This window comes from Gymnoscopelus microlampas, assembly GCF_963454915.1.
Source record: "Gymnoscopelus microlampas genome assembly, chromosome: 18".
Lineage (NCBI taxonomy): Eukaryota > Metazoa > Chordata > Actinopteri > Myctophiformes > Myctophidae > Gymnoscopelus > Gymnoscopelus microlampas.
In genome coordinates, this window is record NC_139955.1 from 32,296,479 (window position 1) to 32,368,567 (window position 72,089).

General features: G+C 41.2%; 4 protein-coding genes across 7 annotated transcripts; 2 read left to right on the forward strand and 2 right to left on the reverse strand.

The window, feature by feature from the left end:
• Positions 1-6,268: 6,268 nt before the first annotated feature.
• Positions 6,269-9,966, reverse strand: LOC311034024 (snRNA-activating protein complex subunit 1-like; the record flags this gene model as incomplete). The annotated part of the gene is made up of 5 exons (XM_084041763.1): positions 6,269-6,663; positions 7,071-7,233; positions 7,464-7,707; positions 8,108-8,209; positions 9,749-9,966. 5 exons carry the CDS (start codon positions 9,964-9,966, stop codon positions 6,269-6,271), a joined length of 1,122 nt encoding a protein of 373 aa, XP_083897889.1.
• A 2,696-nt stretch (positions 9,967-12,662) lies between these two features.
• Positions 12,663-27,825, reverse strand: srp72 (signal recognition particle 72). The gene is made up of 19 exons (XM_084041176.1): positions 27,704-27,825; positions 24,946-25,066; positions 24,575-24,698; positions 24,084-24,227; positions 23,129-23,240; positions 22,998-23,029; positions 22,461-22,585; positions 22,304-22,361; positions 21,839-21,970; positions 20,948-21,076; positions 20,392-20,464; positions 19,795-19,859; positions 18,263-18,358; positions 17,294-17,397; positions 16,474-16,551; positions 16,103-16,240; positions 15,795-15,832; positions 14,712-14,871; positions 12,663-13,452 (listed from the first exon to the last, which is right to left on the reverse strand). Exons 1-19 carry the CDS (start codon positions 27,801-27,803, stop codon positions 13,275-13,277), a joined length of 2,007 nt encoding a protein of 668 aa, XP_083897302.1. The 5' UTR covers positions 27,804-27,825; the 3' UTR covers positions 12,663-13,274.
• Positions 27,826-30,131: 2,306 nt separating this feature from the next.
• LOC311065341 (leptin receptor overlapping transcript-like 1) lies at positions 30,132-36,925 on the forward strand. 2 transcript variants are annotated; one of them, XM_084085620.1, is made up of 5 exons: positions 30,132-30,271; positions 31,665-31,740; positions 32,681-32,867; positions 33,264-33,376; positions 35,828-36,925. In XM_084085620.1, coding segments are annotated over exons 1-5 (393 nt in total). In that variant the 5' UTR covers positions 30,132-30,255; the 3' UTR covers positions 35,829-36,925. The 2 variants fall into 2 exon arrangements, with proteins under 2 accessions (XP_083941746.1, XP_083941745.1); XM_084085619.1 differs by having other exon boundaries at positions 33,264-36,925.
• Positions 36,926-40,937: 4,012 nt separating this feature from the next.
• Positions 40,938-55,809, forward strand: LOC311033655 (uncharacterized protein). Of its 3 annotated transcripts, none has more exons than XM_084041256.1 (8): positions 40,938-41,115; positions 42,130-42,287; positions 44,845-45,056; positions 47,821-47,908; positions 49,490-49,602; positions 52,010-52,147; positions 52,924-53,008; positions 55,272-55,809. In XM_084041256.1, exons 1-8 carry the CDS (start codon positions 41,025-41,027, stop codon positions 55,308-55,310), a joined length of 924 nt encoding a protein of 307 aa, XP_083897382.1. In that variant the 5' UTR covers positions 40,938-41,024; the 3' UTR covers positions 55,311-55,809. The 3 variants fall into 3 exon arrangements, with proteins under 3 accessions (XP_083897382.1, XP_083897381.1, XP_083897383.1); XM_084041255.1 differs by lacking the exon at positions 55,272-55,809 and adding an exon at positions 53,778-54,369; XM_084041257.1 differs by lacking the exons at positions 52,010-52,147; positions 52,924-53,008; positions 55,272-55,809 and adding an exon at positions 50,345-50,758.
• Positions 55,810-72,089: the final 16,280 nt, after the last annotated feature.

Genomic DNA, 72,089 nt, shown 5'->3' on the forward strand with positions numbered 1-72,089 from the left:
ATGCAGAGGACAAATTTCATGCGTGTTAAAAAATAAATAAAGTGACAAAAAGGTCAAGGTTGTAAATCATCAAAAGTCATCCTATACAATGTCATCAGAAATAATGACTCAATAGGACATAGCAGTGGCAGCCATTTTCTGGTTCATACTCAATGCATTTTTTCCATTGACATTTCCAAAAATATTCATATAAATTATTTTAAGCCTAGAATCAAGCCATCCAGGGTCCTGGTGAATCATGACCATAAAACGTTTGATTCTTTTTTTTTTTTGAAAACGGCAAAACAAGGTTATTTATTAAATATAGTATATCATACTGTATAATTAAATATAAAATAAAATAAAAATCACAGAAAAAAAACGTCATGATTCACCAGGACCCTGGATGGCTTGATTCTAGGCTTAAAGGGTTAGTTCAGATTTTTTGAGTATTTTCTGTAGGAAATACTTACCATTAATGTAGTGGTTAAAACATGCGCGGATAGGCCTTGCGTTAGATCGCATATTTCAATAGCTTTTTTTATTTTTTGGTGAGATCGGACGTTCACAATGACAGAACACTGTCAAAAAAAAAAAAAAAAGACCAATAGTCGCGCTAGACGAGATTGAAATCTCGAGATTGAAATCTCGTCTAGCGAGACTTAGGTTTTGTTTGTTTTTTTGGTTGCATAGTGTTCTGTCACTATGAACGTCAGATCTCACAAAAAAATAAATAATTAAAAGCTATTAAAATATGTGATCTAACGCAAGGCCTATCCGCGCACGTTTTAAGCTGTGGCGGACCCGGCATCGAGTTATGAAACTTTTCTACTGTACCATTCATCCTAAGATATCATAACGTCATAGAAAAGGTAAGAAAAACTTAGTCCAAAATTCTCCTTTAAATGAATTGATATATATATTTTTGGAAATGTCAATGGGAAAAATGCATTGACTATTTTGAAGTGGAACCAGAAAATGGCCGCCACTGTTATGCCCTATATGTTGCAAAATTAGAGTCATTATACGATTTCATAAAAATAAAATTAAACTGCCTCGAAAATATACCAAAACCTTACTACTGTGTTGCCAAAATGCCAGAATTGGTGGTGGTCGTGGAGTATACAAAATACTGTACAGTATATTCACTGAAGGATTAAAATATATTTTAAACAATGGCAAAAGCTTTAAAGTGAAATGACAGAAATTACAATCCTACTATAAAATAAAATGAGGAAACCTGTCTGTCTGTCCTTTTTTAAATAGTCAATTTAATTGCTCTGAACTTGCACAACATGGGCATTTGGCATATGCAGGGAGAGAGTCGATTTCCCCCCCCAAATTTAGCAGTTAATTAGCATTTCTGTGAACTCGCAGACTGCTGTGCGTGGAGCCATGGGGAGTGAATCAGAGGAGCAGTGCTGTACACACATCACCAGGGAGAACACCAGCGGAGAGAGAGAACTGTCTCAACAGCGCAAAGTTATAAAGGAAAGGCCTTAGCAAGATGCAGCAAAGCTGGGCTACACAAACATGCACGTGTGTGGGCAATAAAGCACAAAAGCTTTCATTACAAAACTGTCTCATCAATTGTATTGGCCACAACCCCCAGTAGCACTTAAAACAACTTGGCCTGAGGGTGGCACTAGAGAAAATGCCATGGAGTCACCAGAATCAGAATCTTGCAATCTATCTATTATGAGATATCTTGTTTGCACAGTTGACATTTTGGCCTGAGGGTGTCACTAATGGAAAGGTCATGGGATTACTCAAACCTCTGGGGAGAATGTGCTCAGCAAGTTACATGGCAATCCACCAACTAGTCACGTCACATTCATTTGTATATGCAAAGTGTAATAGATGTGTGTGTATGTTTATGTTTGTCTATCTGTCCTTCTTACCACTTTGTTGGACAGTAAGTAGTGTACCACTAAAGGGAGGCAGGGGTGTGATCCAGGCAGCAGCTCGTGCAGATGTTTCTTAGCCAAGGGGAACTGGTCCTTGTTGGAAGTCTACACAACAAACACCAGCACCAGAGCATTGGGCATGTATTTCTGCCAGTAGGGCCGCAGATCATCTCGCCCTACAACTAAATTACATAAGAGAGAACAGAACATAAGAGTTAACCACTAAATGGACCCGAGTTGCCTATGTACTTGATCTCCTCTTGCTTCCTTCTACACCAAATCTCTTCGCCAGAAATAGCCGATCTACAAGCTCACAACGATCATGTAGTTTGGTTATTTCCAGCGAATGTTCCCCTGAGAATAGGGGGCTCCAGGGGTTAAGTTATGTAATAATTGAGTTTGACTGGCTATGCTAACATTAGACTTTATTTGATTGTCAGGGTCCCTACAGCCGGTCCATTAAAGAATTCCAGTCCCCAGTGTCAGCATTATGATGTCAGACCACTGGGTTCTCCTAATACAGATACTATTGGACACTTTTGATTATAAAGAAAGAAAAATCCCTAAAATGGTAGGTCAGTATTAAACATAACCAGCAGAGTTGTATTAAAACGCTTTCATCCAGCCCACTATGATAAAACGAAAAGAGATTTCATTCAATTGGCAAACTGGATAAGTATTTAAACTATGAAGGGAGTTTAGAACATTAACTGTACAAAACTCACAGAGGCTCTGGCTTAATTCATCCTCTGGTGTATAACCGTGTCACTTGTCAAAAAGGATGTATTTTGAACGTACATTTTTGGCAAGTGATACGTTCAAAGTATAAATTAGCCATATACACCTCAAAGGATATATCATTAACAATGAGCAACACTACTACAAGGCACAGAATTATTTATTCAGACTTTAGTCTTCCTCTCTAGTAAGCCAATCTGTATTCTTTGTTCAGACATGTTGGAAAGCTGAGAGGGGACAGTGTCGAAGAGACGGGGGAAAGGCACCGATGGGATTCAAACCTAGGCCAGCTAAGGACAAACGTGAGACTGGAGTCAAGTGACTTGAACACTATCACCATCAACGGACATGTATTTGTGTCTCTTTCCTATACCCAGTATTGACTTACTCTCTCGGAACTCAATCTGCAGGTTCTCTCTGTTGATGGAGACAGCATTGAATCCATAGATCCACAAGTTTCCTAGGGCATGGTGGGCATCACTTCCTGTCGATTTGATCAGGTATCAGGGATCAAATCGACAGGAAGTGATGCCCACCATGCCCTAGCAAACTTGTGGATAGGGACCACATCATGCTCCAACTCACCAGGCGTTTACACAAGAATGCTACGATTAGTACTTGATCTCACATGGGAGGACCACATCAGAAATGTGGACCTCTATGGTGGAGGCCTCCCGTGGGTCACGGACAAGGTCAGGAAGAGATGGAGGACGTTGGCTGGGCACTGTATCAAGCACCTGGAACTGACAATGTGGGAGCCAACCAAATTCACAGCTAGGAGGGGCAGGGGGCACACCCTGTGCGTGAACACACTGCAGTGTGACAGCGGAGCTAGCAACACTGCTGAGCTCCAGACCCTGATGGAGTGGAGGCCGGCGATCGAGGAGTCCCCAGTTGGTGTCAGCTAGTGCGCACCATCCCATCGCATCGCATCATCTGTGCAGAGAGGCAAAGAGATGGCATTGTGTATTAATACTGGTGGGGTCTTATGCTCTAATAATCTCATCATCGCCTACTGGTACCCAATAATTACCCTGGCCAATGCCTGTTAATTCTTGCAGCTCTCAGGCACGTATTGTTAGCAAAGCAGTGAGGCATGTGTGCTCGGCACTTCTGGGTCATGTCTGAAACGCGTCTGATGGAATCACAAGCATTGTCAAGTGGCTGCAGTCGGGTGCAGAGCGCAGCGCTAACGCACCCGGTGGAATCTCAGCGAAAGTTTTCATTTAACTTGTGAGATGGGGCAAGCTGTAAATCTGGGAGGACCTTGCCCATCCGTAGATCCACCCCTGCTACAAATTAATTAGGATAGCAGGTACACATCAAACCTGCCATCTGTCTAAATAGCATACTATCTAAATAAATGACATACTTGGCATTTGTGGACAAGCAAACAAAACACGTCTAGCTAATTAACATAAACAGCATACAAAAAACAAGTGAGGTTTGTTTGGAGAGAACTTTTTTTGTAAATTTATTTCGAGGACCCCCAGCTTGATATACATTAGGGCCACGGACCCCAATGACGTCCGAGTGTACAAATGGAAACAAATGCACCCTAATGGGTCCATTTGGACACTCTCAGTTACAGACATTAAAGGCTCCATTTGGTTCCTAACTAAAACAAATGTTTAGCTGGGGACCCCGTGGAACCACTGGAATAAGAGGACTGAATGATTATACCATTTCCTAGAATTAGTAGTCTCACATTTGAGTGTTGCACCAGGTCCTACTTATCTGTAATGATTGGCAGACTGCCACTCCAGGTTTAAGTGTAGTTTCCTAGTGGACATCACTGCAACAATTTAAAAATCAATATCTTGTTTTGTGTTGAACTGCTGAAATATCCCCAACATGATTCTTTCGGGGACACTTTTTGTGGTAAATTGGAGAAATGTTATTGATCACATTGTTATTCCAACTGACTAAATCTTAAACAGAATCAGTAGACAGATGTTTACCTGGTCAGTCTTCTTCTCATTGTGTCATATCATAGCGATCATCAGGCTACAAATCTAGAAAGACAATTACACAGACTTAGATGGTAATCAGCAAGGAGGGAAATCAACCCAATTTATCTCGAGAGACTACTGTATTGATTTCCCTCAATGTGGTGTGGAACAGACAACACAACAAGGCAGTTAAAATAAAAGAGCTGAATGCTTGGTGCAATACAGCCTTGAGGCAAAATCTATCAGCTTTGGCCTTCGGTTTGGAACTCCACCAAAAAAAAACAAGGTTAAGTCCTTAGCCCCAAAGTTTACAATATTGAGTGAAGACTACAAAAAACTATGGTCATAATAAAGTTACAAGTTCCAGCGGTCTTCGTTGGATCGGAGTCGTTGCTGTTGTTAACAAACTGTGACATGTTCCATTTGTGATCATCACATCCATGCTGTGTATAAACACAGCTTGCAGACATGCCTACTTAGAATCCTGGCTTAGGTACTAGGATAGAGTGCTAATAGAGCTGGCTTATCATTAAAGGAATAATGTAGAGGTCAACTATCATCACAAATATCATTTTGAGGGCCTACCGTGTTAACACTTCCAGAACCTCTCACCTTTGTACAAAGACTTACATTCAGGATACTGCACGATACATACTAGTGGTGGTGCTTAAAATCTGCAAACATACGGTACGTTCACCTCCATGTGATGTCCTACTGACCCAGGCCGCCATTACAGTGCTCCAGGGGCACCTCAGCCAGGATCTGCTGCAGCAGTGAGTCCAGTCGGCTCGTCTCTCAGTTCTGTGGGCAGCTCGTGGACCACCTTAACTACATCAAAGGTGTCTGATTATATTTTCTGCTCAATCAAGATAGCCCACAAATATATATATGCATGCTGGGACACAGAAGCCCATGTTTTCTGTGGTCAACCAAATTTGAAAAATGACCTTTTCTGGACTGTTGGCACACATTACATCTATCAAACCATGACATCCTGCTCTCCTCTATTTTTGTCATTTAATTTTCTTATTTTGTTCAATGAAGCAGGGATGGGAAATATGGATGGAAAGGGGATTGGCTTGTAAGGTGAGAGATGTGGGTCAGGTGGATTTCAAAATTTCTGACCTAAGGTCTGACATCACCAAGCGTGCAAGACAGAATTATTTAATACATGCCATGTTTAATAAATTATGAGGTACATTTTAGAGGTGCCAATTGGACACTTGATATGAATGAAAAGGTCTGATCCGCAAATAAATTAATTTGGCAATGTTCCAATCAAGTGAAATCATTTTAGCCCATCTAGAGAAAAACAAAAGAACAGCAAAACAAATTTAACACATTTGTAACAAATTTCTTGTCACTTCAACTTGACCATGCTGATCATAGCTCAATGGCTCTTTAAGATATGACAAATTACATGTAACCTAGGCCCTACGTGTTTCTGTGATGAGGAACATTTTGCTATCAGGGGTTGGCAAAAACATCAAAACAAAAAAAGAATAAAGCATAACTAAACGTAGTTAATGCAAATGATCAGCATAGCTGGAACATAAATGGCCAATCGAATTAGGCCTACTTGTTTGAAACAACACTTTATGTTGGCTATTAAGACATAGGGTCTAACAAAAAAGATTTGTGGCCAAAAACAGACTAGAACAGATTTCTACAAATGGTCATATTTTCTTTTTCTCAATCTTCCCCATCAGCATCTCTTAAGTGGCGGCCGCTCTGAAAGTGGCGGCTCTGCTTTAATTCAGACTTGGCCAACTGCGGCGTGCTCAGCATCCAATAATACAGGGCGCCATCCTTCTCTTGCATGCCCATTTTCTCCAAGGTTCGTTGTCGGAGTGAAGGGGGCCTCAACCTCTGCGGCTGCTTCCTCGGCACGGGTGTGGCGGTCGCTGGATGATCATCATCACGATCCACCTCCGCAGTCTCTATCTTCTGGCGATGTCGCCAGTGGCAGCGACCGATGGTGGCAGCCACGTCTTGGTAGGTGTGGTAGCTCTTCTTCTTGATGGAGGCCAGAAGCTCGGCCCTCGCACTGCTCTCGTCCGCCTCCGTCTTGATACCAGTGTCAGATTCTGTGAGAGAAACAAGCAACCAGGTCTAGGAAAACAAGCCCAAAAGAAGCGACTATGGGCAAAATGAGCACTTTAAACATATACATTGGCAATTTTAAAATAGCCGATCTACAAGCGATCTGCCAGCTCACAACGTAGATTTGCTATTTTCAGCATAGCAAATCTGACACTGGGGGGTGTCAGTGGGTGTCAGTGGACAAATGTATATTAATTTGGGGGTCCTTGACATGAAAATGTTTGAGAACCACTGGTTTAAACGACATTTGGAAACAAGCCCCAAATAAGAAACTCACACTTTAGAAACAAGCCCAAAAAAAAACACAATCACTAGTATTTAGAAGCAACTTTACAGAAAAACAAGCCCAAAGTCACTTATAATAAGCAGACATGGCAACACTGATGCTGACCCCGGGACTCCTTATTAGCGAACATCCCCGTCTGCCAGGAGGTAAACTCCTCCTCACAGCCGTGGAGTCGAGAGGGCAGGTCCCGACGGGTCACGGCGATGTGGGGGTTCTCCTTCACCAGGCCTTCCTTCAACTTCTCATACAGGCCCTGAATGTTGGTGACCTTTGATTGATTGAATATTTTATTAGTCATAAATGCAAAACAGGCCGAGTGCAGTCAAACACTTGGTCTAAAAAGATAACCCCAAAAAAAGTCCTTGTGGCCTTGTTTCCATTGGGGTCCTATGTATTCAATTCATCAACATAACAAAAAATAACACCAAAATTCAATATCATCACAAATATAAAACACTACATGTACAGAGTAGGAAAGAAAGGGAGGGGGGGGGACACCTCATCGAGCAGCTCCTTGGAGACGAGCTCCTGGACCCTGGTGGTCCTGTACAAGAACTCTGCGCACACCGGTTCCTTTTTCTCTCTCAGAAACCGTCGGAAGCTAAGAAAGTGCGGCATGGCCGTGTAGTGGATGGCGTTGATGGCGTGCAGCTTCTGCAGTATGTAGACGACGTCGTAGTGTTCGGAGGCGATGGAATCCTGGAGAAACCTCTGAACCTCGGCCCAGTCTTTCATCGCAAGCCTTGATTGATTCATTGATTGAATATTTTATTAGACAGAAATGCAAAACAGCACGAGTACAGTCATACACTTGGTCTAAGAGGATTTACACAAAAAAAGTCCTAGTGGACTTGTTTCCATTGAGATCCTACCTATTCAATTCATCAACATAACATAAAAATCACACCCTGTGTGAAGAGAGTGGTGCCTTTGATGAGCCCCGTATTTATGTTGTCATCAATGTTTGTTTATTGGACATACACCCGGACACACAGACAAAGTCAGATATAGGAGTGGTTGGCACCACTCAAAAATAACACCAAAAATCAATATCACAAATATAAAAACACTATATGTACTGAGTAGGAAAAACGGGGGGGGGGGTGATGCGGTGAAGAGGGGAGGGGGGGGGGGCTGATCACCTGATCTTCGCGGGCGGGATGGCCAGCTGTGTGTGGTAGAAGGCATACATCAGGTACAGGCCGCCCACGCGGATGTGGTAACTGTACGGAGGGAGGAAGTACCTGCATGGATTAAAGAATAAATAATAAAAAAAATGTTAGGCCAAGTCCTACTATGCGACTTGTGAAACAGTGTGAAAGGAGCCCACCACACACTAGCACTATGTTTCATAAACAATTAGCACAATATGTAGAATGATGGTGTTTTGGTAGCCAAACAGCCAACCAGTTGAATACATTTCAGATTGATGCTCAAGTCGGCCATACCAGCACTGACTTCGTATTTTAAAACAAAATGTCAGACGCCAGAGGGTTCACCTTCGCTTTTATTAAATATCTGAGATCATTAGGAGTTTCTGGAAGATTGAACATGCATTATATTGCTACTTTGACTTTGACCACTTCAAACACTCTTTCATCTTAAAATGAATGATGTACAAAAACGAATTTCACCCACTTTTTTACCTTGTAAACCTGTGATGTGACAATAAAACTGATTCTGATTCTGATTCATATAACCGAAAATAGACTATCTACAACACCTTGCACTGCAAAGTGTTGTAAGCCTGTAGATCAGTGGTTCTCCATGATTTGAGAGGGGGTCCCCAGATGATAGTGAAGTGACAATTGAAGGACTTAAGACTTTTTAAATACCTAAAAAGAAAAAAAAAAATACCATCGCTGTATCAAAAGTAATCAAACTATACTATAAGAAATTGGCCAAATTGTCAAATAATATAAGAAAGGCAAAAAAATTGAAAATAGCCGATCTACAAGCTCTACAAGCTTGTAGATCTGCTATTTTCATAATAATATTATGTATATGTGGAACCGAGTCAAACAAAATGCAAACTCCTACATTCCAAGCGCTTGTCGGGGGGGGCGGTCCCCAGTTAAAATATGATCATTTTGGGGGTCCCCAGTTCAAATGTGATCATTTTGGAGGGGGGGGGGGGTTCAAATATGATTATTGGGTGGCTGGGGGGGGGGTCACGGCCTGAAGAGGTTAAGAACCACTGACCACAGCTCCATAGAAGTCAGCATGTCTTCTATGGCATTGGTTCTCAAAGTGGGCCCCAGGGGTACTTGAGGTAGCCTGGCGTAGCTAGATTCGTCTGGTCCCAGGCTATACTTGAGGGAGTTCCAGGGGGTCCCCAGCTAAATGATGGACAGGGACCAAATGGACCCTTATAGGTCTGTAACTCTGAGAGTGTACAAATGGAACCAAATGGACCCTAACGGGTCCATTTGTACACTCTCAGTTAAATTAACATTGATTTTACAACCAGTTGAATAAATTGGGGTCCCAGAGACATACTGTACATGCCATTAAATGGGGGTCCGTAGCCCTAATGCATGTCAAACTGGGGGTCCTTGAAATTAAAATGGTTGAAATCACTGCTAGAGAGCTGTAAAATTCTTCTCTTATGGGGGTCCCTGGCTTATCTTTTCAAATGGGGGTCCGCTGTCTAATAAGTGTCTATTTGGGGGTCCTTGGCGCGAAAAAGTTTGAGAACCACTGTTCTATGGAATCTAAATGACTGAAATCAGTCGTGTGGTGACTGAGAACTTTCATCCATGTAGTCTACATTGTAGACCTACTTGACGGCGGTGGCCAGCGCCACGCGGCAGAACCTCTTCAGCTCGTTGACGGCCGGAATCCCCACGAACACGCCGGAGAAGCCCATGTCCCTCCAGATAGAAGAGAACAGCTCGTACCGCAGAGACTCGGTGTGCTGGAAGCGGCCCAGCAGCATCTCCACGTCCTCCGTCAGAGTCGGCCAGAAGAAGTCCGCGTACATGGCCGGTGGAGTCACCATGATGGTTTCACCGAAGTTGAGAGCATCTGACCCGATATATTATAACTCTATGATGTGACCCGCCTATGTTGTCGACCCTATTGCTACAATGGGCCTCGTTGCCAACATAGGCTCACAGCAGCCACATTGTAAATACATCGGTTCCCTTCCTGACTTCCTTTACAGGTGTTACCAATGATGCCAATCAAGAAGTTGCGTTCCATTCTGGTCTAACAGAGTCAGGGCGCTAATATTGAGCATGTTGGCTCACTAGAAAGACCCAGTGGAAAGACCAGTGGGTCTCAAAGTGGGGTCCAAGGACCCTTGGCCTTGAGGGGGTTCCAAATGGCTTGTTACGGTCGGGTCAGTAACTCTGAGTGTACAAAATGGACCCATAAGAGTCCATGTCCATTTGGTTAGATTTGTAGCCTACACTCAGAGTTTTCGGGGTCCACTGTGTTACACTAAATGGAACAGAGCCTTCATTAGAATCATTTGTAACCAATGATCATAGTTGGTAACATAGACGACGTCACACTGATAAGAACCAGTATGCGCGCGCAGGCCGGGACCAAATGAAACCTATTCTGTCATGTCTCGCTAGAACGCGCCTCACTAGCCAACACACAAGAGGAGGTTGAATGAACTGAAACCAGCGCACCCGAAACAATATGTTGGGAATTGATTGCATGAAACAATCACCTGTGCGTCCAGTCTCAATGTTGGTAAACAAATAATTGGTCTATTATAGTTATGATAGAGCCTATTATCATAACGAAAAGCCATTATATATTTTTTATTGTAGGCTATTTGAAACCAAACAGTAGGCTATATTTTAAAGCAACTTAAAAAGAAACTTACGCCATAAGCCATATATATATATATGTGTGTGTGTGTGTGTGTGTGTGTGTGTGTGTGTGTGTGTGTGTGTGTGTGTGTGTGGCAATCTTATTTTGCATGACTCCTCTTGGCGCTGGTCCAGACTGCCTATTAAATTAATATTGTTTGTATGAACTTGTCAAAGTCTAAGATCAAATTCTGATGGAGACAGTTTAATTACTGCCAGTGGTCTAAAGAAAATATATATTTTAATCTTTTCAAGACAGAAGATTGGAATGTTTCCTTACTTCTTAAAAAAAAACGGAAAACATCCATTATTTTATACTTTGGCTATTCAAAAATAGCAGATCTACAAGCTCATAGCATATTTTTAAAAAGGGTGGTAAAATAGCCCAATAGACCAATTATTTGTTTACTAACATTGAGCCTGGACGCACAGGTGATTGTTTCACGCAATCAATTCCCAACCTGTTTCGGGGTGCACTGGTTTCAGCACACCCCAACCCCCTCTTGTGTGTGTTGGCTAGTGAGACGCGTCCTAACGAGACCTGATATAATGGGTTTCGTTGCGCGCATACTGGCTGCACGCAGCCAGTATGACGTCGTCTGTTAAGGGGTCTATTAGCCTACTTGGCCATCATCACCGATGAGGCATGTTCGATTCCCAGGCACTTGCGTATCTGGCTTTGCACTGCGCGCCCAAGCTGGGAGGGATCATGTCCTTGTTAACTGCTCTAGTGGTGACCCCTGCTGGTTGTTCGGGGTGCCTGTTCAGCAGGGAGGGAGTAGGGACCCTTTGCAATGCATGAGCTCTTTGTGGAACTCCTGTCAGGGGAAAAGCTGATGGCAACTCCATGTGTATCAGAGGGGACAGGTTATTGTCTACACACCAGTGGTGGACAAAGTAACTAAGTACCCACATGAGTTCAAATATTACTCAACTACAAGTGAAAGTTGTTGTAAAATTTGTACTTGATTTTTTTTTTTAAATAATCAAGTATTCAAAGGTACATAGACCAATTATTTGTTTACTAACATTGAGCCTGGACGCACAGGTGATTGTTTCACGCAATCAATTCCCAACCTGTTTCGGGGTGCACTGGTTTCAGCACACCCCAACCCCCTCTTGTGTGTGTTGGCTAGTGAGACGCGTCCTAACGAGACCTGATATAATGGGTTTCGTTGCGCGCATACTGGCTGCACGCAGCCAGTATGACGTCGTCTGTTAAGGGGTCTATATGCTTTTAAAGATACTAAGTATTCAAAAGTTACAAAGTACATTTTTGTATGAATGCATTGCTGTGTTGAAACTGCGATTTTACCCCAAAATAGAATGATTTTCCGGGGAAAAAATAAAGTGAAAATAGCAGACCTACACGTTCACAATTTGTCATATCGCTTGTAGAGCTATTTTCACTACATTTGAAATATGGCTTAGTGGTTAGTTCATTATGTACTAGAAAAGTAGTGCAGACAAAAGTACAATATGTGGTTAAATGTAGTGGTGTAAAAGTATATTTACTCAAAATGTGCTCAAGTACAGTACTTAAATGTATTTTGTTACTGTCCACCACAGGATGTCTACATCCTCCCCAGTCCAACAGTAAAGGCTGTGGCACGAACCATAGTAGGCCTACACATGGAGGGAATTGGAAATTACTAAACTACGGAGACAATTAAAACACCCCCCGCCCCCGCCCAAAAAACTAGTCTCAGATCATGCTTCAATCGGATCATTAAAAATTAAATAAACTGTAGCTTTCATATCGTTTAGCCCAACCCCACATAAACTCGTATGGTTTAAGCTGGGGTAAGTAGACTGATAAAAAAAAAAAAGACATCCTCATTTCATTTGAAAAAGATGGAAAGGCTAACCATGACTGTTGTTAAGGAACTTTTTATTAAGATACAACAAACAGGGTCACATGTTCAGCCGAAATATGTTCTGGTCATAAACGGTTCCAAAAACAACATGCCGTAGATATTCCAATCACATTTCTTAAAAATCAGAATAACTCAGGGAGTGAGGACAGAAAAAAAAAGGGCATGTTGAATAAAGTATCAGCCATGATGACCGTCATTCCGACCGTCTCTCGAGTTTTAAATGAACAATAATTTATGCATATTTAAGAGGACGCAAGAAGAAGTTGAAATATGCACCTCAACAAAAAACAGGGCAGTTCTTTACAATAACACAAATGAGGTCTCTGGCAATTACCATCAACTCTTTTATTTATCTGATATGAGCAGTTTCTCTTTTTTTTACAGCCCCTGAAATTCATACAATAACTAAGACTTTGTATTTGTACATAACTGTCTAAAACAAAAAAGAACTTCAGAAAAGGGATGCATAAATCACAATGCTTGTGATCTATCATGAAAAAAAACATTTTAAAAAAATCATCGACTTCCTGGGCACACATGGTCGGATGCATTCTACAAGCCGCCTCTTCTCGTCTGCCTTGTGTGTGCTGCTCAATCCCCACAGACTACCAGCCTCCTTTCCCACCTCCTTTCTTCTTCTTTTGGGGGACCTTCTTGCGAGTGGCCCCTGAGGCGGCAGGTTTCTGCTGGCGAGGAGGGACCCCAGCACTGCTTGGAGCAGAGCCAGATGCAGAGCCTGGTCTTGGGGAAGTTGGGGGGCTGCTAGCCGTCTTACTGGCATCCCTTGAATAAAACAAAGTGGTGTTTCATTGAAGGCTACCCTAATGCTGGAAATTACAGAACAACTTTGTGCCTGATTTATACTTAGTTGCCAGTGTCATGCACCAAAAACAGCCGACCTACAAGCCTATGCTTTGCGTTGTGATGTGTTTTGAGCTTGTAGATGGAGTATTTTTGGTGCCCAACACCTGCCACAACCAAGTATAACTCAGGCTTTAGGTGCATAGATTTGTTTCCAAAACATTATACATCCATTTTGGGGGAAATTAAATAATTACTTGAAGCCTTCTGTAACAGAGCCAGGGGAAAATCTCAGTCACAGACTGATTATCAATTTATTTCCTCTGAACATTCCCGGAGCAATCAATGCTCAGGGAAAATTCAGAGGAAAACTATCTGGAAACATTGTTTCAAGGACAGCTGCTCACAGGAGCAAATTTGCAAATGGCACACAATAGCTGATTTAAGTGATTTTTTTGGTATTGTTGAAAAGGTGTACAGTGACTGGGAAAATGGAAAAGACAAACAAAAAATATTTTATTTTGTCTTGAGATAGTCTTTCATAAGTTGTATATTTTCTTCTTTATACAGGTTCCCCACACATTTTTAGCAATGAATTTCCAAAACTTTTCCAGAATATTTAGCCCAAATTCCAGGCCTATAAAACAATCATTCAGCGCAATAATGTGTCTCTTACTCCTATGTACAATGCCCAAAGATAGGCAGTGTAGCAAAAATAAAGCATAGAATATAAAATAGTACAATTTCATTCAACATTTCGTGCAAAATTAGGGCATAGTGACCCTGCGAGCGAAAATAGGAGGGGTGGACGACGTCGTTGCACGGTTCGTTGTCACTCACGGTAGGTCAGGACGGTCTCATTCAAAAACATGTATTTTAATGAGATTTCATCGCCCGCTCGCTTCGCGTCACGTCGCATCGCTGGCAGTGCGGATGGGGTGTTACACAGCCCGTTCCGCAAAAAAACGACTTATGTTACATATTTCGTGTAATGTTATACATGTTTATGAAAATGTTTTGTATTAAAAAATCAATAGCCAAAAACAATGCATAGCCAAATATTTTTCCAGGACCTTTGATCAATTCCAAACCTTTTCCAGTACTGGATATATATTTTTTTAATTTCAAAATATTTCCAGGAATTTCATGACCGTGGGGACCCTGTTTATATCCTTTTCATTTTTAAGGGTTTGCGTTAATGTGCTGAATACTAAGTTTGTCATTGTGTTAATTTTACTTACAGTTCGGCGCACGCTGCTGCCGATGCTCCCTGCGTGCCTTTTCCCACCTGCTGGTTCTTCTTACCCTTCTTCTTGCCCCTGTAGTAGGAGCGCTCCCTCATGGGCATCCATCTCTCTGGGTCAGGGGTTGATGTAGGGTCAAAGTTCTTGGGTAACTTGCCTAAAAGTAACAGAAAAAAATGAATCATCATCAGGTATATATATCTTTGTTCTAGGAACCCAAATTGGTGACTGGTTTACATGTCAGCACAATATACATTGACAGACAGAAAATGGTTCTAAGCACGAAACCAGTGGATTGTACACCCCAAGTGAAAGAATTCAAGAATCTCTTTCTTGTTCTCGAGTGACGGAGAACAGAGTGAGAGATCAGCCAGAGAAATAGGAACAGCAGGAGCTGTATTGCATTTGCTATACTGCACCACTGTGATGAAAATAGGGCTGAAGCAGAAGGCAAAGCTCTTGATCTACCAGTTAAACTTTGTTCCTACTCTCATCTACGGTGATGAAACGTGGGTCATAACCTAAACAACAAGATCATGGATTGTGGCTGAAATGGTTCTCTCAGGAGGTTAGCTTGCATCTCCCTTACGGATAGGGTAAAAATGTCACGTCATCCATGAGAGTCAGCATAGAGCCGCTGCTACTTTATGTAGAAAAAAGCCAGTTGAGGTGGTTAAGACATCTAGTAAGTATGCCTCCAGGGCACCTCCCCAGGAAGATTTTCAGGCATGCCCAGCTGGTCAAGAGACCACAGGGCAGACCAAGGACCAGATGGGGGGTTATATTTCCACACTGGTCTAGAAATGCCTTGGGATCTCCCAGTTAGACCTGGCTAATGTGGCAAAGGAAAAGGAAGTCTGGGATTCTCTGCTGGAACTGCTACCTCCGTGACCCAACTCCGGATAAGCGGACAAAGACGGATGGAGGCAGAAAATAATTGCTATATCAAATAAAAAATGCAAGCAATATCACCGAAAACTAGTAATAGTGACATGACAGAACGAGTGTTTGAGTCTGCAAGGCATGACATCAGCAGGACAGACTACACCAAAGAAACTATTTTCAAGCAATAGCAAATACCTTTCTTTTTCTTCTTCTTCTTTTTGATATCACCTTGGCTGTGAGGAGAGCAAAGTCTGGTTAGGATATGTAAAATTCATCATATAAAAAAGTATTGTCCATTAACAAATCAGTGAATTTGTGCAATGAAAAAGCACCACAGAATTGTTAACATTTGTGGCATATCACAGGCAGGCCACAATATATCATGAATTGACACCATTGTTACGTATTCACTTTCTTATACATACGCGTTCATTTGCCTTGACATGATAATGTATTGCATTGCCTTCTGATGCATGAAGTGATTATTTGGAATAGTGGCTCACCCTTGCTCTTTGGGCAGGTTTTCTCCTGTAACTTTAGCAGCTTTCTTCCTGATATAGTTTGCACCGTGTGAGTTCTCTAGCTCGTCTACATCCACGTTGAAAGCCATTTTGTCGGGAGATGGGAGGTGCTTACTCAGGCTGGAGAACATTGTTAAGGTAATAATAATGTGTATGACCTCAAGTAACAATGATAGTAACAATAATAATCCTGTAACCTGCAGTAATTTAAAAAAATAGATATGGCACTTTTCCAAGTTACCAAAATTGCAAGAATATGCAATTCAGTGTCTTGATAAATAGCGCTTCATTAGACTCAATAGTAACATCTTGGTTTGTTGCATTTCAGACATGTCAATCAGGTGAAAGGATACGATTTGGCTTTGTCCGTGTCCACCAAGGAATAGGCCGAGATGAGCTGTGCCAATGTGTGGATGTCATTGGTGTTCTGTCTTTAGTTGGGAGAAAACAAACAATCTTAATATTCATCTGACAACCGCCAAACAATTACATACGTACAACAACACACAAGGGGGCAGTAGTTCAACGACTTTCAACCTGGCGTCCCCATTTAGGTCATGTCATTATAACCTAAAAATATCATATTTTTCTGAAAATAGCAGATTTACACATATTTTGACTACATGACATAGTCGCATGAAGACATGAGACGTATAAAATAAGGTGGTTAAGATCAGAGATTTGGTTTTATGGTTTCAATTATTATCTAAACCTGTGCCCCCCCCAAAAAAAAGGTTAACCATTATTTACATGGGTGCAAGACATGTAAACTAAAATATACAATGCAATTTGTTTGACAAACGCTGTCTTTTGTACTCAATTTGGAAATATTGTATTTCCTGATATATTTGTCCTGAATGTTGTATACCTCATCTATCTGGCTGGCCTTCAAAGTGTCTTAAAACTAAAAAAGAAATTGAAGTTTTTACTGATTTTACCTGTCTTCATTGTACAGCACTTTAAACAACATGTGCTGTTCTTAAATGTGTTTTATGAATACATGTCCATGTCTTTATTAGGGTTTCTGTCCCATGCAGGTCTGTTTTTAACAGCCTCAGGTGTGCTTGGCCTTGGACATTGCCAAATCCAAACTGAAAACAACAACAGAATAAGCAAAGCTGCACACTGGTAATGGCCATGTCATTTAGCTCAAGTCTTTGGAGCTGTACTCACTTCCAAAGCTGCTCCAGATCACTGATAGCCTCTTTTTTCCGTCCGTGCTTCAACTTGAAATTGGCAGCTTCCCGTACGAGGGCGAGGTGTGGGGTGGATCCAGGCTGGTATTGAGGAAGGATTAAATAATTAATGTCCCTCATGTGGATATTTGCCTTTTACTTAGTGTAGGGCAATAGACCATATCCTATCCACAAGTTTCCTAGGGCACTGTGGGCATCACTTCCTGTCGATTTGATCAGGTATCAAGGATCAAATCGGCAGGAAGTGATGCCCACAACGCCCTAGGAAACTTGTAGATATTCAATTTGGCTTAATATGTCACACGCACTTGTAATGTTAACAGTGAACGTCCTAAAACGTGACACTGGTACACTCATTTGCAAGGTGCGAAAAATGTTATGCTCCCATTGTGGAATTTATTCGGTGGTAACATATTGAGCCGGGAGGCTCTCTCCCTCAGACCTTACTCAATAGACTGTCTATATCGTCTGAGGAAGAGCCTCCCGGGCTCAAAACCGTTCCACCGAATAAATTACACAATGAGAGCAAAACACTGCTGTGCAGATTTTATTATTTTCCTACTGAGGTAACATGCCCCTATATGGAGAGTGGAAACCACTTGAAACTTATTTTCAGTCTGAAAATCCATCTAGTACAGGTAATAACACCACAAGACAAAAGCACAAGATAACATATTCTCAAGTACATTATCCAGTTTATAATTACAAAACAGGTTCATGTTCAAACGTTATGTAAAGCTGGTTTCATTTGAAAGCATTTTATGAATGAATCTGAAGGTCATCTCAAAATAGCAGTAGGCTACTAAAAACAAATGTGTCCTTTCAAGGATGTACAGTGTCCCACGGCTTCAAGAAACACATCCCGCGGTAGCGTCATTACATAATGTTACACACACACACACACACACACACACACACACAGTATATTAAATAAATAAAAACAAACCTGTGTGTCTTGGTAATGCTGAATAGCTTGACTGAAGACATCAATGGCGCTGTCAATGTCTTCTTCATGGGAGTACATCGTTACCAGAGCTGAAACCTAAGAAAGTATTTACCGTAGTTAATTGGATTAGCATTGAAGTGTGTTGTACTTGAACACACATATGAGGGTATATAAGGGTACAGACTAGGAGGTGGTCTCTTAAACTGAAAATTCCCACAGAAGACGGTCGGCAGACAACAACGGGTAAGCACAACTCAAACCTAGGGTAGTCTGCTAGGTGTGTGCTGTGGGATTCGACTCTTGTGGAAGTTGTCGGGTGCTCTTGGATTGTTCATTATTTGGTCTGTGTGTAGGGGACTTGCAGACAGGTGGCAGTGCAATGCCATGTATTGTCTGGTATCATGGTGTTTTTTTAAGTAGACTGGCAAGAATCCACTGATAAACAACCATTATCTTGTCTGCCTCTGATCACAGTCACGCATTAAAAAGGTAAAGACTTTAGAGATAAAGTAATTTAGAGATAGTCATTCTCGTTTTTAAAAAGCTGGCCTATCACAGCCACACCCTGCCTACTGTCTAGTTGTTGAAATAGTTTGAGTGCAGGTAGGGTTGGATTGGGACACTATATGCTTCAGGTTATTGAAGGATTCTGGTGGCCCTCTGGTCACATACACATACTAAGCCGTACATATCATGTCTGATCAGTCTGTGTCCCATGACACACACAATAGTAATACAGTCGCAGTCCACACACCTATAACGAGCTCTAAACAATCACTTTTGTGATCTAGTTTCAACCATGAGCATTACACAAACAAACAAAACAATACAAAAAGTAAATAAAAAAAAACTACACACAAAACAAACAGCTGGCATGATGATGATAATGTGCGAATCTAAAATTGACATGCAGCATAACCGCAAACTATAAATGAGGTACGCCCCAATAACACTTACACTGTCTGACACAGGAACACTCACTCTCTCTCCCTCTCATTGGCGAGATAAGTTACTTACAGTGGCAACAACAACAACTGATTTACATTCAAAATAATCTCCTTTCACTTCATGTCACACCATCTCCTCACTGACACGCACACAGATACAATGATTAGATGTTCTGTTACTTCATTAATAAATTCACCACTCCTTAGGTTAAATTAAGAGTATTTATTTCCAAGTATAGTCTTTCCAGTGCCATTCATGTTCAAGTTCAAGTTCAAGTTCAGGTTTATTTGTCATATGTATAGATACAGAGTATAAATTCAACATTGGCTTGCGCACGCAAAGGCCATGGGCTGGATGTTTATTCTTGTGCCTGCCCACGCAGAATGCAAATTCATGCAAATGAGGAGCCAACCCATCAGTGCAGTGTGTGCGATGAGTACCGCATGGTAACCCCACTGTTGTCTACCAAACTATTGTGTATGTGAATTTGCCCTTTTAACCACTATACCGCTGACCAAAAACCAAAAAAAAACATTTTCTGATTGAAGATTGTACACATTGTATTGAGTTTAATTTGGACATACCATTCCTGGTTTGTGCTTGAATTCTTCAATTGACCGCAAGATGTCACATGCTTTTGTAACATGACCTGTAGAAAGAAAATTACTGTTTTAACTCTTCAGCTTTTTCCTCAGATAACTGATTGATACAGTGATAATGAGGTCACCAGGAACAATATGGAATTCTATGACTAAGTTGTTTTTTTTTGCTTTTTACCCATTTTCTCCCAAATTTAGTTATGCCAATTAATTCTTCCCCACACATTTTTCTGTGTCGTCACTGCTGTTGCATCCTACTGACTCGCCTACCAGTGAGGAGCCCCCACCGGGAGGACGTAGCTGCGGACAGGTGCCGCCCCAGCCCAGATCACGAGCAGTCCGGCTTTCCTCCCCCGAACACAGGCATATTGTGTTGGTGTAGACGCTCGACAAAGCCGGATGCACCACGGGATGGATTTGAACGCACAACCTCCGTGGAGGTGGACAGCAACTTTACCACTGCCCCACCCGAGCGCCTATATGTAAGTTTTTAATTTGGCTTTACAGGGTACACTTCTATTCTTGGCAAATAAGTTAAAATAAGCCATAAAAATAAGTAGAGAACATTTGCTGATACAGTACCTTGAATCAAGTAGAGTTGTGCCATTGTTAGTTTAATGTCGGCTGCACTCGCTGGATGTTGATCTGAGAATTGCTGAAAAGAGAAAGGATAGCATTATTTGATGAAGTATAAAACATAAAAAATGGATAATAGACAAGTCAATTTCCTCGATGGACGTCATAGTCTTTCCATAAATCTGATTAAAAAGACCAAACAGCCATTCATGTAAAAGATTGGCTTGGCTCAGCGGAGCCCTGAAGAGAGGAATGATACAATTCAAAATTAAATTGACATGCCTATTCCCAGAGCATAAGAATCAATGAGAAACTTCCACTGAAATATAACATTTGACTGATGCAATTATCCCTTTGCTGAGGAAAATAAATAAGATGGCAAAAAATAGATAACACAATGTCAGTGCAAATATGGAGGGACTAATGAGAAAGGGGATTATGAATAAAATGACTTAATATACCGTAGACGTAGACGCTCAATCTATCTCACAGTGCTTTATAAATTACATCAAAATCTATATAAACAGTACAGAAACATGGAAAGTAGAGTAGACTGTTGTACCTGCAGTAGCTCGATGGCCTTGCTGTACTGTTTCTCCCTGCAAAGTTGGGCAACCTGGATCAGCACCGGCCGGGGGTGACCCGGGTTCTGGTTCTGGAGACTGGATGACAGCTTCCTGCACTGTTCAGCCTATTGAGGAGCAGCCAACAGCGGATTAAGCCTTTATCTTGGAAAATGTTCACCATTTTCTAATTTACTTTACAGTACAATAGAGTACAGAAGTCCTGACATCACTCGTCCATCCCCTGGTTCGTAAAGTAATTTTTCTATAGAGAATAACATTGGGTCAACTTAGAATCGTCTCATATAAGAATTGTGGTCCAAAAATAAACAAACTGTCTCGGCGATATCGTCAGGGAGGTGGCTCTGTATGGTTTATGATCACTCATATTTGAAACAGTCCGTTTCTGGCGAAAATTTTACTAATTCGTCGGAAGTAACATTAGCGTGTTCTCACCGTCAGTTGATGCTTCATATCCATAAGAGTAAAACCGCCGGGGTCATTTGTTTATTTTTGGAACACAGTTCTTATTTGACGCGATATTAAACACGTCTATGGGAATTCAGAACGGGGGGGAAAAAACGCGACTCAGGTAGGATGTGTAAATTACGTCAGACTTCGGTGCTCTATAGAAAGAGGACAGAAACAGCATCCTGTACTTATTGGCTGTGGATGATACAAGTATGTGTGTATGTCTATCTATTTTACACAAATACGTCATATATACAGTACCATACACCCGAGTTTGAATTTCATTATGAATTTAGCTCCTTCAGCTGTGGTTGCTGCGATGGGTTGTCAAACTATATTCTTTTGAAGCATAAGGGCTCATTTGTACTTTGCCACATGCCCGTGTGGCTTGGCAAAGAATAAATTAGGCTCAACTGTACCTGGTTGGTGTACATGGCCAGGAGAGCTTTGTTGAAGTCTATGGCCTGAAGCTGCTTCTTGGCTAGTTTGTACTCCACACCCTCAGCGCTGGTCAGCTTCACCTTCTTCTTTGAGTCAAACACGTTTTGGTCCTGTAAGAGCAGATAATAGCACCCCTCTCAGAAATACAATGAAAACCCTTCCTTTATTTTTAAACCAGTGCTTGAATTAGGGCTCGGCGATATGGACAAAATCAAATATCACAATCATTTTCACCAAATACCTCTACATCGATCGTGTTGATAATGGTATTGTGACGATAATATAAATGTATAAATATATTGCCCCACCCTAGTTTAAATGCTACGATGGGGGAAAGGACAGTGCCGGAAGAGTGATAACATAAGTTATGATTTAAAAGTTGGTATTTATTATATGCCTATTATTCTATTGAAACATGCTTAAAATGTTTATAAGTTACCAACCTTGTTTATTGTAATGATGTTGTTGGCAGTCACAGCAAGCAGCCCCACATCAGATGGCCTGCAATTAAACCACACCTATTAGAGAAAATTATGGAATGTCCACCAAAAGCTCTAAATCCTCAAGGAATACATATTGGGAATGACTGTTTTGACTCACTTGAGCTTGATGACCTGGTTGTAGAGCTGCAGCGCATCCTCTGGCCGACCTTGTAACTGCATGATGTAGGCCATCTGCGAGTGGATGACAGCCAGCTCAGACTCTATGTCCTCCTCGGTCACATCCTGCAACAGAGAGACAACACCATGACTTGAGGAAGGTAGTGCGCGCACATCCGTGGCCCAGGTGCAAGACAAGCAGCAGTATCACAAAAGGAAATAAGAGTCTGCACACTGGTTTAATGCTGAAAAGGCTCTTTCAGCATTACCAGTGTGCAGACTCTATTTCCTTTTACAACACCATGACTTCCCATACAGAGTTGTCCTTTGAAACAAAGGAAAGGACGAGACAATAATGGAATAGACTCAAAAGATAGTCTAAATCTAACCATAAGTTACATTATTGTATCCATGATCTTGTAATCCCAATGACAAATACTTAAGTCTTAGGGGCGAAAAAAGAAACCAGACTACTTTAGAGAATATATTGTTAACTTTCCGAAAATCTGTTCATTTAGAAATATGAATGAACACTTACTGAATCTTCACTCAAGGAAACTCTGCAAAGCTCTGAAAAAACAAACAAAGCGGTTGTTCAATAAAAGACAGGTCTGGAGCTCTGGATGAAAAAGCGAATAAACAGTGAGATAACAATAAAAGGAGACTGACCTTCTGCTTGTCGAAGTTTATTGAGGGCCTCTGTAAGCTTTCCTTGACCAATAAGAGTGCAGGAAGAATTGTAGCAAAGCTCATATGTTGTCTCAGGAAGGCCAAGATCATCCTGCAGCCCATAGGCATGGAGGAAAATGAAGAGAGTAACCAATTGTTTACTGGAACAACACAACATGAATGCATGAAATAAATTGAGAAATAATTGAATTACAACCACTGGAAGACGTGTCACTTAAACGTCTTAACCACATTTACCCTGGCATCCTTACTCTAGGCATGTCATGTCAATATTTTTCGAAAATAGCTGATATTCAAGCTCACGTGTCACTACACATTGTGAGGTTGTAGATTGGCTATTTCTAAATAGCCAAAGTATAAAATAGGGCTTATGTGGTTGAAACTTAAGTAAACATTTTCCCTATTGATCAATATCGGCATATCTGGAGATATGCATTTATTTATTTAAATAAAAGTTCATTTCCTTAAATGAACTTCCATTCATAAGTAATATGCTTCATATGCTACTCACTGGCAGGTGATCTGTAAAATGCTGTAGACTAGGCATGAGCCAGATAATATTTGTGGTACAAGCAAATATATCCCAATGAGCAACTATATCAGGCTAATTATTAATAAGAGATGATAAACAACACACACACACACACACACACACACACACACACACACACACACACACACACACACACACACACACACACACACACACACACACACACACACACACACACACACACACACACACACACACACACACACACACACACACACACACACACACACAGGAAAACTCCTCTGCTATCTCTATCGATATATGGATCAAAATGCCCTGAAATTCCTCCAAAACTCACATAAAAGCAATAGTCTCCTTGCAAGTCCCACAGAGAAAGAGTGTGAGCTCAATGTTTGACATAATAAATGCATTTGCACTCACCAGGGACGAGTCCTCCCACTGACTCATAGCAGCGACCACAGCAGACAGGTTGGTCTTTCTCTCCTCCTCATATTCATCCTGGGAGTTCCTGATAAGGTCTGTGTACACAGCCTTGCATTCATCATAGCGCTCCAGTCTGTAAAGCTAGGCCAAGGAAAAGAATGAGAGACGTCCAGTCAGTCAGCAGGGAGGGTTCATTCTCAGCCAAAATAATGGTTTATGTCCAGAAATGTGTGTGGGGAGGAATCAATTGGCATAACGACTAAATTGGGGAGAAAAGGGGCTAAAGAATAATTGGCTATTCTAAAAAAAACAATTAATACAAGCCAAATTGATTTCTCAACAATGCTTTGCAACACACACAATTCACTAAAGCAGTGCATTCAACCCTAATAATGTGTTTTAAATCTCCTCTGGTGAGGCATATAGGTGTTTTTACTAAGGCCTAAGCATGACACCGTTTAACATATCAGGTCTCAAAACAGCCTCACCACTTGGCCATAGAGCTCCTTCAATTTGTCCGTCTGCTCAGAAGCACTTTCAATGGTCTTCAGGGCACTTTCCACTCTGTTCAGCCGGTACTCACAGTAAGCCTTCTCGAAAACAACAAGATCACTGAAAGAGATAATTAGTAAAAGGATTAAGTCACCACCAATAAGGCAATTGACAACGGCTGTAGCCTGTACCATCATGGGTTAATGATTGTGTGCCCAGAAGATGTTATGCTCTTTGATTTAATGTTACCAGAAAGCTGCACATATCACGCTGTATTATTTATGATTTAATATTGAGCTTTTTTTTTTTGCATACTAGAGTTTAACAAAATATAAAAACAGATGATAAGACAGTCCACACAGTATACCTGGGTAGGGCCTTTGAATGTTGGTTCATGACATTCAGTGCCTCTTTGAAGCTTCCATTTTGGACGAGACATACGATTTTACAGTGCAGGGCTGTCACATCATCCTTGACCTCATGCAAAACTGCAAGAGAACGACAAAACATATTTAATATAACAGGTCATTGGCATACAACTGAATTATATATGCACACACACACACACACACTGATACACGTCACGACCATTACAGACAGCGCATCCTATCCATCAGACAGTAATGTATTATCTGAAGTGTAACATGCATGTATTAATCATCATAGCTACAGAATGTTTATATAATATATATAGCTAGATGATGACAATGTAGCCAAAGGTTCTTTTATTTATTTTTGCATTAATTTATTTTAACAGCAATGGTGCTTTGCACAGTATTCCTATTTACATCATCATCCAATAAAAAGGTGAAAAATATAAAAACACACCAAACAAATGCCTTTATTTTTTTTAATAAGTCATACTTAAACCTGAGGAACAAATCTGTCAATTTCTAAGTCAGTCACAGTAGAACCTCTCCAAGAAAAATAAATAAATCTAAGCCTCAGAGATGGCAGTTCAACTTCAGATAACTTGTTCTGCACAACAAGTACCAGCTAACAGCCTGTGGTGGGGAAAGTATTTACACGTTTTACTTAAGTAAAAGTATCAATACTGTAATGTAGAAATACTCTGTTACAAGTAAAAGTCTGGAATTCAAAATGTACTTGAGTAAAAGTACAAAAGTAGGAAGTACCCATTATGCAGAATGTCCCATTTCACAAGTTTTCAAATGTATACAAATCGTTAGAAAATAGCAGATCTATGAGCTTACAATGCATCGCAACGGAACGCATTGTGAGCTTATAGATCGGCTATTTTCAAATGGCTGAAATGTATGTTTTGTAAAATCTAAAATCTAATCTTTTCCAATGATTGTAGTGGAGTAAAAAGTACAATATTTGTCTCTCAGATGTAGTGGAGTAGAAGTAAAAGTACTGAAAACAAGAAATACTCCAGTAAAGTAAAAAAAAACTCAAAATTGTACTTAAGTACAATACTTGAGTAAATGTACTTAGTTAATTTACACCACTGCCAGCTAACAGCATTGAATTAACTCTAGAAGCAGAAAAATAGACATTAAGTGACCCCACTACGAAACACTTTGCAGACACACCACACTGGTAACACTTAATTACCATTTAACTTAAATAGATGAGAAAGCTTCACTTGTAAACAGACAAAGTGTCAATAACAACTAAAGCCAATACAATGCTGAACAGTGCCTCTTGATTTCTAAACATTTTCATTACTGTCATTAATGTTCGCATTCAGGTTGTGATGAACTGTTATCTGTTAAGTTTGTTGCCGACTTTCTCAGTATTTTAGAGACTTGTATAAAAAAAGTGAGTATTGATACTTTAGTAGTGAAAGATCAATACTACAATGCAGAAATACTCTGTTACAAGTACAAGTCTGGTATCAATAATTTAATTGAGTAAAAGTACAACAGTATTGGCATAAAAATGTACTTAAAGTACCAAAAGTAAAAGTACTCATTATGCAGAAAACTTCCATTTCATGTTTTCAAAATCATGTATAAAACAAATAGCAGATCTGCAATCTCACAAGTCACAACACGTCGCGACGCGTTGTGAGTCTATATAGGGCTGAAGTGGTTAATGTAAGTTTTGTAATAATATTTATAATCTACAGTAAGTAACTAGTAACTAGTTGTCCAATAATTGTAGTGCAGTAAAAGTATTACATTTTCCTTTGGGATGTAATGGAGTATTAGTAAAAGTATTGAACATTGGAAATACTCTAGTAAAGTAAAAAAAAATACCTCAAAATTGTGCTTGAGCACATGAACTTTGTTACTTTACACGACTTTAAATTTCCAATAAGTGTGTAACCAAAGGTTCTTCTAAGCCAGCTAGCTGACATGGGACACGTCACTGGTCATCAATAAATAAGGACACACTTCAGGACTAAATGTGTCTCTTTATTTAAAACCAAACACAAAAAATAACTTGATTGTTAAGATATCACGTTACACCAAATAACGGCGACGACTTGTACAAGATTTAAACTATGTTTTGGTGTTTTTAAGATGTCGCCAGTAAGCCAAAGAGCTGCTACAGTAGTTACAGTTAGCAGAGTTGCCAGGTTTTGCGAGATAAATACGCAACCAGGTCTAGGAAAACAAGACCAAATGAAGCGACATGAGAACTTTAAACCTACAGTGTATATCCATTGGCTATTTCAAAATAGCCTATCTACAAGCTCACAACGCGTCGCTGCTATTTAAAAAAAATGAAATAAAATGTGGAATATTTGGAATATTTTTGAACACCACAAATCTTGTATGGATTCCCTGGCACAACACATTTTCAGATGGATCATGGGGGTTAGAGACAAATACATATTCATTTGGGGGTCCATGACATGAAAATGTTTAAGAACCACTGGTTTAAACGACATGGAAACAAGGCCCAAAAAAAGCAACTACCCTTTAGAAACAAGCCCATAAAAACGCAACTCGCAACTACCAATATTAACAAGTAACTTTACAGAAAAATAAGCCCTAAGTCGCTTATAATAAGCCGACATGGCAACATTGGTTCCAGTTAGCACGGCCCGGCTAACATGCTAACAGCTGGATCTGCAGCCACATCTTGGGGCGACAGTTAGGTCCCAGAAAAAAAGGACACTAACATATAAAATAGGAGAGATCAAGCCTTACTTCTGCTGATGGCCTTTAAGGCCCGTGTGTAGTCTCCATTCTGTCCACAGCGGTTCACCTCGGTCCACAGGGAAGACACGGAGCCTCCTGCGGTCGCCATGTTTGCTGCGTGACGACTCTCTACTGCGGCCGACCGGAAACACAATATTTTACTTTCCGGGGTGGTAAAAAATCATAGTAAAAAATCGATTATAAATACTTAAAAAAAAAAAAAAAAATTTAAAGGATGAACACAAGCTAAAAAAAAAGCTTTAAAAAACAGTAAAATAAAAACTATTAAATTGTTGCAACTTAATTATATATATATATATATTTGTATTAAAAATTGGGGCAAAAAAAAAAGGAAAGATATATTGGTATTATTCTTTTTTTTTCTTCTTCTGCTTGCATCCATTCGCAATTTTACATCGTGGAGGAGATTCGATCCGTTAGCTCGGCTCCAAAACATCAGATCTACATTCTGACTACAAGCAATCAAAGCGTCACATTCGCAACGAATGGGCCGCGTTGTTAGCTTGTAGAATAGATCTGTGCAGATTTGTGTATCTGTTAACATGCGCAGCTCATGCGCAGTGATCCACCCTCGCTCATACAATTACACAGACCAGTGTTGCCATGTCTGACTGATTATTATAAGCGACTTTGGCCTTGTTTTCCTGTAATTGACTGATTGATTGAATACTTTATTAGCAGTTTGCAAAAAAAAACCACACACACAGGAAAGTACAGTTCAAGAAAGCACTGTGTCTTGTTTTCATTGGGGTCCTGTGTACTCAATTCATCGAAACATTTAATGACAGACAGATATACAATACTATATGCAAAAACATCATATAAAAAATAGTAGTAATCAAGGGGCCAGTTCCAAATCGCAGCCATCCGCTCTTTTAGAGCGGTTTTGAAGGATGTAAGGATTCACCTTTTTTTGTAACTGTAGGTCATTCCACATTTTTGTGGCATAGCAGTAGAACAAATGTAATCCCTTGTTTGCGCCAAATCTGGGTTGAATGTGATTTGTGGTGCTCCCTACATGGGTGTCTTTAAGTGGTGTAGTGTATCTTGTAGACCAGGCCCATTGCAAGTTGCTGTACTCTGTCCTCTACCCTGAGCCATCCCACCCTAGCAAAATGAGCAGGGGTTAAAAGTAGGTTTGAGGCAAGCAGTAGCCTGACCAGTTTGTTTTGGGATGTCTGGAGCCTTGTTTTTAAGGCCTTTGTGTGTTTATGATACCATGAGGTGCATGCACAGTCAGTGACATTGGATGAGTGCTCCTGCTAGAGTCCTCAATGTATTCCTACTGACCACTGACCAGTGAGGAGATCCTGTACAAAAATCTTGTTCTTTGGTTGACTTTGATTACTTTAGTTACCATTTTTTCCACTTCAGTTCACTTCAGTTGCTTATAAATATCAGTACGTTACGGGTTGCGTTTTTTTGGGCTTGTTTCAAAAGTGTAGTTGCTTATTTTGGGCTTGTTCCTAATGTTGTTTAAACCAGTGGTTCTCAAACATTTTCATGTCTGTTTTCGCCGCAGCCCCTATCTGAAACTATTTGGTGCCATGGGATTTGTGTAAAAAATTCCACTTTTTCCCCCCAAGAATGTTTTGAAAATAGCAGATATACAAGCTTGTAGATCGGCTATTTTCGAAACATTTTAAGAACACAAATCTTGTATGGGGGTCCTTGCTAGCCTGGCAATGGCCAGACTGATAAAGTGGATTCACTTTCACGTTCCTCCCCGGTATCAGTCTGGACTTCGGCCCATAGGGAGCAAGTATGAGAAATCAGAAAATTATTTTGATGCTTTTTAGACTGATACCGGGGACTCGGGAGGAACGTGAGAGTGAATCCACGTTATCAGTCTGGCCAATGCCAGGCTAGTCCCTAGCATCATATGGACCACATGTAACCCCTATCTTTTGGCCCACTCCCAGCAGATTGACAACACCACGACTTCTCTCAGGTTCCCAGCATTTATTGCCAACTCTGTTGGACAACAACACAAAGTGTGGTTGGTGGTGTGATTATCAAGATGCAGCTCTTGCCCCAAAACAGTAAAAGCAGCAGCATAAGGGGGCTTATAATTACAACATTCACAGTGTGATCGTATAGTATACTTTTTAACAACATGAATTAGCAGTGAAACCATTTTTTAAAAATTCTATGCAAAAGACTCTTAATAAAGTCAAACATTGGTGAACTAATTTCCCTTGACAAAACGTACATGTTAGACAACAACACAAAGTGTGGTTGGTGGTGTGATTAACAAGTTCACAGCTCTTGCCCCTATTGCCATTTTCAAATAACCGATGTCATCATAGGTTTACTTTAAAGTGCTCTTGGCCTAGGTTGCTTCATTTGGGCTTGTTTTCATAAACCAGGTTGCTTATTTCTCTCGCATAGAACCTGGCAACCGTGACACAGACCGGTAGGACTAGGCTGCAGCAGCACGGTGGAGGAGGGGGCATAACATTGTTGTCGTTTCTCCCTGGCTGACTGGCTGTGTGTGTGTTTTGTTTCAAGCTTTCGTTTCTGCCCAGGAAGGAGGAGAAATGGCCGGGATTAAAGGTAACCGAACTACACTCCACAACAACATGATGACCAGTAGCTAGAACATTTTCAACACTGTCGATTTGAGTGACGTTATATTTGCTTTGCTGCTAGCCACACCATGGACTACCACAACCATGTAGGGAACCCGTTAGCCACAAGGCCAGTAGTTAGTTACACAACCCGACTGGCCCGGATGGCATCTACTTATGTTGACACCATGGATAAACCAGCTATATATCGGCCAGCTTGGTTCAGGCCAACCAGGTGACTGTTGTGTTGCTTTACTGCAGAACAGACGAGACGTCTGTCTCTGTGTGTGACTGCATTAGCTCTAAAAGCTAACTGTTGTATCCAGGCAAGTGGCAGGCAGTGGCACTGATGTGGCATCCTCAAGATATGGCCCGTCAAGATGCACTAGTTTAGTTGTAAAGCTATCCAGGAATCCATCCCTAGTACAGTGGTTCTCAACCTTTTCAGGCCATGACCCCCCCCCCCCCCCCCCCCCCCCCACACACACACCACACACACCACACACACACACACACACACACACACACACACACACACACACACACACACACACACACACACACACACACACACACACACACACACACACTTTCACACAAAAAATGATCATATTTGAACTGGGGACCCCCCAACCCCGACAAGCACATGGAATGTAGGAGTTGAGGCATTCCATTTTCGGTTCCACAGATAAAAATTGTGAAAATAGCAGATGTACAAGACAAGTGTGAGCTTATATTTTAGCTGTTTTCACAATTTTTGCCTCTTTAATCTTTCTTACATTATTTGACAAATTGGGCAATGTTCGACCAGTTTTTATAGTGTAGTTCGTTGATTACTTTTGACGCAATGGTCTTTTTCCTTTCTTTCTTTTTTTAGGTATTAAAAAGGTCTTAAACGTCCTTAAATTGTCACTTCACTGTTATCTGGGGACCCTTCAAAATCATTTGGGGACCCCCCTGGGGATCCCGACCCACAGGTTGAGAACCACTGCCCTAGTATACACTCCTACAGGGCTTCACATAATCCCAACGTGATCTGGTTTGCTGTGCTTTAGCTGTTACTTGACTTACTTGTTAAACCAGCTGATTCATCACATGATGTTACATCCTTTCTCATACTTAGCCAGACGCCCCCTTAACATCAGATTATGTTTTTTTCAAGGGGCACACACATTTTGATCGTTTATTTATGTCCACATAAAGGAGAAACATACAGGGACATTATAGGTGCAAGTGCAGTAAGGTTACGTTCACTCACACATACACACAGTATTTTTCTATATCTCTCATTGATCACATTTTACACATACTGTAGGTTCACAAAGAAATCATTGTCACACTATCAATGCTAATCGTACCACCCTTGTGTCCCTGTTCAGCTCTGATCAGCCTGTCTTTTGGAGGTGCTGTTGGTCTCATGTTCCTCATGTTGGGATGTGCTCTCCCTGTATACGAGTAAGTGTTGGGATCGTCATATGCTGCTACTTCCCTAGCCGCAAGCAACTCTTCGATTCTGTAATGCTATCTGGCATCTAGAGTTGCAATACCAACCCTTGACAGCCCATTCATCCAAACAGAAAAGTCAGATCTGATTGTATTAAACGACTTTAAACTCACCAACATTGCAGCTGTACAGAAAGCTTGGATCATCTTGGATAATCTTTCTAAAAGTGTTGGAGTTTGGAACCCTTGGAAATCATTCAACGGTCCTGCGTACCACCTGTTTCGAAATTGCACATAAGGAGCTGCAGGAGGCAGCAGGACGTTTCGTTATTGAAAAAACGAGCACTTCCAAACTCCAACACATTATTAGCTCATAACATGTCTATGGTGGATTTTTATGAAACAAAAAATGTACAGAAACAAAGAGGATAAAACAAGCTTTCCGTACAGCTGCATTTAACATTGTTTAATACTATCAGATCAGACTTTTCTGTTTGGATGACTGAGCTGTCAAGGGTTGGTATTGCAACTCTAGACGCCAGATATTAAAAATAGCATCTAAGAGTTGCTTGCGGCTACTACTGCCCCATGGAGGGTGAAGTCGATTTCAGAGATCTGGACACGTTACTGTCTCTTTATAATTTCCATTAACACAGCGATATCATGGAATGCAGGTTGCTAGTAATATGTACACTCTTCTTTCTGTATCTCCTGACCTGCATTGACCCCACATTGAGCCGCAGGCCACTTCATAACAGCAATGCAGAGCTGGAATGAAGTGGATAAAAAATTAGATTTGAGTTAGTTGTGTGAGTTTAAATAATCACAGAGGGCAATTGGTTACAGGCCTTCTAATGGCTATGAAGTTACTTAAGCAGGGATTGAGCCCATGACCATTGAATGTTTGTTATTTGCTTGTTATTGTAATGAATGGTGGTCTCTGTCTCTGCAGCACATACTGGCCCCTGTTCCTTCTCTTCTTCTACATCCTCTCTCCAATCCCTTACTGCATTTCCCGGAGAGTGGTTGACGACACAGACTCGGCCAGTAATGCCTGCAAAGAGCTGGCCATATTCCTCACAACGGGGATCGTGATCTCAGCCTTTGGCCTGCCCATCATTTTCGCTAGAGCCAGTGTAGTAAGTGATCTTCTTATCACGCTTTAGGGCGGTACTGTAAAACAGTGGCTTACAAATAATTCTTAGGTAACATTTAGCATTGAGTGTAACTTCATCAATCTGCAATGCAGGGAATTGGACAACGAGAAAAATGGAATATGTGCTATTTTACCAAGAATGTTCGAAAATGTATTTGTTAAAGTTTGTTTACCTTCTGGAAAAGTGTCTTGTAGAGCAAATAGCTGTACTCACAAAAATGTACAAGCATTTGACTGGTGACCAGTGTCACACTGCTGTGTAATGAACTGTAGTGGGGCATGTTGAAAATGTTGCTGAAGATTTTGGCCTAAATATGCACTGCCAAGCGGCAGAATGTGGGAGCATTGTTGACATGAATTATTAATGTCTGATTTGCAGATTGCCTGGGGGGCGTGTGCGCTTGTGCTAACGGGTAACATGGTCATCTTTGCGACCATCCTGGGGTTCTTCCTCGTCTTCGGATCCAATGACGACTTCAGTTGGCAGCAGTGGTAAACGACACAGGGAGTGGGCGGGGACCTTAGTCTGAACTGTTTTTATTATTAGCGTTAATATTATTATTGTTACTACTGCAGCTCTTGTTATTTATATGACCACCCATCCATAGATACACAAATCCAGTGCAATACGTTTTTCTTTTTCTTTTTTAAACTGTAATGCATTTGTTAAACTGACACAAATTGTATGGGAAATGTTGACTTTCAAGTTTCTTTTTTTATGAAGTTATTTATTTTTCTGCTTTGCTGTTGCTGTCATTTGGAGTGTAGTGAGCTGACAAATGCAGATTGCAGTTGCTCTTGTTTTCTGTGCAAGGCTATAACGAAAAACTAGAAAAATAAAAACTAGGGCTGTCAAAATTAACGCTTTAACACATGCAATTACTTTGAAATGTTTAATGCGTTAATGAAACATAAATAATGCAATTCACGCTATTGACGTGTCTTCATTTAAAGTGTACCACCAGAAGTGTTATTTGTATTAGCGGTGTGACTTGACATTGGCCGCTGCTCAGGAAGTGAGACAAGACGACCCGGGGACGGTTTAGTATTTTTCAAAATTCAGATTTTGTTCACCGTTCAACTAGGTGAAGAGAGCTTCACACATCACCTTCTGTGTTGTCTCACAGTTTATTTAAGATCTACTGTGTTTATTTTAGTTCGAAACACACATTTGACTGTCAGACACATTTCACAGACACATTTCCATGTGTGGATCAGATTAGAGTTGAATCTTTTTCTTCTCTAAACTTGTCTTTAACTAAAATCTGCTTCATTTTAACGGCCATTTATAAATTATATTTATGCCATTAAACAATAGCATTTCATTTTATATACCTCTTTTGTGTGGATTCCTCATTCATTTGGTGTTATGTTTGATTCCAAATTGAAATATCCTCGTTTTAAATGCGATTGAAAAAATGCAATTAGCCAGTGCAGTTTGTGCAATTCATTCGTTTTTTGTTTTGATCGTTTGACAGCCCTAATGACTATCCAGTTGAATGTCAGCAAGGATCTGTATTGACCAAAAGGACAGGGCAACAGCTGTCTGATGTCTGTTTTTCTTTTTAGTGGATGTTCTGTTAATAAGGTATTTCTATGTTATGAGTAGAGGCAGGTGTGCTTATCTAGTCCGGGTGCCGGGGTTGAGTGTGAATCAGCAGAATTCTTTGTTTTCTCTCAAGTTTTACTTTTTGGCATTTCTGCTTTAGTTTGATTGAGATGTTGTGTTAACAGAAAGACAGGAAAGGTGGGAGAGTGAGTGGGATGACATGCAGGAAAGAGCCTCTGGTTGGAATCGAACCCTTGGCAGCTGTGGGAAATAGGAGAGCCTTATTTATGTGGTATGCATGTGCCAGATGAGCCACTGCACGCAAATCAGAAGAAATTTGACAACACTCACTGTGTTATCTGCCTTTCCACCACTAGCTGACACAAACTCAAGATGTTTCTATTCAGCATGGGCCTTTGTAACAGCTAAACTTGAATGGAAATGACAGTGTAATATAGTGATCAACTTTCATCCCAACTAAGAAGTGGTGTGGCTCGGCACCATGTGTTGTTGTTCAGTATGTAAAGGAATGATGTTATTATTGTTCGACCGTGTACTTTCAACCCCAGGACTGATCCATGGAATGGTGTTTCTTAGTGCAGGAATGTGATCCCTTATTTTCCAGGATTTCTGTGGTGTAACATAGTCTCCAATCATTTCTAATGTGACATTGCAGTTTTCCTTCCTTGTTTTGTGTTCCTCATCACGTGCTTCTTACGAGATGATCATTGTTCTTAAATGGAGAGATGATGTCTAGAACCATAAGGACAACAGAGTATTAACCCATGAAAACTAACTTCTTATGGCACATCGGATATCCTCATTACATTTAGAGAGAAGGTTTTGTAATTTTAATTTTTTTTATTTTTTTTATTTTAAGGGATACATTTTCACTCAGTGAGATCAAATTAAAATGACTCTGCATTTCTCAGATGCTGATTTGATACATCCTGCTCGACTAGGAAAGGTTAGAAAATGTAAAACAAAAAAAAAGAGGCTTAGCCAAGTTATGACCTGGAATACCTATGGCACATGAGTATAAAAAATATATATACTTGTTTGTTCCTGTAATCAAAGCAGTCCTTCAATTTCATTATGTTCAAACAGCCATGGCCTAAACGTTGAAAATCTGAATCCAGTTCTGTGAAAGCACATAGATCCACATTTGTCACACCACCTTCCCCCATAAACGACTATTGCTTTCTTATGATTAGAGAAATCTGTGCACTCGTATGTGATATGTTGTAGCTATAGGCCTGTCGGGGTCAGTTGTTCGTCAGGTGTGGCTTTCCAGTTAGTGATTAAGCATTTGTTGCTCGCTGTGTATCCCTGCCCTGGTCGTTTGAATGGATGGTCTGGGTTTTAAAGGATTGTTTCTTTTTTTCCTTCCACAGATGGTACAGTTCTCTTTGTGAATAAGTGGTCTCTGGAAGAAGTAAAACTAAATCCTGTCTCCAAATAAAGAGTTGGAGTCCAAAGTGTTATATATATTGTAAGTAAGCGGTTTGGAAAGACTCAGAGAATTCTGTTATAGTGTTTTTATCAGACACAAAAAAGGAAAAGTTATAATTGGTTTGAATTTTTTTGCTATTGTATGAAACTTTTTGTAAGATAAGATGCGTCGTATGTTTCCAATGGAGGTTATCTCAATTTGGAACCAAACTCACCCAAAGTTCTCTACAGCAGCAATTCAAAGCTCTGGGGAATTGATTTTTTTTCATTTCCATGCTGGTTAGATTCATGAACGAGCTGAAACTTTCCTTCTCGTTTTCCAGAGATCACAGACTCGATGTAGATTGTAATTGACAGCACCACACTGACAACATATATTACCATATTTAACCAGCTTAAATACAAACAGTTGACCTGTGTATTTCTTGTATAATGTAACAACAGTTTGAACAGGAGCTAACTGACCCATTTGTAGTGGGCTATAGGCATATCTATTATGATCATTGAGGGGTGTATTACAAAAACGGACTCTGAAGTCCTATCTTATCTGTTTTGTACCCAAAGTAATTTGAGTTAGCATCTGATTTAGGAAAACAGCCTTTACATAACAGTTCCTAAGTCAAACTTCCTATAATAACTCTAGTTGAGATTTGCTTCTGTAATAGTATCTTAGACCTGTCCTATCTTAATTTAGGATTTAAGATGTGATGTTTCTGTAATATGCCCCCTGAAATGTAAATGAACAGCTTTTAATATGTATATCAAGTCAGTGATGTTTGGCTCTTGAAGTTAACCTGAAAGTGTCGCAAAATCTGGGTAATGTATATGTGGAATGGGTTTGTCATTGTTTTGTTTTTTGAGAAACCTTTTATGTTATTTCACAGATCTGAAAATAATATTTTATTTATTCATTTTTGTTCGGATGCTTTGATGTAGATGTCCAAGGCCATTTTCTATCTTCAACTTGTGTTTTAAAGAGGCAGAAGTCAGCATGGTGGTTTTCTTCTTTTTTCTTTTTTAAAATAAATGCCATTTTTGAACATCCTCTCTTTTTTGCATTGTTTAAATTGCAACTCATTAACAACATCCAGACTCAACTCAACAAAAGTCTACAGTATGTTATGAGTTGCAAATATCCTAATGAACTCGCTAATACACCTTTTTTATTTGAGCTAAAAAGCATTATTTTACACTTTGGGCTATTCAAAAATATCAGATATACAAGCTCATAGCGCGGCACCGAGTGCCGCGCTACGAGCTTGTAGATCTGCTATTTTTGAAAAATCGTGAAAATGTGTGCAAATCTTTGAATATAATTACTTTTAAAGCAAACATTTGTCACTCAAATCTTTGCTTCTGGGGGTCCCTGGAACAAAATATTTTGATGGGGTCCGCGGCCAAATACATATAATTTTGGGGGTCCTTGACATGAAAAAGATTGAGCACCACTGATATAGAAACCTACGTTTTTCAGAATACTGTTGGGATTTAGGAGACACTAGACCATACCCGGTCGACGCATCCGTGGGGGGATATGCGCACATGATCTGGCAACCCGAGAGCCAGTTCGTCCCATAGCTGGGCAGCCCCGTAACCATGGCGACAGTGTTTTACACAAAAACGCTAATAAGAAGCTGAGATTTGATGACATCGAAAAACGGGCTTCACAGTTAAGTTCAGATGGTAATGGTCAATGGCTGTGTGCGAAATCAGAGCAATTGCTCCAGCCAGTGAGGAGAACCGGGTAGCTTCACCTACTCACTCACTCACTCACTCACCACTACAGACAGAGGTTACTAGAATTATAGTAGGAAGTAGGATGTAGAATCGGCTTCAGGTCTCAATGGGTTAAGCCATATACCTGTATATGTACGACAAATAGCAATCACAAGTCACACATGAGCTTGTAGATGACCTATTTTTGTTAAAACTTTGAAAATAATCATAATGGGGAAGCTACAGTAGGGCTAGAATGGTTAATAATCAAGACAACAGTACCAGTATCATCATCAGCGTTAGAATTAGTTATGTAGGCGCTCGGGTGGGTAAAGTCCCTGCCCACCACCAAAGAGGTTGTCGGTTCGAATCCACCTTGGTGCAACCGGCTTTGCACAATTGGCCCGTGTTCGGGGGAGGGAACCTGGGCGGGGAGGTTAATATTGGTCATTACATGTACTCCTACGGGCTGGTGGGGGCACCTGTCAGCAGGGAGTGTTGGCCGGGAGGAGTAAAACAAAGGCTCTACGTCCTCCCGGTGGGGGCTCCTCACTGGCAGGTGAGTCAGTACAATACAACAGCAGTGACGACACAAAAGTGTGTGTGGGGAGGAATCAATTGGCATAACGACTAAATTGGGGAGAAAAAGGGGTAAAAAATGATTGGCTACTCTAAATTGAAAAAAAAAAAGATTAGCACACATGCCACAGTCCAATCATTGTACAGGCCTAATTTAGAATGTTTTCCCCTCTTAATTCCCCTCTTAATCTTAAATGCCCAAAGTAGGGACGCAAAGGTTTAAGTGGTTAAAACACAATTTGACAAGTGTCTCTGTTATTATCAGCCAGGCTTCACAACACACAAGCCTGATGATATTATCTGCATGTCCTAGTTGACCTATTTGATCTTGGGTACCACTATGTCATGAAGATAACTGGTGCCTCTTGAGTTGGGAGGTATCGCTCGTATACAGTTAGAATATTCAGCAAGCTAGTATCTTTTTCTAAATGATGAAGCGACCTATGCATTGTATACTATACAGTTGAAAGGGACAGGTAATGGCAAGAAAGGTCACAATTTACCAATTGTATTTCAAGGTTATACCACTAATAAATCAGGACATTATGTAAATGCTTTTCTAACTACACACCTGACCTCATCCTTTACAGTTTAGAGACATTGTAGTTCTGTAGTTTATAAAATGCACCACTAGACGTCAGAGTCAGTCAACCACTAGCCTCGGAAACCCATGCCTTTTTTTTGGTTTCAACCACATGAACCCTATTGTCCCTATAATGTCCATGTCTTAATAGGCAAACATTCACTGAAAATAGGCGAACATAGATTTACAAGCTCATGACACATGAAAACGCAATGCGTTGCGAGCTTGTAGATCTGCTATTTTTGGCAAAGATATTTATTGCATATATTTATTGCTGAGGTAAAAAAGGAGGGGGACAAAAGATTCCTGAGGTATCCGGTGCACAATGCGAATGCTTAACATTTTACCCCCCAAATGTATGTATTTGCTTACATTAACCTGAGGTCTTGTCTCCCCCCACTGGTAAGAAACTGCATTAGCAAGCGAAAGCAGTCTCTCCTCTTACATTATAGACTGAACAGTTGTTTCAAATGTGTCTGTGCCTTTATACAAATGAATATGTAACTCTTGATAAATCTATATAAGATGACACTTATTGCTGAACTCGAAATCTCGAAAAGATTTAACTGTTGACCATTAAAAACGAAGTCTATGATAAGCAATGAAGGGCAATTTTCTGAACTTAATTCTTATTTCTGAGCTTGTGAGAACACAGTTTGGTTGTTGGTACAGAAGTGGATTTATAGTTTCATATGAATTGAGGGTCTGTTTTTAATTTATCTCTGCTGTCCGGCAGAAACCAGCTAACTCCAAAATGGTTAGGAGTTAGGAGGTTTTGTTCATTGATAAGTACAGCTAAATGGACTTCCAAGCTCACAATGAGATTCGAGGTCAAAAGGGGGTAGAGCCTGGAGTAAGCTGGTTTTGTCAGAAGCACTTTTTAATACTTTCCATTGGTTAATTTTTTTTTAATCAACACACAGACGTAAAAAGGGTGTTCAATAGCACTGATTTATGGGGGAAAAATGCAAAAGCGGAAAAATGGAGTTAACTGGTTTCTGCCGTACAGCAACGTTATATTAAACTGCCTCAACAAAATTTGCAGAGCTGTACTTTTGAACTCTTCTGATAGAAGTATCACATTAAAGCGGCACTATATCACTTTTTGGGGGGATAAAATGTAGGGGAAAATGTATGGTATGGTAGAGTATGTTAATACAATATAACTTATACAATTAGAGTGGTTGACATTTAGATCGTGTCAAAGGTCATGTCTCACCTAGACACAGGATGAGACACGAGTCTTGACCTGATGGTCAAGATTCAATTTAACCCCTGAGCAAGCAGGCTGGCTCTATTAGCTCAATGGTAATAAATGTCAGCACTTGCGCAGAAAACCGGGTTCAAATCTGGGGTAGAAGAGGAAAGTTACATAGTGCAGCTTTAATTATTCTCTCAGGGTAAGCCATCTTAACTTACTGGCTGATGGGATTTTATAGTTATGATTTATGCGATAGACTAAGGAAAGTAAAAGGTCACACGGGCCAGAGAATATCCAAGTTAATTTAATGTAAAAACAAAATCCACACGCACACAGATTTTTATCCTCAAAAGAGGATGATGTTTAGATTATATTCCATAGTTAAGAAGAAAAAAAGGATTCTAAATGTGCCATGGATTGATGCCAGTGGGAGTTTCCTAAATGGAATTGGTCATGCAATCTTGAATGAATATTTTGACCTGAGGGCACAGTTGTTAAGATGCCACCCTGATGTGTCTCCTCTCCTGCCAGATCCAACATGCCTGCCTAGATCTCCCCTGCCTGGGAGGGACGATTTTCAGATAACACCATTATACTGTAGGCTATATCCCCAGCTGCTGCAGTTCCGCGCAAATGCCAACAAATGTTAGATATGCAATTTGCTAAATGCAAATATGCAACACACGTGCACAAAAGGCCACACCGATTATCCGTGTGTGCACTAGCTGCTTCCACGCACTCACACAGACACTACCATGTCTTAATGTTGTGAAAACATAACACAATGGATTATTGCTTAAACTTGCCCTTTGTAGGTGTGTTCCATGTGCACGTGTTCTCCAGGACCAGACAGAACGAGTAGATACGTGGAAAGAGTTAACCATTGAAGGGGAGAAACAGTGTGACCTACTTGTGCATGTGAATACGATGAAGGCAGTAAATCAAGGGCCTGCCGCCTGCCCCCCCCTGAGGATCATGGGAAAGGGCGGAGACGCTTGAGCAGGACAGGTGAGCTGCAGTGAGGGAGAGATAAAGGGACAGTTAAAAGCAAGCAACAGGGATGAAGAAGTTTTTCCGAGCGCACAGGGATGAAGACTACAGCCAGATCCAATACCTCACGGCCAAGTGTACCCGCCTGGCACACGAGAAAGGTACGTTTTAAATGCAACAGGGACGTTTTGGGAGGTCAATGAAACGTTTTACCTGGTGTAGAACAGAGCTACTATTTAACCATATGAACCCTAGGTTAGCGTCCCTATTCTGGAGTGAACATTATAGGCAGATCTACAAGATCACAATGTGATATGTGACATGTGATCTTGTAGATCTGCTATTTTTGCGGAAGAGATTTGGAGTAGACTAGAGGTAAAAAAGGAACAGACCAAGTATAGAGCCCTGGGGGGCCCCAGTCAAGTGTTTTAAATAGCTATGGGCAATGTTTGATTTATTCTTTTGCAAAGTAATTTATCATCATCATTACTTTAGTTATGGTGGTGTGTATGGACACCAACATACCATTGTATGACATTCCTAACCTTCAAATTAATATTTAGTATCACATGAAACCACCACAAGCTACTATCTTATTATATGCAGTTATTTTACAGCAGATAATGCAAGATTATAAGAGTTCAGCTATCCAAACTGAACATATTCGAACATATTCCACAATGCAGCTTCAAGTTTCACCTTTTTTCTGTTTTAATCAAATATAACCACGGTGTCTGTTTTATTGGCTCAGCCAGTTACTACACATATGACAAAAAACACATTACTTTGGTCTCCTTAACCACTTTCAACCTGTCATCCCAGAATTGTCAGAAATAGCCCAAGCTACAAGCTCACAACGAGTTGTGAACTTGTAGATCAGTTAGTTTCACTATTTTTGAAAATTGTGTGTTTTCATCTGATGAAGTATAGGTTTATATAAGGCTTAACCATTTAACTCAGGGCTCTATAGGGTATTTTCGGTTTTCTGTTATTGTGGGGAAAGCTTTCGCTGAAAATAGCCAAACGGCAAGCTCACAATGCCTTGCAACGCAACCCATTGTGAGCTTGTCGATCTGCTATTTTCTGCGTAAGTTTTCCCCACAATACGGATGCTGGGGTTTAAGTGGTTAGGAAAACAAAAACATTATTTTGGTCTTTTGTTCTCTGCATAACAGTGCTATTGGAGAGGGAGTGTTTGGTGTCCAGGGAGAGGCAAAGGACCCTGCAGAACGATCTGGAAGTCATGGCCTCTCGTCTCCTCCAGCAGGAGAAGATCAACATGAAGCACAGGGTCAAACATGGCCAGCTCACCAGCAGGCTGCAGCAGCAACAGGTACAGTAGCACAGTGATTCTCAACCTGCGGGCCACATATTGCAAGTGGGCCCCTAAATAATTGGCAAAACAGTAAGATTTGAATGATAACAGGACATACACTTAAAGTAACTTTGAAAAAATGTCTTGGTATTTGTTTTTGGTTTAAAACAATGAAAAACATTTGTTTTCATTCATATAAAGATAAATGGGAGCTACTACATTATTTCCATTGATCCAAGACGGAACACAATCGATTGATTGATCATTAAAATAAAAACAATTGCTCTGAAAATGTACGCTGCCCACCCATCTGACCACTTAACACGGCAGCCGACGGCCACGAACGGTTACACTATTTTCCAGTGGACCCTGATCCAGAAAAGGTTGAGCAGCACTACAGTAGCGTCATCACTGTCTCACCACTGAAATCACAGCTGGTCTGACGTCAGCTGTGAATTTCTCTGATGTGTGTGAGAAGATCTACTTGACTTCTACTAGGTTAATGCACCACCATGCATTGGAGCACTGGTTCTCAACCTGTGGCTTGGGACCCCCAGCGGGGTCCTCAGATGACAGTGAAGTGACAATTTAAGGATTTTTAAGACCTTTTTAAATACATAAAAAAATAAAAATACAATATTTATCTGTGGAACCGGGTCAAACAAAACGTAATGAATACCTCAATTCCTACAATTCCAAGTGCTTGTCAGGGTGGGGGGTCCCCAGTTCAAATATGATTACTTTAGGGGGTCGCGGTCTGAAAGGGTTGAGAACCGCTGCATTAGAGCACGGGTTCTCAAACGTTTTCGTGTCATGGACCCCCAAAATGATATGTATTTGACTGCGGACACCCATCTGAAAATGTTTTGTGCCAGGTTCACCCAAAATTAAAAATAGCAGATGTACAAGCTCGCAGCACGGCACGAATAGATACGGCAGAGGCTGGCCACATGAAGTCCTAGATCCACATTGGAGGTGTGCATCGGCCTTCTTTTAAAAGTATGCACGCTGCACTCTTAAAATGTATCTCCACTACACTACACTTGAAATGTATATAATTCAAAAACAGAATATCCACCTTCTGAAAATACTGACTTTGGTTGTGATTGCTTCCATCAAAGTAGAACACACCACTGGTTAATACTATAGTTAAAGCATAAGTCTCTGCATACAGGCAGGTCTTTAGCTATATTTTAGACATTTTAGCGAATTACAGGCAGTGACTTTTCTTCCAAAGTGAACACGTAGTCGAAGGAAAACCCTACATTTGACTCTAGTAATTGACCACACTGTGATCCGCAGAGGAACATTTGGTTCCATGTTAACCTTCTAAATGTGCTGTTATAATTGCAGTCTTGTCATGAAGCACTCATTAGGTTGGCAGCCAACTTCTTTCCAGTGCTAAAACATCTTTCATTTGTGTCAGTGATGTTTAACCTCACTCCAACCTCACCATTTCTTGGGATCTGCACAGGCATATAACCACAGCAGTGCCAGTTGGCCACCTAGACTGCAATTACTATAATTACATTGCAATTAAGTGCCCAGTGTTGACATTGTATGTAATGCATGCTTTTATTGCCATTCACTCTGTGAGCTGCTCTTGTTTGGTCATAATTTATGGATTCTCTCTTATAAAATATAATGAAGTGACTTAACAAATTCCATTTTAATGCCACCATAGTCCTGCCCTCTAATTATTCAATAAGGTTTTGCTGAGCCGGCAAGTTATTCTAACGCTCTTTTTGCTTAACAGTCATTCCAGTTCCACACCTGGAAACCGCCTATAGCAGAGATACAGGCAGCTCCACAGTGGGGGTTAGGTACCGTGTACTCAAGCACTGCTAAAGGTCAAAAACTACCTCTGGAAGCATGGGAGGGGGATTGTTGGTTCAGGGGTTCCCAAACCATTCCATGCCAAGGACCCCCAAATAGCCATAACCTATGGCTTAAAAATTGCTTCAAAAAGAAAAAACAAAAACATCTACAAGCAGCTCACACGCTACCTTTGCTATTGTTTTGCTATTTGCTAAGATATTTGAAGATTTTTGAAAGATTCTTTACAATAATGACATTCCCAATAAAAAAATAGGGATACCAACAATATACTTTCCACGTGGCTACCTGGCCCCCACTGCGTCTGTGTTAGTTTTTCGTGTTGATCACGTCTGGACTTGCTCAATCTATTGCTACTGTAGCCAGAGGTGGATTTAGACATGCATATTAACATGACACATAGCCTTAAAAGCCAATGCCTGAATGTTTAAATGTATATTGCTATTGTGTGTGTGTGTGTGTGTGTGTGTGTGTGTGTGTGTGTGTGTGTGTGTGTGTGTGTGTGTGTGTGTGTGTGTGTGTGTGTGTGTGTGTGTGTGTGTGTGTGTGTGTGTGTGTGTGTGTGTGTGCGTGTATCATTGGACATGATGGACAACCTTAAGCAAGCTTGCTTGTGTGTGCGTGCGTGTTCCTGAGGGTCTCCCTTGTACTACATGTAGATCACTCTATTATATTGCCAATACATGCCTGTGTGTGCTTACTGTATTTAATCTAGTCCCTTGCATTTCCTCTTCTCCAGGATCTGGTAGAGTTCCTGCAGCAGCAAGTGAGGCAGGTGCCAGTGGAGAGCTCTAGAGAGGCTGCTCTGGTGGGCCAACTGGAGCAGGTTAATGCAGAGCTGTTGTGTCTGCAGAGCACAGAGGGACAGCTGGAGAGCCTGGTCATGGAGCTCCATGCTGAGGCTCAGCACAGAGCTGCACTTTCAGAAAGCCTGCAGGCGGAGCTGCACAGGTAGGCTGGTGGTGCATAATGGTTTCGGGAGAAAAAAGCGGAGAAAAATATTGATAAACATTTTAAAATATTATTTTCAGGCATTTCTACTTAGACATCACAGTGGAGAGAGATACAGTAGGATCAGAGAGAGATACAGTAGAGTAGAGAGACATTTTCAATTTAGTATCCTTTATTCTATTTTGAATTCTGAAATTAGACGTTTCCTGATTATCATGACCTTATTATTTATTATTACATTATTTATCATTACCTCATTATTACCTGAATATTGCACTGGCAAGACTCAACTCAAAGATTTGATTATGTAACCCTTCAAAAAGGATATACTAGATGATCGTAGATGATAGTAGAACACTAGATGTCTCGTGAAAAATAAAATGAAACATAAATGGTCAAAATTGTTTTAATCACATTTGTGGTTGTGTATTGTGGAGTGGGGGGAAATTTCTTTTGGATAACTTTTCCCAGGGCCCTGAAATAAAACTGATAAAGCTCCCAAGGTCCTTGGCTGACAGTGGCCCTCAAAGATGCAAAATAAATTCTGATCATGTTATTTCATAAATACTGAGTGTCCTTTATGATACTTTTTCCTGGAGCCAAACATTCCAAGCAGCCCTCCTGCTAGGGCCCATGATAGCTTAGACATGTGAAAGAAGGGTTTGGAAATACAAAAGTGTATATATCCCCTGTTGTCTTAAGACGTATTATATTGGCAGCAGCTTGATTTAAATACATGCTCGTTCATTCCGCCCAGCTGTTCAAACCGAGTAAAAAGTGAGGGGAAAAAAGTCTAACGCTAGCTTAGATAAGGGTGCGTACTACGCAAAGAAACATTAAAATTAATGAAACGCTCCCCAACTTTTTTGATTACCATCTCCCACAAAGTCAGGCCAAGTGAAGCTGTCACCAGCTGTTCTGCAAACAGGCAGAACAGGTCTTCAGCTTGTAATGTTGTCTCAAGGTTGACTGAAAAAACATCGGAGTTCAGATCTGTGATTTTAAAGTCGGCAGAAATGTGCACACCCTCCAAAGCGGCAGCGAACTTCCCCATCAATTTGCTGACCTCAAATCCCCCGCGGAGCATTAGGGAAGTTGGCTTAGTATCAGAATACGTTATCGCACAGTGATTCCAGGGGTGCCCCAGCTTACTGCTGTGATGATGAAAGAGATGAACTTCAGGGTTACGTTAGATATTATATGGCAGATGTCCAGAGACGTGTGGTGGTAGAATTATCATAAAATCTAGACAGGTAACGAATAGCTAGACGTCTAAGGGTCAGAGTCACAGCTCTCGGACAATAGATGTGGCAAATGGTTGTGTCCATATATGGAGCTGACTGATTTGTTTGTGCCTGATGCCATGACGACATATTGAGGTTAGACAACACACTCCATATTTGGGCGTAGCTGCATTAAAATGGAATGTGACGGGATAGTCCTGATCGTTCCTACGGATTGAACTTTTATGTTCACTGATCCTCTGTTTGAGTTGTCTGGACGTTTCACCTATACAGTATGCAAGTAAACAGGGACAGCTTATCAGATACACAACACCAGTCGATGCACAGGTAATAGAGCTTTTAATTTTAAACGTTTTACCTGTATGTAGATCAAATGTAATGTATGTCAAAATTAATAGCCCATATCAGTGGTTCCCAAACGGTGTACCGAGGCACTGCTGTGAGACAAGTCTAGATCTGGAATCTTTTTTAAAACAAACAAACACATTATTTCCACAATTCTTTTATTTACTATATCAGTACTTTATGCTCACTCATTTCACAATATAGAGGCACATTCAATACCCTAAAAAAGATTTGAAGTACTATCCCTATTTTGGGCATATCATTATGATGATTATTATAATCATTTATTTTACTTTCTTCCCCACAAACTTAAAAACGATATTGAAAATAGCCGATCTACAAGCTAGCACATTGCATCGTGTTGTGAGCTTGTAGAGCAGCTGTTTTTGCTATGAACACATGTGTGCTTTGAGATTTCGACTTGCACATTGGTGTGCCTTGTGCACAAAGTTCTATACAGTCTATACATATATGTATGTATACAGCCATGTATACGTTCAATACAAAAGTAAGTCTAAATGTTTAGTCTAATAAATAGCGACCAGATGGGTGGAGTTTGCTACAAAGGACAATACGCTGAGTCCAAGAAAGTTTAAACAATCTTAGGAAACCATTTGAAAACAAACTTTGCATGCTTTCAATCTGTGATTGCAAACTTCACTGGTATCTGAATTGTACTGATGCGGTAACCCCCCCATCCAACCTCTGCTGTCTGGCCCTGGACCTGCTTGAGTTATGAAAGTGGAATGTATCCAAGCACATCCAAAGAGCAATCTTGTACAAAAAGGAGTATACTCCAGATATTTTTGCTTCAGTAATACATACTCAGTGCTTACTTTATTTATTTATTTACAAGTTATTTTGGGGGCTTTTCAACCCTTTATTTGTAATAGAGACGGGAAACCAAGTAGGGGAGTGACATGCAGCAAATGGTCTGGCTGGCCCGGGAATTGAACCGGGGACTCACTGCCAGGCATTAGAGCCTATGTGGTACGCGCCGTAACCATTCGGCCATTTTCCCCAGTGCTTCGTTTTCTTGACCATAATCCATTAGTGTGAAACCAAGACCGCAAAGACTTTTTTGGTGTTATCCTTTTAGACAAAGTGTTTGACTGTACTCGTGCTGTTTTTACATTTCTGTCTAATAACATTTTCAAAAATATTCAAACCGACAGTAAAACCATGGAGCTGGAGGCCCTTCAGAAGATAAACAGAGAACAGACAGCAGAGCTGAATGAGCTACATAGCAGCTACCAAACCAAGGTGAGGGGACAACTCCTGCACGCGTGCTTTCGGATCCAACGGACTTGTGTCAGGGTTGTGTCAAAGCCCCGCCCCTGGAAGCCAATCACCGCCCGATGTTTTGATATTAAATATGAGTGCATGCACACTGAGCATAACGGGGCGATGCACTGTTATTGTATTTTTTTTTTTTTTTTACTTACAAATAAATTCACAAGCTAACAAGTATATGCCACCCAACTTGTAATATGGAGTATATAAATTGATCGATTGATCCTCATTCCTGTTATAAAACCTGGGTTTGATAACTGGGGTTTGGCTTCCAGGGGCGAGGCTGTGACACAACCCTGACACAAGTCCAGTCGGATCTGAAAGCACGGCTCCTGCACCTAATCCTGTTTACATTACATTACTCTCATACTGTATTTTACCATTTAAATGCTGCTGTCATCCAGAGTGACTCGGATCAAGTCAGTGGAATAAGACGAATTACCACAATTATAAGCACCCATTAACATTTATCCATTTATCCGTACATTTGTGACTGTCAGGTTACGCTACTATCCACAGCATTAGTAAGTGAGCAGCAGGGTTCTTGCTCCAGCACTGGTAGACAGGGTGTATGGCTGACTGTGTGTGGCTTGAACATTTCCTTCATGGGATGTTAGATCACCCTGATGAGGAATAAAAGGATCATAGCCAAAGTGCACAAAAATATTCCTTTGATACTGAAAGATCATGTGAACGAGAAGTGCCAGTAAAGGAACTGGGACAAGTCCTTTCAAGATCCTCGAAGGGTTTCCAGGGGGTCCCTCGCTAAATGAGTTAATAATATAGCATCAAAATCAGTTCAACCACTTTATTCTATAGCTATTTGCTATATAAACATTTGTTAAAATCTTGAATAATTTTGAAAATGTAGAGGGTCCTTCACAGGAAAATGTTTGAGAACTACTACTCTAGGGAGACAAGGGGTAGGGAGAGATGTTTTCACATTTACACAGCAACCTCTTATGTATTTGTGCCTTAAATATAGACTGAAACTATGCCCAGATAATACCACCAGGGGGCCCCAGGGTAAGCATAATGTATACTTCCCCGCCTCCATCCCTGCTTTTATCATTTTGTCTGCAAGGGCACATGATCCAATAGAAATCAGTGATAGTAATGACATACCCATGGGCATTTGGGCCCTTGGCAGTCTGGGGAGGCACAGGGCATGTGACCTCCATGTCCTGTTGCTGACCCAGACATGCCTGAAACTAATTGTCATTACTGTTCCAGTTTCCCCAAGGCCATCCTACTGTTCCTTGTTCCTGCCACACTACATGTCCATCAGGACTTAGAACGGGACTTTTGCACCTGTAAATACCCAGCGGACTATGGTCAATTTCAAGATTTCTAAATATTTTATCATTTAGTTTTTAGAGACATAATTTTTGCCTTAATGTGTGCTTTGTCTGGCCTCTTGCGACACCAAGATTCGTTCTGACTCTGTTGCTTTCATTCATATAGTCATCCTTTGGAATGATAATAATGATTGTTGAATTCAGATTCACACATGTTTGCGGGACCGTCCAAAACCTTTTGTTTCTTTGTGAGGTGAGGGAACTGCAGCAGGAAAATGAGGTCAGTCTGAGGAAACTGCAGGAGACGGCGGAGCAGTTTGAGTGGCTGTGTGTGCAGCAACGCTACTGGATCTGCTGTGTCAAGAGGTGAGCTTTTTATTACACACGCACACACACACACGCACACGCACACACACACACACACACACACACACACACACACACACACACACACACACACACACACACACACACACACACACACACACACACACGTGCACACACACAGACAGACACACACACACAAGCACTGCCCTTTGTCCTGTAATTACGGGCAGGGGTTCCAACCTTTACTGGCAAGCAAATCATTGCCGTCGGGTAGAAACCACGTATCTATATTTCAACAAGCTCACAACGCGTCACAATGCCATGTGCTGTGAGCTTGTACATTGGCTATTTTCTCTATTTTTTATGTTTTCAAAATAATAATAAAAAAGGAATGGTTTTGGACATACAAGGTTTCCACCCCGACAGCGATGAAATCCACAAAGGAGGCAGAAAATTCCTGTGACCATAACATTTGAAATAAATGAAGCTCATGTGTTCCTTAAATGTTTAGCCCAGCCAACATTGGGTACAGACCAAGTTTACATTACCAGGTTGTTTCAGCTGAATTAATTTCTCCTGTGAGAAACTTAAAAATGTCTTATGCCCATATAATATCACACCAACTTAACTCCCTGACCAAATATTCCCTTTGGCATGGTCAGAGCAGCAGATGCGTAGGGTAATGGGTGAGAGCCATGCTGCCTCTGGCCCACTTTACTACAACAATTACTGGTGCATTTGTTGGATTTTCTTTTAAATGTATTTGTATTTATCCTCTTAGTACATTCACACACCGATGGCGGAGGATACCATGCAAGACTGCTCATCGGGAGCAGTTTAGGAGTTCAGTGTCTTGCTCAAGGACACTTCAACACTAACCCAGTGGCCAGCAAGTATCGCCCTGCAAGTGACTTTAAAAAAGAAAAGCTTGAACTATTCTGCCTTTATTTGGATAGGACAGTGAAGACTTGACATGAAACAGGGAGAGAGACGGGGAGTGACACATAGCAAAGGCTATCGGGTATTACTACATTAGATCCATGTGGTATGCACCATAACCACTAGGCCTTCGGCGCCCCCGCAAGTGACTTCTAATGACTTCTGCCACACATTCAAAGACTAGGGATGCCCTTGTGTCTGAAGTTCATTAACCATGTAAGATAGCATCCATATTAGGGAGGGAACATTCAACGAAAATAGCCAATCTACAAGCTCACAATGCGGCACGTTGAGTCATCTCAGCCGAAGATACAGTGTAGAGGGAAAAAGATGCAGACAAAGTATAGAGCCCCGGGGGACCCCTGTCAACTAAGTATATAGTGTCAAATCCTGAGTGTTAATTTAACTGAGTGAGTGGACTAATGTAACCAAATGGATGTACCAAATGTAGGCTACGTAGAAATGTAACCAAATGTACCCCCTCATGGGTCCACTAGTAAATCAGCATTTTTTTAATAGACTAAATTACAAAATAGCGCCCAGTTGGTTAATGTATGTTTTGTAATAATAATCGAAAACCGATAACGTAGCCTGTAGCTTAAGTTTTCAAATAGTTGTAGTGGAGTTAAAAGTACAATATTTGCCTCTGACATGTAATGGAGTAGAAGTATAAAGCATAGAAAAATGGGCATACACCTGTAAAGTAGCCTTCAGTACCTCAAAATACAGTACAGCACTTGAGTAAAAGTACTTGTTTCCACCACTGATTAATATAACAACATTTGTGCCTCTAGGTTTATTTTAGATGGGCCTCTAATAAACCTCTAATTTTAGAGAGCAGAGAAACTATTTAAAACAAATAAAGTAAGTGTGGGGCACTTCTGAAATTGCTGCCACTTTAAACAATAATAAGACAGCCAGTATGCTGAGTATGGGTGTAGGCCCAATGAATACCAGCTGAGTAAGGCTTCAACTACTGATTATTTTCATAATGAATTACCGGTCAATCTGTAGATTTAATGTGTTTAGATTATTCGATTAATCTATGTGATTAATTTAGACCATAAAATTACAGTGACACACGGTCATAAATTAAGTACAAAATTATGGTAAATGCTCATCACAAGTGATCTGAACCCAAACAGACATCTTGAAATTTCTATGTTTACCAAACACTTTCATTGTGCAATAATATGGAACAAAGACAAGGATTCACATTTTGGTGGAGTTGTGAACAGCACACATACACAGAAATATTTACATGATGCATCACTAAATTATATTAGATCATTCAACTACTAAAATGGAATAAATAGATTTTCTATTGATGAATGTTTCACCCCTACAGTTGAGGTTCAGTATAAATCCAGTGCCTTAATCATATTTCCATATCTTGCCTTTTGTATCTAATGCCTGTTTAGTCTGTTGGATGCGTGTACACTCAGAATGGTGAAAAGAAGTGGGTGAAATTCGTTTTTTTTATCCTCTTTACTCCTCTTTGCTCCAGGTTCAAAGACACTCTGACAGAGGAGAGGGACGTTCTGATACAAAAGGTCCACACCTTGGAGAAAAAGGTAGATGAGCTGATGAAGACTTCACCGGGTGACAGCCCCATACAGGAGGTTGGCGCTCACTGCTGTGACAGGTAAAAGGGTGATTTATACTTAGTTGCTCGCCGGTGTGTCACACACCGGAAATAGCAGATCTACCAGCTCTCAACGTGTCGCGATGGGACGCGTTGTGAGCTTGTACATCGGCTATTTTCGCCAGGCAACCATGGCACGCAACCAAGCATAACTCAGGCATGAGAAGAGGCAAGACAGACGTTGGCATGGAATGAGCCGCTTGATTGATCGATTGATGTGGATGTAACTGAGAGACCACACGGAGAATATACGCCAAGGAATGATGTGGGGCTCCATTGATTGATTGATGAAAAAATAAATTACTACACATGTCGATGTACAGTATGTCACAAATCTCCCTACACATTGCAATCAGCAGCAGCCGGCATTTGCAGCAGACATAGCAACAAGCAAACGCACATCAGGAAATAATAAAAAATACTCCCAGCAGTCCAAATGAAAGATACGATACACAGATAATAGCACCAATCAACCTATCGTTAAATTCCACTTGTCTAAGTAGTAATGCAATACAATAACAACACAGTACAGTATTACACTACAACAAAGGGCCCTGTATACATCCCCTGCCAGAGAAAAAGACGGGAGAGTTGTGGAAATGTGGGGCCTGGTCAGGGCCAGAAACAATGAAAAGAAACCCTATAATTTTAAAGCCCATCCTGTGCTTGCTTTTTGAAAAACAACATGCATCTACAGGGATGCCCGCATGGCAGCTCAAGCAGAACGTTTATAGAAAGCAAGCAGAAAATGCTTAAAAATGGCCTTTCCATAACAGAAGGATGTCTTCGTGGGATACTGATGTTAACCTGCAGTCTGAAGGGGATGAGTGGAGGGGACTCAACAAGGACCTCTTCAATCAGGTAAATACCTGCCGTGGTTATTTAAGTACCAGATTTATGGCTCTTTTTGACTACAAGAAACAAGTGAACCATGGCGTGCCGTATTTCACAGGTTCTGCATTTGTCTCCATACGCTATGGCTTTCAGATAAGGTTCTCGGAACCTAATTTGTGCCCTGCTCTGGAGGTGGTACTAACCCTGAACTTAGAACTTATACTTAAAAAAATGAAATCTAAAATAGTGAAAATAGCCGATCTACAAGCTTACAACGTGCTGTGATGCGACCCGTTGTGAGCTTGTAGATCGGCTATGTTCGTTTTTTTTATGAAGTACCTTCCCTTTCAGGGGTGGTTCTGTTTATAATGGAAACGTCAACAAAAAGAAACATCACAGAATTTTGTGGGCTCTGGAAAGTTTCAGGTTATGGAAGGTTCTGGGTTTACCCTCCTTCATAGTCGAAAAGAGCCAGTAATGAACACTACATGACAGAGTTCTTCAAGGTACCCTCTGGGTTTCCCTTGCGGTTGCAATCCAAAGAACTAAAAATGCAGACTTTAGGGTCTTTTTTGTGTAAAGATCAGCAAAATATCCAGCACACAGGGCTAATTTTCCTTAGGACATCTGCCAGTCCCTGGGGGAGCTGTCATCCTGCCAGTGAACAACTTTAGGACTTTCAGAGAATGCTGAGACTTCTTGGACATGGCCGGGAGTCTCATCGTTTTTTTTTGTGTGTTTTTTTTTTTTTCACTTCTTTCGTCTGTCTGTCTGCCCTGTGTGGCTGACTCCCAAGGCGCCGGACTGCTCTTCCAAACCAGCAAGAGAGATGACTAATAAAGACTGGAGGGAGGTGTTTGCCAATAGCCTCTGTGCTTTGTTCCACACACGCATGCACGCACGCACATGCACACACAAGTTTGTATTACTATACCTGTGAGGACATCAACATTTTAGGACGGCATTGAAAATTGCTGAAAATTGCAGATCTACAGCCCACAACAGTTGTGAACATGTAGATCAGCTATTTGTGCCACACAACCAAGTATAAAATAGGGAAAACTCTAACCCTAACCCCTAAACCTAACCCCTTTCTTCTTTTTTACCATAAAACAACCATTTCTCCAGGGACCCCCAAAAGCAAAGATTTTAGTTCAAAATGTTTCAAAAAAATATATGTATTCAAAGATTTGCACACATTTTCATGATTTTTCAAAAATAGCAGATCTACAAGTTTGTGGCGCGGCACTCAGAACCGCGCTATGAGCTTGTATATCTGCTATTTTTTAATAGCCAAAGAAATCTAAAAATGACACAACATGGTCCTCACAATGTCTAAAACCCAAATTCTTCTATACTTGATGGGACATTTGGCCCTCACAAGTATAGCAACACACAAACACACACACACACACACACACACACACACACACACACACACACACACACACACACACACACACACACACACACACACACACACACACACACACACACACACATACACACACACAAAGGGACGCGCTCACGTGCACAGGCTCTCATAGGCTCTGCTGCCGTGCATCTCTCCAGATAGTTCTTGTGATTGGGTGCAGATGATGAAGGCCCCTGCAGAGAGAGAGGACATTGTTTAGCTGGAGGAACATTTGTCCAACAGAGACACGGAGGAAGCGGCCATGACAGGATGTCTTTTAAGTGTCAGTGTTATTGCTACATATTCATATGAATACATGGCAGAGTCACACTCCGTGGATGGGGTTATGGACTTTTGTGAATTTATTAGGAAGAAAGAAAAGTGCCATAGGGATACTTCAAAATTGACAACAAGGGAGACAGAAAACATAGACAGACCCTCACCATAAAAGAATAGAGAAGTTCAAGTCAGGTCAAGACAGTTTTATTTGTATAGCTCATTTCATACAAAATAAACTCAATGTGTTCACATTAAGGGAGCATTTTCTTTTGTTGAGATAAATAAAGTACAGTAAAGACCTTCTACCCATCCACATACAATAAAGCATTTATAAACCCCACTCATCCACATTATTCACAAGATACATCATTTATGACCCCCCCCCCTCCCCCAACACACACTCATACATAACCCCACACAGGATACAGTGACGGTGCGCATACATACGTGCAGTGACTTCACTTCTGCACCGTTTGACAGGCACACCGAGTGTTTTCTCTCTGTGTGTTTGGTGCAGGTCTTTGTGCGTGTGCCGTGTGGCTCATGTCTGTTGTGTCTGGTTGTGATCACTGATACTTTCTCTTTGTGTCCCTTTAGGGAGCAAGCGCTGTCGACCCGTTCCAAAAACCTCCTTGAGGTCAAGACCCTGAAACCCATCTGTGTTATTTCACCATCTTTATCCAACCAGGAGATATAACCGCTGGATTTTTGGCACATGGCTAATCTGTTGGCATGCTTCCCAGCCATTGTGGAGAAACCATGCAATTGTAGAAAAAATAAACACACGCATACAAAACCATACACGCCCCATTCTTCCTCTACTATTGTCTACCTGTCCTGGGAGTAATGCATTGCTTTGTGGTATGTGTGTATGAATATTATACTGTACTGAGGCTTACGACTCTATCCCAATGTGGTTCTGTCTCGCTTTTGTTGGGACATGCACGTACGCACCACAGGTCACGTATGCGCAACAGACACCTGTACGGGCTAGTGGGTTATGTTCTCCTGTAATTGTCTATCTTTAGAAGCCTATCAAAGTCATTGAAAGAGTGATTGCACCTAATCAGTAAATGGTGCATTTATATAGCGCTTTTATCCAAAGCGCTTTACATAGATTGTGCATTACATTCACCCATTCACACATTCATACACCGATGGCGGAGGAAACCATGCAAGGCACCAACCTGCTCATCGGGAGCAATTAGGGGTTCAGCGTCTTGCTCAAGGACACTTCGACAGTAACTCTTCTGGGGGAGCCCAGGATCGAACTGGAAACCTCACGGCTTCCATCCGGTCGCTCTACCGGCCACTCTACCCCTGAGCCACTGCTGCCCCACCTGAGAATGTTCTCTTGATGCTGCGTGATCAAATCCTCTGGAAATCACCAGCTGGTGTCCTGAGGAAACAACAAATGTGTTGTTTTGAACCAATTAATGAAGTTCAGTTAAAAAACAAAAACAAATCGCACTCAAGTTTAGCAGTTGGAACACCATGGGGATTCACTTTTTAACATCAAGTGCATTCGTGCAGGATTACGTATAGCTGTTGTTTTGGATCAAACTATGTTCATTCTTCCTCGCCCTTCAGAATCACTGAAAAATTGCAATATAGCTACAGAAATTAAGTAATTAATTGTGAAGCAAATGAATATTGAAAAAAAGTGCAGCCAGCAGTAACATTTGTACTATTTTTAGCGAGTGTCGACCAAGTTCCCATAATGATTTCCCTTCTTCAGCTGGTGTGGAAGGCACACCCGCACTTTGCTCACAAGGACAGTTTTTCTTTCACCTATGGGTGCTTGGATTGACATGCACATGGACACTTTTTGCGTGGACTTAAGTGCAAATACACACATACACTTCACGCAACACGACATACTTTACACATACATATGAAAGGACCGCAAAGGAAATAAGCCACTGGCTTTTTTTAAATAATGTTTATTATCAAAAGAGATTAAAGTCAAAGAAGTGGAGCAGATACCGTAGCATCCAACATTCATTTGAACAGGGTGAAATGCAGTGTGATTGCAGCCGAGCAACCAACGAGTGCATTCACAGAGCCCCAAGTTAGAGGAAACTCTTCAAAGAAGTTGTTGTTCCTTGGTATTTCAGGGTGCATGCCTGTCAATCATGTGGTTAAGACGCTTGCCTTTAGAGTCACACATAATTCACCCATCAGAGCATTCTCTCTTGTGCATACAAAACAGTCTCCTTCGCAGCTATTGTCTGTCTGACCTTTTACATGTCCTTGTAAAATACTCGATTCTGACTGATGAATCATGGCATTCTGCGGTCTGTTATTTTGGAACAACAGACCACTGTTATGTGCCTCTGTTTATGTTGCTATGGAAGGGGAAGCGTGTAAGCTAATAAAATCATGTTTAAATCAATATTTTGTGTCAAATTATTTGTGTCAACGGCCCAGAGAATCACTGCTATAGCTGAAAGTGTCCATAGGGCGAGATTTCCGTTCCGTGTGTACTTTAGGAAGCTGTCTTTTTTTTCAACCAATCACAAAATGTTTTTTCATGACCTGGGAATGTAAACAGATGTAACGTACAACTTCCTTTAGGGCTATAGGGTGCTGCTTCCTGACCTGCACTTCCACTTCAGACACTTTCAGTAGCAGTTCTTGTCCAGCCTATAGAGAGGGAGTGAGAGGGTGGGAGGGAAGCACAGGGAGAGGGAGCCTATTTGACCCATGCATTAACCTGGCCAATGCTGCTGGGTACCAAAACCTGAACACACTGATTGATGGTCAGTGCAATAATAACCCAAAGCCGCATGTTCTGCTTGTGTGTGTGTGTGTGTGTGTGTGTGTGTGTGTGTGTGTGTGTGTGTGTATGTGTGTGTGTGTGTGTGTGTGTGTGTGTGTGTGTTCGTTGCTGTACGGCAGAAACCTTGTATATCAATATTTCAACTTTTTAGTTTTTTTTTTTTTTGTAAACTAATGCCCTAATGCAAGAGTGTCACATAAGAGTAGTGAAAATAGCCGAACTTGTAGATCGGCTATTTTTTTCAATTTTAAAATGCTATTTAAAATAATAATAAAAAGGGAACGGTCATCTGACAGCAAGGTTATACTGTAGGCTATATATACAGTATATTGGGGTGCAGGGGCCCATGTTTCTTGTTTTCAAGGTAGGTCCCCATAAAGGACCACAAGGGTCTTATATGGCAGCATACCAGCAACAGTTTGCCCTCTGACTGCCAAGCGCTAAACGAGGCCGTCCTAAAGCAGCTCTGATTGCCAGAGGTGTAGCCAGAGATTAACAACGTGCAGCGGCTGGAAACGAGTCGCGTTTGCACACAATAAATACTCAAGCACCCCTTCCACGCAGAACGCACTCGGCCAGAGAAAGGCCTTATAGGGGGATTATTAATAGAACAATTATAGGTATGGCAAGAATACCATGTTTATGCTCAGCGCTCGACACGGCCAGGGAAAACACATTAGAGATATTTAACTCCAGGATATATCCATTAAAAAGAGGTGAGACTTGTTAAAATGGAGACCGGGAGACTTGTATTGCTACACATGACTGTTACATTTGTGGACACACCTGCTTGAGCAAACACAGATGACATGGTGTAAGCATGTACTGGACTTATATGACACATAAATAGAAGTGCTTAGTTTTGGAACTGGTTCAATTATTGTAAATAGGACACATTTATAAGACATTTACAAGACCCAAGGGACATTTTGAGAAGCCCTTCTCTGTCTGAGATGTAACAACAAACTCTTTAGTTAAAACAACATGCCGTTGTCTACAGTTCCAGACTTGAACCATGAGACAAAAGTGTTCGTGAAACATGGAGTCAATTCTAGTTCTCTGCCCCTCGGAGACAAGTCTCAACCCAGCCGAAGTTGAAAGTTGTTTACCCCAATGTCCTCCATGTATACCGCTGTTTGGTTTTCCACAGATTGATTACTATGGATGTTTTTGGGGGACTTTACTCGCCGCATCTCGCAGGGAGAGGCAAATTCGCTCGCTTTTGCATTCTAATGTAAAACAGAGTGAAGTGATGCGGTTCGCTGGCTGACACTGTGTTTGGAGGGATATGTAAATGTTTAGCAGTGGCGTGAGTAAACACACACAAGGGGTGAGGTGTTGGGATTTGGAGCACGGCCCGCTCGGCGGCGGCAACAGCGCTAGATCTGAGCTGTGACACCCACGCGTGGCGCGAGAAGGAAGACGTGTCGCAGAAACAATGACATCACCCGTGGAAGGAGCCATCCCTGTAAACAAAATGAGGCCACGTCAAGTGAACATATACAGTGTGTATTGCTGTACACACTCACACGCACACCAAAACAAACCAGCCTGAACTCAGCTCCACTGTGCCGTCCAGTAACTACAGTTTGTGCAGTCACCGCACTGTGCAATCAGATGCATACTATTCTCCATGATAGTAAAATACACAACTATGTGAATGCAGTGTGGTGCAGTGATTAGAACCTCTATCTAAGTAAAATCAGAAATGGTCTGCACTGCATTTACTGTAAAGTGCTTCACAATGGTCCCATCAGAGCCTTCTTCCAATACACTCAACGGTTAAAGACTTTACTGTTTATACGTAGATCAAGTAACAAGTTTCTCTACATTGGATAAAATTGTAGGTGACGATTATGTTATAGGCCCTTCAACCCTATAGACAATGGGGATTATGAATAGGCTGGGGTATTCGGTGCTTCTTGGCTCAGGCCCTTCCTGTTTTATGATTTTAATGGTCCCTCTCCAAACAGAAGAGGACAGAACTCCCTGGGATGTGTGTGTGACAGCGTGGATGTGCCTTCGTATAAGCATCTACTGTACGACACGCTTGTGAACACACTGCTGACCCCTTATTAGTGTGTGGCTTCAGCTTATTTTAACAGACGGATGAGGAGAGTGTGTGTGTGTGTGTGTGTGTGTGTGTGTGTGTGTGTGTGTGTGTGTGTGTGTGTGTGTGTGTGTGTGTGTGTGTGTGCGCGCGCGCGCTCTGTGCTGCCACAGGTGTCCGCACCATCAAGTCCACAGGTGAAGCAGAGCAACTGGCTCAGCTGGCTGGGAAGTAAAGCCTCCCTTTATTACCACACGAGACACATGTCAGCATACCTCCAGCCCTTATGGCATGTCTGCAAGACATATGGGCCTTTGTGTTTTATGTTGAGACGTATACTTTCAACGCTGCACAGTATTTACCCTGGCAAGGAATTTTGACTGATATTATGGCAGCCGTATTTCATCATTATTATATCGCTGATATTGCTGGCGGGCTCTCGTCAAAGTCTGATAAATTGCTCCAAAGGAGAATCCCAACTGACGATGTTATGCCGGGGGTTACTGCCATGAAACCGGACGGACATCGGTCATGAACTTGTGACTTATTTGTTTGATTTTCAAAAATGTACGATGCTCGGCTGCTTTTTCGCTCTTCTAATAAAAATAATCCAGGTTTTGGCACAGGGTAATTTATATTATGAACGTACAAAGAATTGAGACCATCTGCTCTTCCAATAAAACATACTGACCAGGTAAATCAAGGTAGAAACTTAAATTGGTCATCTTCATTTCACCTGTTCAATCCAATTCACCCACAAAGGGTATTCCCTTTGTGGGTGAATTGGATTGAACAAGTATAAAAGGTGTATTTAAAAAAACAACCTTTTTCACCCCAGTTTAGTAATTATTATGCCAATTGATTCCTCCCCACACACATTTCTGTGTGTTGTCACTGCTGTTGTATCCTACGACGGTGACCTTGTCTGTGACTTGCGGGAGGCCCCTGTTGAGGTCCACATTTCTGATGTGGTCCTCCCATGTGACATCAAGTGCCATTCGTAGAATTCTTGTGCAGACGACGCCATCCAGGGTCCTTTGCTGCTGAACTGTGAGCGTCCATGTCTATTGAGGTCATCTCCCCTACAGTGGTCACTGTAGCTAAAAGAATGTAAAACTATTACACTAATTTAAAGTGGATCATATGATACATTTTAACAAAATATGTTACCTGTCCCTTTGTCTGGACTGTAGTTGGTTCCTGTTGGTACTTTTCCCTCTTTCCACCAATTCTGTGTTTGTCTCAGTGTTCTGTCGATGTAAACAAGGAGAAATAAAATACTATCGCCTGTGCATTTCACACTCTATAAAATTTTATTAGAGCATTAAATTGCACATTTATACAAAAGGGCTGGCAGCAGAAAGGAAAAAAAGAAATCAAGCCACATCATAATTCTAATGGAAGATAACAAGTAAATCCTTTGTTAAACATAAAAGTTAAGCTAAATGACTCATCGTTGTCTGTCGCTGATTATTTCTTAAAGGCCTGTCTAATAGGATCACCCCTTAAGGCTAATTTATGCTTGATCATACGACGGAATATAAATTGCAAATCCACAAGCAAGGCGAGGTTGTGGATCTGCTAGTTTCGGCACGCCACACCGCTGCACAAAGAAGTATAAATCAGGCTTACGCTAGTTAACTTCTTTGTCAATGTGAAAACAGCAAGAGGTCAGGGCGTGCTGCTGGCATCTACAGGGTCTACAAGGTGTACCAGTTTGGAAACATTTCCTCCTCAGGTTCTGCTAGACATCTGCAACCCATTTTCTCACCAGCCAGAAATACCTTTTGTATGCAAGGGCAGGTTTCCTTTTTTCTATCTCTCATACTTGTGGCATTTATTTGTACTTGGACTCTGTTTCTCCTCTGTTTTTATCTTCTTTTCACCTCCCCACTTGAGACATCCAACGTGTGTGTGTGTGTGTGTGTGTGTGTGTGTGTGTGTGTGTGTGTGTGTGTGTGTGTGTGTGTGTGTGTGTGTGTGTGTGTCTCTCCTTTTTTTTCTTAAAAGGCAGAATGGAGAGGGGTTAAGGTTTGTTATGGATCCCTGGAAAACAAGCCCTCCAAACCCCTTTTTTTTCTCCAGACAATGGAGAAGGAGGGATGTCTCTCTTATCACTGTTTCCACTACACCCACTCCTCTCTCTGCTCTTTAAGTTAGTCCCCTTACCACTTTATGGAGGTAAATCATGCAGGGTATGTCCAAACTGCTGTCAGTGCATCTTAAATCAACACTCTCCTATCCCAGCGTGATGACGCCACCATGACAGCCGTGATGTAAAACCAGCCACTAATTTGCCAACTAAGTTCACAGCTTCACAAAGTTGAGTCATGAAGTCATGAAGTGAACAAATTACATATGAAAAGACAACATGCAAACACGTGGTATAAAAACATAACATTAGCTATTCTACCCGAGAGACAACATTGCATCTAGTGCACCCCGAAGAACCACGAGAACATGTGATTTGAGGTTGGATGCAGAGAGATTACGACATTTCTATTGCGCTTCTAAACCCCTCACCCACCCACATTAACAAGGAACATTTAAGGCGATTCATGCCTTCATTTGGTCGTCCTGTATCTCCATTTAGTCACAAGAGAAGCATTCCAGTCGTTCACATTTGACCCACACACATGAACAGGCCGTACCCATCCATGCTGTTGTTGTTCTGACGACCGGCCCTACCAGTAGAGGTCCCTCTTACACCAGGATTGTAGAGACGGACCTGTGTGGAACCCCTCTGTTTATTTGGCACACAACGAGACATCTCTCCCAATGTGTCTTCAATTAGCGGGCTATGGTCTACACACCATCCTCTGGTTTGGAATGTCAGCGGCGATCCAGATAACCTTCCTGGTTTTCTTTTACCTTACCATAGCCCCCTCCCCCAACGGGCACCCATACTATGTGGACAGATAAGTGAGAGAGAGAGGGGGGAGAGGGGTTGTCATCATGACTCGTCTTTTACATATTTTTGAGTTATTGCCCACGTTCATGCATAAAATGTTCATTAGAGCGTGCACACACAGTCAAATCCAGAGTGGATATTTGATTTACGGGTCAATTTTCACACTCTTAAGTGTTAAATTGACACTGTCTACTTGCTGTGTGGACTAACTTGCCGTGGCTCTGGCAAACATGATAACCTTATAATGATGCGGTGAAGATGAGAGGCTGAACTCACTGCACTGGGTGAGATTCTTCAGCAGCGGGGTGCACGGGTGAAAGAGGGGGAGAACCACACACACACACACACACACACACACACACACACACACACACACACACACACACACAGTATGCATGCATGCATGCAATAACTTACAGACAGACAATTCATGCGTACGCACCCACACATTAACTCACACTCACGCACACACATGCACATAAACAGTAAATGCACACATGCACTCACTGAAACACACAGGCATACAAACATACAGACACAGAGAGGGGAGCTGCCTGTAATTCTGGGAACCATGACAACATGATAACTGGATATTTAATAACATTTATTAAACAATTAAATCTGAATCACAGCATCTTTGGAGGCCCTTTGAACTTCACTAACCTTTTCACCCCTATTTGGCGCCAGTGGACACACATATTCACATGCATATTCACACACACACACACACACACACACACACACACACACACACACACACACACACACACACACACACACACACACACACACTTCACTCTGTGAACTGTTATTGTAAGGTTTGCCACCTGTCTGCTGCTGTCAGTGAGGTCTTCTCTCTTCTATTGGATACCTCTGACTTGCCCTGTCTGCACCCTTAACCACACACACACACACACACCCGCGCGCACACACACACACACACACACACACACACACACACACCCGCACACACACACACGCACGCACGTCCGAGACATTCCAACAGACACATAATCACACCCCAAAGACAGACACACATGCACGCAGAAGAGACAGACACACGCATTCACGCAAAACCCGGCGTAGACTGTCCTCCCCAGTGGTGAGCGAGAGGCCTTGACGAGTGCGGTGACCATGTCCTCCACCACAGGAATGCAGCCTGCCTCCTCTGCCAAAATGAGGTACAGTATGACAACAAACCTTAAAACATTCACTCAACAATTGGAAAAGCTGAGCTACCCTTGAATTGTAACGTGGCCCATTCGCTGAAAACAAACAACACACACACACACACACACACACACACACACACACACACACACACACACACACACACACACACACACACACAAAAAAGAAAAGAAAAGAAAAAGAAAGCCTTCCAGTGAAACGCAGGGAGACCCAAATCTTTTTTTCTTTCTTCCTTTTTTTCCCAGTGATCTTTGTCTTCCCGATGGCCTTCTCCAAACAAAAGCAGTCACATGAGTTCCATGGAGAATATGTTTTGAATAAAGCTATTAGAGGCACAAATGGTGAGTGGCAGAGAGCATGAAAAACATACTTATCATTAAGTAAATATGAATGTGTGTGCATGTACTGTACTTTATGTGCAATGCTGTATGAATGTGGGTATTTTTGTGTAATATATGTGCTGTGCATATCATGAACGAATACATTATTATGTTACGAAGGCATGTTTATAATGTATATTGTGTAAGTGTGTTTACTTGTACTGGATGCCCTTTGTGTGTGCCTATGTCTGTCTATCTGTCCGTCCGCCAGTCCGTCCGCCTACATACAGTACACACACACACACACACACACACACACACACACACACACACACACACACACACACACACACACACACACACACACACACATATGCAGTATATATGCTTGCACGTCTTGTATGTGTGTGAATTTCGCTGTGTCTCTTGCCAAGCAGACGGGGTGACATGAGAATTGAACCATCTGCGTCTCCCTGTTGGCGTGATCGCCTGGCAGGCTGGTAACTTGTTCCAGCTGCCTGTGGGAATGGAAAAGACGATGATCTCAGGGCGTTCCAAGTGAATGGCAACTGGGATAGAGAAGAATATGAAGAGTGAAAGGGAGACAATGCAGATGTAGGGGCGCTACTTTCTTTAAAGCTACCCATTTTAAGTGCATCTGGCCGGATCTTTCACTCGTGACTCAACACTGCTGGGGTTCCTGCAGGGTGGCGCTGACCCCGAGCTAAGTTCTTGGATGAACTCGTGAGGCCTTTTGTCTGTTACTCAAACAAATCGAGGGTGGGTGGGTTAAGTTCAGCTCTGACATGACAGGTACACGCCACACATGACAGACACAAAGCAGGCTCACAAACGCTGGATAAAAACAAGCAGCCAATTATAAGAATGGAGATACTGTACATTTCCTGTCACTGTCTCAGGTGTCCAATATTAGCACTGTACTATTGAAAATGGACAATGTGGATTTCTAAGTTCTCCACATATGCTTTCTTTTTATATGTACTTCCATTGTAGTTTAACCTCCTATCTCCTGTTGTAATTTTTATCTTCATCACATACTGTAATCTTCATTTTCCCTGGGCGAGGGAGTGATATACAAGGACAGCTTGTGTTGGTCAGCTGACGTATCACGGCCGCCAAACACGGTTACTACTGCTGATAGTTTGCTGGAACTCACGGCTGAGGAGTTTACCTATGTACTGTACAAAGGAACCAAAACAAAAAAGTGGAAAAACAGTTCACAGAATGGCTGTGTACCAACACAGGCGGGGCTAAGCCAACTCCATGATGAAGAATCCCAGAGGGACTATACCATTTCGTGCACCAGGGCATTTCCTTGTTGACAGTAATGTTAATCTACTAATTTAAAGTGTTGATCAAATGCTATTTCCTCATTGGCTTTGACAATAAATAAAGTTATAGGTTTGCGATAAACTAATTATCACCTGACATTTGTTGCTGCCCTTGGGGCATGGCTGCATCAGCCCTCACATATGCCAGCCCTCGGGTTGGATAATATTGCACAATGATGAACGCTTGGGTGATAATCTGAGTGATAATTTAGAGGCCCTCAGTTGTGGAGCTCTCTAGATGCATCACTTAAGTCATCACTATCCTTCCCAATATTTAAGAAACATCTAAAACAATATCTAATTTCTATACAACTAAGTAAGTAAAATAAGTCCATAGATTTAGTAATCTTTACAAATTAGTTTTTCTTCTTTTGTGCAGTTTTTGTGTTTTCATTTCTTTATTGCACTGCTGCTCCCCTTGTAAACTTGTATTATTTTGTATTGTTCTTATTGAACTTTTAATCTATGTTATAATGACCGCTTCCATTAAGGAACAAATTCCAAATAAGCCTGCCGGCTTCTTCCTTTCCTCGCACAGCAACTTGTTTTCTTTGATATGTATCGTTTAACTTTTTTTTTATAACAATGTGCTAAATAAACTTAACTAAACTAATAATCTACTGTATTGGTATTTTATTCTTTACTGCTACCCAATGGCTCTGTCAGTCTGTCTGTCTACCGTCTGAAGGAAGGTGATTTACCAGCAAAATATTTAAGTACACTCTACACATCAAAGCAAGAATAGGAGTCATCTAAAAAGTGAAATCTTGCAATTGTGGGGAAAAAATTGCAGTGTGAAATATTTTAATTACATCTAATTTAGAGTAGACAATTATGTTTTAGCCCTTTTCCTCCCAATTTAGTTATGCCAATTTATCCTCCCCACATATTTCTGTGTAGCCACTGCTATTGTACCCTACTGGCTCACATGCCAGTGAGGATGTAGCGCCTTCGTCCTACTCCTTCCATTCAACACCCCCCACTGGCAGGCGCTGCCCAGCCCGTGGGCGTCGCTCTCCTCACCCATCTTCCCTCCCTTAAACACAGCCAAATGTGTTCATATAGATAGATGCTCGGCCAAGCCGGATACACCACGTGGATTCGAGCCCCTATAGACTGGACTGGACATGTACTTTACCTCAGCACCAGACGAGCGCCTATCAGTGTGGTGTAAAGTACAAAAGTGAATCTAGGACATACAGCTGCTTTGTATGAAATAACTGAGAAGGATAGCAATTCATGTTGTTCTAATGCAGTGCAAGAGAGTAGTGTAATATAGTTACAAATGTAATGTCAGAAGACAGATAAATAATGTTAATCTCTGAAGAGCCAAATGCCGAGATTCACGCAAACACTTGAGAAATGCAAAAGGGCTAACACCCTGCTCAAAAAGTTTAGCTAAGCTTAGTCCCTGTCCAAACAGTTGATGCAGCACTGTCAAAACAATGAACTGTGAGCAAACCCGTGATTATACAGAAAGATCTGTATCTGGAGCATTGTGTTTGGAAACAAAGACCTGTATGCTGCAGTATGGTTTCTTTTAGAGAGCATTCTCATTTAACCCTTATTTATGTTGCCGCTCGGCTGATAGCGATCAATACATCCACATCTGGGTTTGCTGCGTGGCATGCAACGAAACTCACTAGCAATACCACCGCATACTTAACATACTGTTAGCACAACCACGTTACCAATTCAGAATATTTCCCATTCTGTTGACAGTGGTGACAGATATGAATCAACATACGATCATTACAGACGAGCAAAAATATAAAAATATATGTTTAGATTTTGTTCAGTGATGATCTACAAATAAGTGGTTTGGATACAAATAAGTAATGTTTCTGTCGTCTCTTCTTCCTGATGCCATGTTTTTAGTTGTCTCTTCCTGTACATGTCTGTCTCTTTTAAAGTGAGGTTATGGATGCTGGGAAGAAGGGAGTTAAGGGAATGGGTGTATTTTCTGGTCCCTAGGGGACCGAAAATTGCTTTCACTGCTTCACCCAGCAGATTGCTTCACAGATGGCTCTGTATCTCTGATGAGTGCACGGGTGGGAGCTGTTAGGAGTTAAGTGTCTTGCTCATGGACACTTCAGACGCACAGACTGGACGCAGGGGTGTCATAGTGGGGGGAAAAGTGGAACTGGGTTTGCTTTGGTCCACAATCTTTAACAGCTTTTTCATAGATAAATGAATACAGCCAGAATAAATAGGTTGAAATACTTTATTGGTAACACTTCACTTAAAGGTCGCACTAATAATGCATATAATGCACTTATAAGGCATCATCATGTATGACAACTTACAACGTTTATTACGTATTATAAGTGTTGGTCATAATGCATTATAAGCTTAGTAGAACAGCACATTATAACTACCTCAACCTAGCTAGTTATAAAATGTCTTGTTTGTTATAAATTGTTATGCATAATTATCATTTATGTTATGAAGCATTGTAAGTGCATTATAATGCATTATGATGAGTTATAATGCATTATAAATAAGATTATAATGCATTGTAGACCCAGCCTTTAAGTAAAGTGTTACCTGGTAGTTATAATGTGCTGTTTCACTGAGTTTATAATGCATTATGACCAGCACTTTATATTATTATAAGTTATAATACTTAATAAACCTTGTCATAAGTTGTTGCCTTATAAGTGTATTATAAATGTGGTTGTAACCCATTATAGACCCGACCTTAATATAAAGTCTTACCACTTTATTGTACTGTAGGTGCAGTAAAATATATTAAATTTGTTCCCCCTCAAAATGTCTGATTCAATGTTATTCACAACATACTGTTATCTATAGGCTTATTAGTATGCCTAAATCCTTTCTCGATATGTATAGTAGACTAAATTGTTCGGCCCCCTAGGGACCAGAACATTTGTGCTACACCCCTATATGGGCGAGCCAAGGGTCAAACAACAACCTTCACCGATTCCCAGGCAGCATCTGGATGTACACAATGTATTGGTGGGAAATAGAGGGATGTGGCATGAACATGTTTTTCTATTAGATTTCTACAAACTATGGCGGCTCTATATCCATTAAATCTCTTCAGAGCCAAGATCCAAAACTCAACATGACCACAAGTTCCCTGAAGAGAAACAACCGATTTAAAAAAATAATAAAGAATACCTATTCATCCAAAGGCAGATGTACTGTATTTTCTTAATCCTATAAAACCCAGTCGAAATTTTGACTTTTATAAATGACTGTTTTCTTTCCAGGTATTTTGATTGTCAATTAACCCGTATGAATTGGTGTCAAGGGGTGGTGGTTAACTTGTAGACCCTGGACCTGTAAGAATGTTTGGCAGTAAAAGAGGGAGGAAGAGCCATCGGGTGTGTAGTGGAGAATAGTAGGGGTTGCTTTTGGAGAGTAGGAAGGAGGGGTGGGGGTACACATGTTATCCATAGCGCTCTGTCTTGTCCAGCAAAAACTACGTTTCTGTTTCAGAAAGGCACAAATGAATGCTCGTTTTCACATCGATATCTGTATAGATTTCTGTATTTATTACTGTATTTTATGTCTTTGGTGAATGCAATAAAATCTGTGGGGTCATAAATCTCACCAAACATGACAAGCTTTTAATTAAAGTGACAAAACTTTTTCTAAAATAGCAAAGCCTATAAAGCATTTATCTGAATTATCCCAGCATGCAGCAACTGAATTGACAATTAACAGATAAGAAGTATGTAAGCATAGGTCTATAATAGGTATAATTTGATGGAAAACATTTAACCAGGTATCCATTTTTATGAGCCACATGCATTTCATTCAGTAACCTGTTTCTGGAAAAGTAGATCATCTCTAAATACATACTATTTGACTTTGTTTAATTAGTGGGGAATTTGACTGGGGGCCAACTCCTTATTCTGCACTGGCAAAGGGCAAGACATGCTGCTTTGATGTCCATAGATTAGACATCGGAGTGAATTAAGAGGTGGCTGTGTTCCCTATCTAAAATTTGACCTCTGTGACCTCTGGGTCTCCAATTGTGTGTGTGTGTGTGTGTGTGTGTGTGTGTGTGTGTGTGTGTGTGTGTGTGTGTGTGTGTGTGTGTGTGTGTGTGTGTGTGTGTGTGTGTGTGTGTGTGTGTGTGTGTGTGTGTGTGTGTGTGTGCGTGCGTGCGTGCGTGCGTGCGTGCGTGCGTGCGTGCGTGCGTGCGTGCGTGCGTGCGTGCGTGCGTGCGTGCGTGCGTGCGTGCGTGCGTGCGTGCGTGCGTCTCGTGTTTAGGGTGAGTCCCAGGTCTGCCAGCTTGGTAGCCAGCCTGGTGGGGACTATCTTCTTAAAATTATAATCAGTATCAAAACACAGTGATCAATGATAGCAGAAATAATAGCAATTAGTTGAATTATTGGCGTCATAAAATGTGGATGGATATACGTCCTGTGTTCGTGAAAGGGTGAAGGGCTGGATCATAGCCTGTGTGCCATGCCCTTTGTCGCCTTGAAGGTCATCACCAGTGTTTTGAATTGGATGTGAGCAGCAACCAGGAGCCAGTGGAGTGAGCGCCAAAGTGGAGAGATGAACATTGTGGCAGGCTGAAGACCAGGCGTGTTGCGGCCTTCTGTATCAGTTCTATTTTCTGGGAACATTTTTGGCGCACGGCTGAGCACAAAATATGTCAGGGGTGTGTCCACCTCAATTTAGCTAGTTAGACGGCACGTTCTGAAGCTCAACGCTAAGGTGCAAAGGGGTGGTATTAGGCCTCTGAATTAATCATTGGTGCATTTTGGGCATAACATTAAATGGACCAATGCGACGCAAACACATCTCTGCTGAGGAAAAGTGAGTGTGTGACCACCAAGCGGCACTAATAATGTGATATATCCAGTTCTTAATTTGTAAATTATTAGGTGCAGGAGTTCATGAATCCCACTTAAAGTCATGAGTCATTTGAGGTGACGGAACACCTTCTAGATTTACCGGAGCGCAGCAGGCAGGTTCCGGAGCTGAGCTCCGGCCGGCTCCGGCACAAATTAAGCCCTGGATTTATCTGAATGATTTCAAGAGATGGGGGAATGGCATTTTTAAAGTGCAGTCTTAAACTATACGTGGTTCTTTTCATAGATCAAATGTTGTTCAAAGTGCTTTACAAATGGTACTAATACAATATAAAAGTATGCATGTAGCAGTATACCTGAAAACATATAAAACTAAGATACCATTAAAACTGTAGGATGCTTCACAGGGCAACTGTGTGAACAGTGGTCAGCTGTAGGCATACCAAAAATGAAAGATTTTTTTTACCTCTTGTTCAGTGATTACTGTCAAGCCACTCCACTGTGAGGCACTTACATTAGTGAACCTCAATGAAGGGAGTAATCATAGGTCCACAACTTCCAGTTGTACATGTATTTAATGTCTAATTCATACTCTGTCGTTGTATGATGGTGTCACACACCGAAAATAGCCAATCTACAAGCATACAACGCGTTGCATCCATGATGCGGATGAGAGCATATTCTCTTAGTCACATCACCGGGTTAAATAAGGGTTAGCGAATCCACAGTTGAATGGTTAGGTTTATTCTCTATGTCAGCTGTCAAACAGAGGTCAACACACACTAACAATCCCTCAGTGATATTGCACACACATTTGGCACCGAGAACATTCTGACATACCGTTCATTAAGATCATGATTAGAGAAATCCTCTCTAGATGATGTCATTGCAAGTTCTGTCATAAAAAGGTTCCTTGAACAGAGGCATGACCGAGCGTGGAAACAATGAAATAACAAAAAGAAAAACCAAACAAGTCTATAAAGAGAAAAGCATAGCTACAGCTGATAATAAGACTAATTGCATCCTGCTGTAAAGTGACTGTTAGTGAGTACAATCGCTCTGATGTTCAGCATGCCTCCTGTGTCTTCTGGACGGACTGCGGACTTGTATGCCAGATATAATGGGCTGTGATGGTGTATGGTTGTTTGTGGGTGATAGAGCGTTTGTGCATGTGCTTATGTGTGTGATAGAATTAATTGTTGTGAAATAATTGTGTGTGTGTGTGTGTGTGTGTGTGTGTGTGTGTGTGTGTGTGTGTGTGTGTGTGTGTGTGTGTGTGTGTGTGTGTGTGCGTGTGTGTGTGTGTGTGTGTGCGTGTGTGTGTGCGTGCGTGCGTGTGCGCGTGTGTATGCGTGAAGTGTGTAAGAGAAAGCAAGAGCGAGAGGAAATTCATTCAGGGTGGCCCTTTCTCACTCTTAAAAACGTTTCCATTAGAGACACAATGTGTGAAACAGGAGGAAAGCCTCACAGTCTTTTATAACGCTTGGACCCGTTTTAGAGAGCAGATGCATTTCAACGTTATTATTAAATAAAACAGACTGGAAGCTTCCAAACCCAAAGCCTTCACACGGTGCGCTCACAAATGAAGAAAGCAAACAATGCCACGTCTTTCAGTAAGTTTGGTACTGAGAATTGGAACAGAAATTTCTGAAACATCACTGCAGGATTTCAAATATCTTTATTTTACTATAGACGTTGATGGATGTTACAAATCAAATCTGGGCCCTTAGGGGTCCCTGGCACATTGGCACAGCATTCTGTCCAGTATCGCTAATGTAAGAACAAACTTGATGGGCCACGGTTATTTTGTGAGAGCTAACATTATTGGTTGGAGTTAAAGTCCTTCCATTGTGCATAGTAGTATTAATGTGTGTACAAACGTGTGTGGTTAGGGGTTCACATAGTCCTACAATGACAGCCAAGATGATTGGCTAGGGGTTAACATAACCCTATTGTCACAGCCAAGATGATTGGTTGGGGTTATCAGTATCACAGCCATTTTCTAAAGCAGAC

What these genes read in the sequence shown, in the direction of transcription:
- srp72 (XM_084041176.1), bottom strand. Translation starts at nt 27,803, where the DNA reads ATGGCGACCGCAGGAGGCTCCGTGTCTTCCCTGTGGACCGAGGTGAAC. An exon ending in CTTAAAGGCCATCAGCAGAA is followed by an intron (nt 25,067 to 27,703) that starts GTAAGGCTTGAT and finishes GTTCTCTTGCAG; the next exon opens with TTTTGCATGAGGTCAAGGAT. An exon ending in AACCTGCCCAAAGAGCAAGG is followed by an intron (nt 15,833 to 16,102) that starts GTGAGCCACTAT and finishes CTCTCCTCACAG; the next exon opens with CCAAGGTGATATCAAAAAGA.
- LOC311065341 (XM_084085619.1), top strand. An exon ending in TGTGCTCTCCCTGTATACGA is followed by an intron (nt 31,741 to 32,680) that starts GTAAGTGTTGGG and finishes CTGTCTCTGCAG; the next exon opens with CACATACTGGCCCCTGTTCC. An exon ending in TTTTCGCTAGAGCCAGTGTA is followed by an intron (nt 32,868 to 33,263) that starts GTAAGTGATCTT and finishes TCTGATTTGCAG; the next exon opens with ATTGCCTGGGGGGCGTGTGC.
- LOC311033655 (XM_084041255.1), top strand. Translation starts at nt 41,025, where the DNA reads ATGAAGAAGTTTTTCCGAGCGCACAGGGATGAAGACTACAGCCAGATC. An exon ending in CTGCAGGCGGAGCTGCACAG is followed by an intron (nt 45,057 to 47,820) that starts GTAGGCTGGTGG and finishes TCAAACCGACAG; the next exon opens with TAAAACCATGGAGCTGGAGG. An exon ending in ACAAGGACCTCTTCAATCAG is followed by an intron (nt 53,009 to 53,777) that starts GTAAATACCTGC and finishes CTGACTCCCAAG; the next exon opens with GCGCCGGACTGCTCTTCCAA.